General features: G+C 38.0%; 3 protein-coding genes across 3 annotated transcripts in view; 2 read left to right on the top strand and 1 right to left on the bottom strand.

The window, feature by feature from the left end:
• Nucleotides 1-29452: 29452 nt before the first annotated feature.
• LOC149822070 (cellulose synthase-like protein D3) lies at nucleotides 29453-36703 on the top strand. Its single transcript, XM_089980882.1, has 4 exons — nucleotides 29453-29743; nucleotides 31808-32771; nucleotides 33517-34339; nucleotides 34662-36703. The coding sequence occupies exons 2-4, from the start codon at nucleotides 31909-31911 to the stop codon at nucleotides 36423-36425; spliced, it is 3450 nt and encodes a 1149-aa protein (XP_089837008.1). The 5' UTR covers nucleotides 29453-29743; nucleotides 31808-31908; the 3' UTR covers nucleotides 36426-36703.
• A 15022-nt stretch (nucleotides 36704-51725) lies between these two features.
• On the top strand, nucleotides 51726-55578 carry LOC149822069 (putative xyloglucan endotransglucosylase/hydrolase protein 30). The gene is made up of 4 exons (XM_089980877.1): nucleotides 51726-51991; nucleotides 52601-52701; nucleotides 53799-54007; nucleotides 54806-55578. The coding sequence occupies exons 1-4, from the start codon at nucleotides 51778-51780 to the stop codon at nucleotides 55308-55310; spliced, it is 1029 nt and encodes a 342-aa protein (XP_089837003.1). The 5' UTR covers nucleotides 51726-51777; the 3' UTR covers nucleotides 55311-55578.
• Nucleotides 55579-69238: 13660 nt separating this feature from the next.
• Nucleotides 69239-72089, bottom strand: part of LOC149822068 (UV-B-induced protein At3g17800, chloroplastic-like) — a 5566-nt gene continuing 2715 nt past the window's right edge. Inside the window, exons 3-4 of the mRNA XM_089980720.1 lie at nucleotides 70347-71202; nucleotides 69239-69617 (exon numbers count right to left, since the gene is read on the bottom strand). Of these exons, the coding sequence (XP_089836846.1) occupies nucleotides 70380-71202 (823 nt within the window). The 3' untranslated portion in view covers nucleotides 69239-69617; nucleotides 70347-70379. The remainder of the gene's footprint in view (nucleotides 69618-70346; nucleotides 71203-72089) is intronic.

Here is a 72089-nt window from a genome sequence, read left to right as displayed (position 1 = left end):
TTCTATATTTTTTTGGTCTTACATTATTTTCCGATTGTTCTGGTTTGAGAATAAGTTCCATGTGGCTGCAATACCTGACAAACTTAGACGAAGTCGACAACTATGCTTGGGGTGCCGCTATGCTCGCTCACTTGTACAGTCAACTCCACCATGCGAGTAACTGTACGAAAACAGTTGGTGGATTTTGGCCATTTGTTCAGGTATTTGTTGATTACATACTTAGTAATTATAGAACAATCTCATTGCAGGTTGTGGTGTTACTAATAATATTGTTTTTGTTAGGCCTGAGCTTTGAAACATATTATCGCATTGCGTCCACGTTGTGGCCCTCCGATTTGTGGTTTTCCAAAGATCGATCGCTGGGCTAAAATAAACGTCGCAGTTTATAATGCTAAGTTCATTTTAGATGGGCTGCAACTAAACGAGGTAAACGTTCTAAAATTGTTTACAATCGCGTCAGCATTTACCATTGAGTATTATAAATCGTTGTAATGTTCAACATTCTTAAGTATCCATCGCTGCAGGATTGTCTTCCGTAGTACATATCGTTGTTGCCATATCATGCGTAAATAAATTTTAATATATTTGTCATTCGTTATTAAAAAGAATTACCAATGTACAGGTTTTGTGGAGACCTTATGGAGATGGGGAGGACGATGATGAAGACGTTGTTGCGGAGGCTGCTAGATTGTCTGACCGCGATTTGTGGCTATTCTGCAATTTTGAAGCCGAGTTGCAGCAAGGTAGTCGAGTTCTCCTATAATCTGGCTTGGGGCAGTCTATCCCAAATAAGCCTTTGTAAGTGAGAAGTGAGATGAATAGTGGTGGGGGCATGAACGTGAATTGGCCCGATCGCTACAGGGACGAATTATTAAATTGGAACTCAGGTGGTTTCCCTGCCGTATCGTATGATCATGAAGGACGACAATTTAATCCCTTCTATTTCGAAAGGTATTGGGAACCAATGCGGCGAAATCTGAAGATTAAAAAAATTGTGAACCCATGCCTCCCAACTGCCCCTTCTCATGTTGCAGCCCGACCTCTACAACCAAAATGTCGTCTCTCTCCGGTTACTACGACTAGTCCCTTAGTAACAAAGTGCGAGGAAGAGCGAACACTTGCTCTAAAAGAGAACATTGTCTCTGCCGCAAGGTTCGAAGTTATGGAGAGGGAGAATAAGAAATTAAGGGCAGAAGTAAGCACTATGGGGATTCAATTGAACTCAGTGGTAGAGATGATGACCAGTTTTCTTAATAAAGGTCTCGCAACGAAGATGCCACGCAGGATAGACAGCACAAATAAAAAGTGAGAGACAAGTCTATGATATTTCATCTGATTCGTCAAGTGCCTCGGAATAAATCCTAGATTTTCATTTTTATCACGCTAGGTTTTTTGTTGTAATTGTATAATGAGTTGTAGTAACATGACATTCTTTTATTGTTTAATTCTTTATTATTACATCTTTTCGTCTGTGGATCTCGGTAATAAATAAACTTTAATCGAAAATAGATGTTTGTTCAAAAATTGTGGCATTGCCTAACCTCTCTGGCATCACTAAGATATATCATTTCTGTTTAGTAATCGCTGTATTTGTCTCCACCTCGAAAGAATATCGCAAAAAAGATTGGCGATGTAAGCCGTGAACAATAATTTAACGAGTTCTGACGACGTAAATGATAACAATCAATAGCGAGAAGAAAATGGTTTATTGTTAAAAAATCGCTGAGGAAAGTATGTTGCATGAATATATCGATGTATACATATACGATAATCAATAGAATAATCGTGAAAGATTATTCATACCTGAAAGCTTGTTATAATGCGACCGACAAACGACGAGTTTTTAATTATTTAAAAGTGAATAATTTAATTTCCGGGGTGTTTCCGAAAAAGTCCGGCATGTGAGACGACATATTTTTAATTATTTCTATCGAAAAAGGGCGGTTTGTGGAAAGACGTATTTTTAAATACTTCGAACACAATCATTTAATTTGGCGGCGGCTATCGAGAAAAGGGCGGCATGCGAAAAGACATATTTTTATTTATTTAAAACACAATCATTTAATTAGCGGGATGTTTTCGGAAAAGGGCGGGACGTTAAAGCACTTTACCTTTGTATTAGACTAAGGACGGCGTTTCCGTATCTGCGTTGCAAAGGTGCCATCGATATCTCCGTCCAGGCATGGCGCCGAAGAAGGGGACAGTCAGAGCAGTACGACCAGCCATGACATCCAAGGAAAGGACTACGGGGGCAATACGACCCGGCACTACGCCAAAGACGATGGGAGCACTACGACCGGGCACGAGGGCAACAGAGAGGACGATTGGAGCAAAACGACCAGGCACGACGGCAACGGAGAGGACGATGGGAGCAAAATGACCAGGCACGGCTGCAACAGAGAGGACGATGGGAGCAAAACGACCAGGCACGGCGGCAACGAAGAGGACGATGGGAGCAAAAGGGCCAGGCACGACGCCGAAGAAGAAGACAACCACATCCACAGTACCAGCATTAGCGCTTAAGACGTATATTTTTTGAAATGCCTGAGCGGTTTAGTCAACATTTGCCTTTTCATGTCGTATTTGGACTATTGTTGTTTACTGTAGACAATAATTTCAATGTTGAATCCTGAATACCACGCTCATGGTGCACTCAGTTCAACATCCACAGGCAAGGTTGGGCGGCAACGCCCTGACGAGTGCGTAGATGACATCGAGCAGATGCAAAATGAATTTGCAGTTGGGAACACTATCAATAATTTTGTAAGTATTTAACCACTATCAATTTCTACGTCGTTCCGGTTTATATGTTTTGAAGTTCGTAAATTTGTGCAAGCAGATAATGTGTGATTTTGTCAATTATATCCAGAGCAAGCCAACGAGCAATACAGTACGCATCATCGGCCCTTATTTCATGGTATGACTGTTCCGCTGTTGTTTTGTTTGTTTTTATTACGTACTCACGTTTCTTGGTGGTTAAATCTTACTATTTCGTGCAACAAATGTACGTCCGGCGAAAGCCATACAACATTGGATTCAAAGATGCACTACCTTATTGGAACAACGATGATGAGTGCCTAGACATTTCGAAATTTGGAAAGGTAAGTGAACAAACCTCTTCTCTAAGGTTTAGTCGTAACATCCCCATCACGATATGTCTCTAGAATGAGAAATTATTTTTTCGATTCGCAGATTTTACTTCCTACACTCTGGCAAAATCCCGACCATTGGGTCCTATACGAGATGAATTTTCTAGAAAAACAACTATGGTGCTACAACTCATTGGACTGCCACAGTGGCGTAGAACGCGACACTATGCATTTGGTAAGATTGTGGCCATAGGTGAATCATAGCTATTCGAGGTGGACCAGAGTGTAATATATTATCCCTTTATCACAGGCGGGATTCCTTAATGAGGCTATGGGTATCGACATTGCCGAGTGGATGTTGCTCTGTGCTGACGATGCTCCTTTACAAAGTAATGGGGTCGATTGTGGCATATTCGTAATGAAGCATATTGAAGCAATATACAATGGAATAGAAGTTACTTTCCACGCTGTATAAGCTTTGTATCCGATGTTATTGTTTATTCCTGTTATATATTCGTTTCATATTACATGTTTTGTTGCAGGATATTATGCCGGAAATACGCGACGAAATATGCGAACAATTGACTAAGTTTAAAAAGAACGGCAGACAAAATATGTGAAGTGAAACATATCGATTGTTCTGTCTGTACAACCTAACGAGCTCCGCCATCACCGTTCTCGCCCTCCTCCTCGACAGCAACCCAGTCGGTGCAGTCGCGCTGAGGATGGCCAACAGAAGCTCCACCACGTCGTCTTCCTCTCCCTAGCGAGGAGGTCTCAACGGAGCTGCCGTTCCGGTGATGGGTGTTCATCTCGTTCCGGTGACGGGTGTTCTACGAAATGTAAATCGTAATCAGAAATAGTTTTGTGTCGTATACACATAACCAATGCTGGTAGAAGTTGTTCTTCAGTAATGAAAAATACTGTATGGAGAAAGATATTTCTAAAAATCGCATTCAGTGAACTTATCAATAAGAAAGGTTTGTTCTCAGAAATCGTTGTATTGCTGAACCTACGGTAAGGTACGCCTAAGGCGATTTCTTGGGACGCGTGTGGACGTACTTGTGAATTTATTTGAGATCGAAAAATTCGGTCCAATCGCATTGATTAATATTTGGAATAGCCCCCACATTATTCAATTTCATTAATGTGGAGTGCATTTTTACTGAAGATTTGCTTTTGGTTTAATGAAACTGACGTATATACTTGAAAACTGACGGAGGGTGATAGGACGTTTCATTAATATTTGAATGACACAACACACACTTTCACTTTGCTTCGCGAATAAGGAACCGACAAATCGATAATTCCTGTATATAGCGGCTTTGACGCAGTTGTCGTATCCATTTATACTTTTTTCATATGTCTGCAAGATCATAATTGAAGGAAACGTCATTTAAAATTCAAGAAAGTTTCAAATTCTTTCATAAGTTTTCATGGTGGTAGCAGTGTAGTTGACGGTAGACCACTAAGCGTATCGCTTTGTACTATTCGTAAAATACGAAAGCTACATTAATGGCCCTTATTCACCACTTTTTTTATATGCCAGCAATAAAGCGATGTTTAAGCATACAATATTTCATAGCGATGTTGAATATTATCATTTCAAACATTAGAAGTCTTTGTTCATTAAAATACATCGCAGTCTCACTCAGCGACTGTCAACCACGCCGGTTGAGCGCACATCTTTTATCAATTACAAGCCTTTTAGATGCTCGCGAGGCCTCCTTCACTTTCTCCTCCACAATTAGAAAGGACGTCAATTTTTTGCAGAGTTCTTCGCGGAATCCGGGTATATCAACCTGCAAAAACAGATTGTAAAGTAGAAGCAATAGACATGCACTTAATCCCCAATAACAGAGGCGAAGAAATGGCATACAGCGTCGAAACAGGGTTCTGCACCATTGTATATTGCTTCAATATACTTCATTACAAATACCCCCGCAATCAACGCCATTATCTTGTAAAGGAGCATTATATGTCGTGCGATAGATCAACTCGCTAGCATCGACTCCCAAAATGGCTTTGAGGAAACCGATCTGAGAATAATGCGACCGACATTAAATTCATGACCCCAGTACACGACTTGTTCCTCACATACATATTGAAACTTATGAGATGGGAAATGTCTAGCCGTAGACCACTTTCAACTTCCAACGAATTGTAACACTATAGTTGTTTTTCGTGTAAATCCATCACGTATAAGACCCAATGCTTTTCAGATTGCCATAGTGTAGGAATCAATATCTGCAAATAGATCAAAAAAATGATGTTAGCACTTGTTATGCTGTAATATTGCACTCTAGGTTTGTTAGCTTACCTTTTCACTTGACAAAAGGTCTCTGCAGTGATTACCGTTAACCCAATAAGGTATGCCATCTTGAAATCCACTAGAGTATGGCAAACGGCGTAAGATAGTCTGCAAACCCAAACATTGCTAACACTAACGATAACATACGAATCAATTGGACTAAATCAATAACGGAAAACAACATAAAATAAAACCGATATACCATGAAATACGGGCTTACAACGCTTACAGTCTGGCTTGGTGCGCTGCTTTTAATATAACTGACGAAATCGGATATAGTCTATTTGCAGCAAATATGTTGTTGTTAACGGACGTACACATGGCTTACGTATATAGACAACTGCTACTAGTTTCATACTAACAAAATTACTGATCATGTTGTATTGTGCGAATTCACTCTGCATTCGGTTGATGTCCTCTAGGAGTGATTGACTAAGTTTTCGCCCAACTTCGTCGGTGGATGTTCGACTGAAATGAATACGGACATTGCAACGAACGATATTGAAATTACATTATACAGTACACAAAACACAAATCGCAAAAAATGGCATGAAACAGACGAATTTTGATGAAAATGTAGACGATGTGTAAACAATATACCCATGATTCGCCATTGTTGGTCGTGTAGCTGTCTTCGTCTGCGTCACCGACCACAACTTTGTATGTTGGAGGACGGATCTCCAGGTTTATGAAGGAACCATCGGTTTGATTGTTGCTGGTTCACGAAGTAGAAGACAAACACAACTTTTAGTACTTGTGCGACTATTTATGACCTAAAGATGTACTGCTCAACCAACATGATCAATGAATACTGTACGACAAATCAAACATTTATTGTTATCTGTTGTAACTGAGTAATTCGACTTCATATTCGCTGCATGGCGATTTGTGGTTATCGTTGAATAGCGATTTGTGCAACAATACTCGGCCTTTGTAAAGGGTGTTAGTCAACGCCGATTTGCGGTGTTAAATGATACTAATATAAATTGATAATGAACGTTTGTTGATAATAACCCCACGGATCTAAAAAAAAACCCACGGGTTGAACTACATAGCGATTGTGAGAAATTGTGAAGTACCACTCACACTTGCACTTCCACTGTTAAAGCGAACAAAGTTCCCCCTGTACCAGATGAAGATGTTGACTTACCTCTTAAGAAATGAAGTGAGGAAGAGAAAAGACACATTGAGTAGCCTTTTATTTATAATATATGGATACAACTTTTCACAGGATAACAATAATGATTTCAAAAGGCAATTGGAGGTGTCACAGGAATCTCGTGTGGGCTATTAATTTAGTTGTCATGCCTCTTTGCATGCCCCGATCTCCACAATGTTGGATTTGTTTTTGAGTTTATAGTCATTTGTCACTGACGACTTGCGGTCCGTGGTTGGATTTGCTTAAATCAATAGATAGCGATTTTTTGCTTCTGCAGGAAGTCGATTGATGACATCACTGTATGGCGATTTGTGGTTATCGTTGATTAGCGATATGTGGCATCGCAGCATAGCGATTTGAGGGTATTGTTCGACTGTCGATCTAAGCGCGATGACAAAGGTTGTTCAAGTAAGCTTTTTGGGGGCATTGACCAAGGTTGCGCTTCATTTTATGATCCAAGTAGGCTTTCAACCGCGCAGGTGATAGCATACTTAGATCATAAATTGAAGCGCAACCTTGCTCATTGGCTGAAAAAAGCTTACTTGAACAACCTTTGTCATCCCGCTTTGATTGACATTCGAACAATACACTCAAATCACTACGCTGCGATGACACATATCGCTAATCAACGATAATCACAAATCGCCATACAGTGATGTCATCAATCGACTTCCTGCAGAAGCAAAAAATCGCTATCTATCGATTTAAGCAAATCCAACCACGGATCGCAAGTCGTCAGTGACAAATGACTATAAACTCAAAAACAAATCCGACATTGTGGAGATCGGGGCATGCAAAGAGGCATGACAACTAAATTAATAGCCCACACGAGATTCCTGTGTCCCATACCTATCTGTCGAATGCATCAGAGCCTGTCATGAAAGAGAAAATATTAGACACTGAATTAAGTTTCATAAGAAATGCATACCTCCTCGCAACATTGATTACATACCAAAAGACTTGTAAAACTGTAGCGATCGTTGCCGGAAATATGGTCGGGAGGAATGTAGGTTTGAACGTTTGGTGGTACTTCTGCATGGTATTGCTGCATGATGGACATTACGCGAGTTAGCTATTTGACAAGCTTCACGCAATGGGAAGCAATATAATGTTTTACATACCTGTTCATTGCAAGGGCCTTGTTTTTTATTACAGGTAGGTTGTTTCTTAATCCTCTTCTTGCCAACAAATTCTACTGCACCCTTTGCCCTCCGACGACTGCGATCAGAGGCAAGTTTTCTTTTGATACCCTTCGCTTCATGAATATGTCCATCATAATCAACAACGTTCACTACTGACTTGTTGAAGATAATGTTTACGCTTCGGTGCAACTTCTCAGGAGTGTCAAGCGAAACATGATTTTGACCTACGCTTTTCGATCCCATTATCTTCGGCTGGTATTCATTCGCTGCAACAGACTTAATGTGAATTAACTCCACGTTTTCAAGTAACTCCGTTGCAGCTTTTCTCACACATGCATAGCCTTCTTCACTTCTCGATGCCAAATCAGCAACATGCATGAATGACCTACACAGTTGTTGGTAACGTGAGGCTATGTGACACTTCTCATCAACACCAGATTTACTCGCATTGTCCATAACGAGCATTTCAATCTTCGCGCGTCTGGTCCATCTTCGCATTACGTAAGACTCAGGTATTTCTTGTATCTTCTCTTGATTGAGTGCCTTTAATGCATGACAGCATAGAATGCCTTTGAATTCATATGTTTTGCACGAACATTCTACCCTTCCGTTGTCAACATTGTACGTGACATGTGCTTGTTGCCTTTCCTGATGCTTTTCGCCTTGACAAAAAATATGGTATTTGTGCATATTCTCGGTTTACATGAGTCCTTCTATTCTGCAATTCATGACATGCAACACCTCTTTCTTGATCCATTCAAATACAATTAATGTATACAGAGCTGCAGGTCACATCAATATTTTCATGCCAAAAGTTTGAGGTCGTGTATTGAAGCATTTTACGTCTTGTTCAAGCTCATTCTGTCTTAGACCGTCTACAAATAATTCATATTGTTCCATGAAACGAAACATTGTTAAACATGAATACAGAGTTTTCTTCAGGGTGGCATGCATAGATTCGGCTCTTTGTGTGCTTATCATACCTGCACAAAAGTATCATCTTCCATATGCCAATGCCCACTTCTCTTTTTCTGCATATAAATTTTGTAACCACAGACAGTCAGTAAGGTCGTATGTCTTAATCATTTTGTCCCAATCTGACTTAAAAGTGACCTCGTCTACGCTATGAAGTACACACCTTGTAAACGTTTTGTCAAACCCTGTATTCTGATTAAATATGTGTCCTATGTTCTTTGCTGCATTTTGAAAGATATGCCACAAACATAGGCGATGATGTGCATCCGGCCACACATGAAGCACTGCAGCCGCAATTGCGTGATCACCATCTGTAAGTACAGTTTCTGGATGCTTCCCGTTCATTGCCTGTGTAAATACTTTGAACAACCACTCAAAGCTTTCCTTGGTCTGGTCATACACAAAAGCACCGCCTAATATACAACTCTGTGCGTGATGGTTCACTCCCACAAACTGCGCAAATGGCCACTGTTCGGTATTAATCTTTACTGTAGTATCAAACACAAGCACATCATTGAAGCATTCATAATCTACTCTAGACTTTGAATATGCCCAAAACATATTCACAACATATCCATCTTTGTCCACTTGCATTGCACTAAAGAAACCATGATCATTGCTTGATTTATTCTGTAAGTAGCGAACCAAACAACATATTTCTCCGTTCTTCATGTTATTTGTCCTCTTCCTTCTCAAGTGGTTTCTTAGATCCAAAGGTGTGAATGGCACATTTTCGCGACCACCATCTATGCAGGTAAACAAATTGTATGTCTTCCTTGGTGCAATGCCGGCGCTATCGGCTATTTCAGCCATTGCAGCATGCGCTACAATTACTTTACGATGTGACCTTAGCATAGCAGTCATAAATGATGCAGATAAATCATGATTATGATCACTGATTAAAGTACGCATGACAAATTTCCCATTCAGATGTCTTCTCAAAACCAATCTCGCCTGACATCCACATCTTGATTCTGGCATGCTCCTTATTGGATTTCCCATTGATTTATTCCAACCTTGCTTGGAACAGACATATGTCTTTCTAACCAAGACACCCTGTGCATTTTTTGACCAAGAAAACCTTCTCACACTGAAGCCAACTTTTAAGGCATAATCATTGTAAAATTTATATGCATCTTCCTCGTTATTAAACTGCATTCCTTCTACAGGAACATAGTCACGTGTAATTTCATATACATTCCCAGTTCCTACGGTATTATTAAATGTACTGACATCAAAATCTACCTCATTATTGAATTGCATTTCTTCTCCTGGAACATTCAAGTCAAGTGTACTTCCGTGTACATTCCCGGGGCCTACACTTTTATTATGTGCACTGTCATCAAAATCTACCTCATTATTGAATTGCATTTCTTCTCCTGGAACATTCAAGTCAAGTGTACTTCCGTGTACATTCCCGGGGCCTACACTTTTATTATGTGTACTGTCATGGTAGTCTACCTCATCATTGAATTGCATTTCTTCCACTGGAACATTCAAGTCAAGAGTGGGTCTAATGCCTGCACCCTTCTTTTCATGTGCATTGTTAGTGCAGATGTTCAATTCTTCAGTTGCGTCATAAGTATAGATATTCAATTCTCTAGATCTTTCGATTGATTCAGCTACATCGTCTTTATTACAACCTGATGATAAGCTCAACAATGTTTTAAGCAATATATCAATTTGTGTTTGCAGCAAAATAGCAAACAAATCGATATTAACTAACAAAATGTCAGTCTGTTACTAATACAGCGGTTTGAGATACAATGCATACGATGAATGAATATAGGATACCTGATGGGGTAGAGGCCCTTCCTAGCATTTGCAAACAAGCATTCTTGTCAATAGGTCCCAGCGTCTTACAAATATCGATAAGTTTCCAACCTTCGTAAGAACAAGATCTACCTGCAATAACCAAACAATGCCTTAATGGCACACAAGACGACATGCCTTCTTCATCGATCGCATGATGAGATGAAAAGCTACTCACGCTGCCTTAATGGCACTGGTTGGAATGTTTGTGCATCATTGCTTTCTTTGATAATGCCTAACAACAACGACAAATACAATAAGACAGTGGAATGCTTTGTAAGCAATATATCAATTTGCGTTAGCAAGCGGCATAGGTTTACTACGATTTAATCAGGATGCATATAACAACGAATACCACTAGGGTTAAGCAAAGTCAAAGCAACAATTTAATGCATGACAGTATCAAAGCAAGTGCAGTTTGATGTTTGCTTATACTGAGCATCGAATTATCGCTTACCATGTCAATAAAATACACATGTCGTACATGTGTGTTGACGATAACGCTCTCATAATATCCACGAGGCTCTAAAGCGAGTTCAGTAGAAGTCACTGAGAGAGCAGCGATATGCATGCGAAAATCGCCCTGCCATGCGTGTAACGATGTGTTTCTGCATCCACATGTTTTCAAAGTCTGTGTACAAATATCTTACAAATACATATTACATGAAATATAATATCTTACAAAACGATATGTATGTATAGCGATTTATAAGATATTGAAAATCGATACGGCAGTTCAGCATAATAACTTACAATATGACGATACAAAACCATACTATCTAAAAGGTCGATAAATATATCGCACAATAAATTACAAATCGATAAGGAAGAACTTGAGCATAATAGCAAACAAATCGATATTAACTAACAAAAATGTATCTCACAAAAACGGGAGTCTGTTACTAATTACAAATCAATAAGGATGAATGAATGCATGATACCTGATGGGGTAGAGGCCCTTCCTAGCATCTGCAAACAAGCATTCTTGTCAATAGGTCCCAGCGTCTTATAAATATCGATAAGTTTCCAACCTTCGTAAGAACAATTTCTACCTGCAATAACCAAACAATGCCTTAATGGCACACAAGACGACATGCCTTCTTCATCGATCGCATGATGAGATGAAAAGCTACTCACGCTGCCTTAATGGCACTGGAAGGAATGTTTGTGAATCATTGCTTTCTACCATGATGCCTAACGACAGCAAAAATGAAGAGAAGACACTGGAAGGAATGTTTTGTAACGCAAGGCAGGCACGAGAAGGCGATAGTGTGTTGTACAACAGGATAAAAAACAAGGCGGAAAGCTCGACTGGAGACGAAGGAAAAGTTTTGGTTGATAATGGGAGCAACTGTTACAGCAAATGGCACAAGAGTTTAATGAATAGGGAACGTCTCCACTTTAAATGGTTAACATCGAACTTTCTGGATGGAGGACTTTTTTGTCTTTTTATCGACTCGTCGTTTCACAACTTTTGAATGGAGGATATTTTTGTCATTTCCTCGAACCGTCATTTCAGGGCAAGAAAAACAAGTAAGGGTGATTAAGTCTTTGCAACAGCACCAGAGTCCGATGCAAAGTTATGTCAACATACACGGGAATACGAGCCCCATGTGCATGAATACGTGGCGCTCATTCGACCCCCCAAACACAAACATGGGATTCAGTGAATCATCGGGGCCGAACATACACCACCCTCTCACATTTAACCTATAGATGTACGTGAGTCACATGATCTCGAATAAAGTGCACATCAATTTTAATCTGTTTTGTATGACTATGCATGACAAGATTTGTATCAAGATAGGTTGCACTAATATTATCACACCACAATGTTGGGATGAAACCCATTGAGACACGTCACACAATAAAGATTGCAGCTACAACACGTCAGCAGCTGCATTGAATAAAGAATGACATTCAACTTCAGTACTAGATCGAGCAACGATTCATTATTTATGAGCTAACCAAGAAATAAGGGATTAGCCTAAAAACACAACAAAACCATCAATAGATTTTCTATCATTAATACTATCAGCCCAATCAACATCGAAGAAAGCAGATATGTCAAAAACTTAACACATTTAGGAATAAGAAGGCCATATTGCAGTGTATTTAATGTAACAAAGGATACACTTAACGGTCGTCCAATGGGTAGTAGATGGCTTATGCATAAATTGAGATACTTTATTCATAATAAAAGCACGATCAGGGCAAGTTAGCATAAGATACTGTAAAGCACCAACCACTTGGCGATACTGGGTAAGATATAAAAACAGTTCTTCATCATCCAATAATAGGCAGAGGAGGCTATAGGGGTGGTAACTAGTTTAGCATCTGACATATTTGTGCAAGACAATAAATCTAGCATATATTTCTATTGAGATAAGCATAGCTCAGAAGAGGTAAAAGTAGCTTTAATGCCCAAAAAGTTATGCAACTGACCCAAATCTTTAATAGAAAATTTAACTCCCATTGGAGAAATGATGTCAAACACATAAGAAAGGGAGCTGTAACAATGTCATCCACATAAATAAATACACACTGTAAGTGAATCCCGATGATAAACAAGAAGTATCTAATGAGGAAACTATAAAACCAATGCTCAAGAAGAAGTGGCTTAGACACTGGTATCATGCTTGAGGGGTCCGTTTGAGCCCATATAATGCCTTCAATAATTTATAGATATAATCAGGAAAGCTAGAATATGTAAAACCTTGTGGTTGAAACATATAAACCTCTCTAGTTAAAACACCAAGAAGAAAAGCATTATGAATATCTAATTGACGAATGAGCCAATTCCATGTCATAGCTAAAGTAAGAATAATACGAACTGGAGGTGGTTTCACAACAGGATTAAAGGTTTTAAAATAGTCAATACCCACTTTCTGACTATATCTTTTGGCAACCAATCTAGCTTTATATCATTTGAGAGATTCATCCGCTTGTCTATTTATTTTATAAATCCATTTACTGCCAATGATATTGAGATTAGATTTAAGAGGTATAAGAGTCTAGATACCATTTTTAAAGATAACATTTAACTCATTCTCCATAGCTCTGTGCCAATGAGCATCTTTAACAACATGGGAGAAACACGCGGGTTCATGATCTCTAGAAAATTTAGCGAGAAGTACCAGAGGAAGAGGATACCGAGCGAATGTAAATGTTTTAGGCTTCAAGGAACCTGTCTGAGACTGAGTAACCATATGGTGCTGACGAGGAATTGAGACAATAGATATAGAAGGGTATGGATTAGGTGAGGTTGTAGGACCAGGGGTCAATATGGTAGGTAAGGTTAGAGGTGGAGAGTTTGGATGCATATAAAGGCAAGAGTAGGTGACAGAGAAAGGGGTGTAGTGATGACATTCATACAAGGATCAGGTGGGTTAGGGGGATAAGGAAGAGTATTAGGGAGGTGTAAAGGGAAATGAACAAGGGTTGACGAAGGAGAAATCTGCAATGAAGAGACATTTTTAAAAGAAAAAACACTTTAATCAAACTGTACATTCTGACTAATAATGATTTTCCTTGTCTCAGAATCAAGGCAAACATATCTCTTATGTTGGGTGCTATATCCTTAAAAAAAATACATTGCTTACTACAAAATTGAAGTTTATGATCATTAAAAGAGAACAAACAAGGATAACATACATATCCAAGCACTTTTAAAATTAGATAATCAGGGACAATCTTAAAAAATATTTGATATAGGAATTTATGATGGGTAAGAGGGGAAGGCATTTTGTTAATCAAATAGGTAGCAATAACAAAGACATAATCTCAGTATTTATATGGTAAATCAACCTGAGCCAGTAGAGCAAGATCGGTTTCTATAATATGTTTATGTTTCCTTTCAACACAACCATTCTGCTCATGAGTGTGTGGGCAAGTACTATGATGCACAATTTTTCAAGACTTTAAGTATACATAGACAAAACAATATTCACCTCCTCAATCAGACCATAAAGATATGATATTTGACTCAAATGTGTTTTCAACTAATTTTTGAAAAGATTTAAAAATAGACAGAACTTTAAATTTTTTATGAATAAGAAGTATCCATGTAAATCTAGAAAAAACATCAATAAAGCTCACATAATATGAATATCCTTTAGTACCGAAAATAGAAGCAAGACCCCACACATAAAAAAAAATAAACTCATGTGGTCTATCAACTCTATGTAGCTGATTCAAAAGATAAGGTATGACTTTTATCCATTTGACACACCTCATATATATTATTGTAATGTTTATGTAAAACTGCCAAACATTGTTTATTTATAATAAACCGAACTATCCAAAAAGATGGATGTTACATCCTCTTATGCCATTGATCAATGGTAGATCCTTCTCCAACATATGCAGCTGATTTAGAATGTAATTACACCTTATCAACTTTTTGCATGTCCATTCGGTATATGCCCTATTGCTTTCTCCATTTTAAAATCCTTAACACAACAACAATCATATTGAAATTAAAAAAAACATCATTATCTTTAGTAAACTTTTGAGCTTATAGTAAATTATGTGTAATGTCCAAAACATGAAGGATATCTTTCATAGAAAACTAGAGTTAGGTTGATGAAAAACTGAATCACCAACATGTTTAATTTTTAAAGAAGAGTCATTACCTATTTGGATATGATCACTGCCCTAATATTTAGATTAAAGAGAAAGATTGTTCGAATCGACTGTAACATGATGTGTTGCTCCATTATTTGAGAACCAAGTACTTTCCTCCATCGTTCCATGATGAACCTCAGGGCTAGAAGAGTCTTAAAATTTGAAAGTCTTAAACTGCAAAGCATTGTGCCCTTGTTTTCTGCATGTATGATAGTGCAACATTATGCAGTAATATACCCTTGATTGCCACACACATGACACGTGATAGGAGTAGAGGACTGGCCTCCTCTATTTGGTCCAGATCTACCAAATTGCCATCCACCCCCTCTACCTCTAGTAGAGTTGAATATATTATGATTGATTCTATTTCCTGGGTTAGATCCAAGATTATTTGGTTTATGAACCAGATTGGCCATATGAATATCAGAGTCATCACTTTCATACAATTGTGCTTCATGTACAAAAAGCATATCCAACAGGTCTTTGGGAAGAATAATATTCTCTCTTATATTTAATACAGTTCTTAAAGAACCGTATTCGAAGACCAACAAAAATATGCATAGAGAGGTCTTCATTGGAAATAAGTTTTCCTTTCATAGAAAGTTGATATGCTATGGTTTTAGCTTTATTGAAGTACGTAGATATATTATCTATGCCCTTTTTCAGATTTTGTAACTAAGACTTCAGTTGTTAAACTCGAGCTTTAAAATGAGTTGCATATGTTTTCAGGTGCGTATTAGATACACTATATGATGTATTGAGACCAACAACTTGACAATGAACATTGTCTCTCAAAGAGGAAAGAATCCATCTTAACAAAAGCTAGTCCATCCTTTCTCATTGCATATATTCAAGATTTTTCTTTGCATATATCCATCTTAACTTTGAAACATATTTGGTATTGGTTTTGTTCCATCTACAAAACTCATAAAGTTCTAACAAGGGAATAAATTGAGATTCTCATAACAGAAAATTGTCTATTGATACTTTAACAGACAAAAAATGTTGCAAGGTATACGCTGCAAGGTATGTGAAGCAGGTTCCAGGAGATCGTTACATCAGAGGTGACTCTAATACTATGCTAAAGTAAAATAAACAATCTACGCAAGCACAAAGACACAATATTTAATGTGGTTTGACCTATATGGCCTACGATTAATGAAGTATTCTCTTTATATGTATTTCAACTCTCATTTTAGAGAGAGGTTCTCTTTATATAAAGAGGTTACACGATTTTTCCTAGAAGGGTTTCTCCCTTCGATTATCAAAATACAATTCATATATGTGTGGGAGTCTACATTATCTTGATCTTGTAGAGTTCCATATTGAACAACTTGATCTGCATCAGATGGACAGTCAAGGAGTGTTGTACATGAAACATGATTTCCTAGAGAATCCCAACCTAAGTTAACTCTTTGATTAATTAAGGCTTCTTTATTAGAGTCTATTTGATTTGGATTAGGACTCTTTTGAGTTGGTTGACCCTTATGGTTAGAGTCCTTGATTTCCTCCTCTTGGACAATCTTTTGTTTATCTGCTTAATTAAACTTCCATAATTTTGGACTAGATTTGGGTCACGATCTGGATCTAACGGAGGTGTTTCTCTAATATGCAGCAACACCAAAGGTTTGTAACAACCTATTCTTCTACCCTCAGCTGTACCATGGCTACCATACATCTTGAGATGAACGACATCTAGGGCACCTGTGACTTACAAAAGTCTGCTGAGACACCTTAAAATACATTCTTTTATGAAAAGAAAGAATGACAAGTTCTAGTGGAGTGAGTGGTTCAAGGGACATGGTGCATCGACACCACATGTTTGTGACCTATTCTTCTATCCTCAGCTGCACCATGAGCAAATCTGACTTCAGAGGCGACAGTCACAGGTGCCCTAGATGCCATTCATCTGGAGATGAATGGCAGCCAAACCATCATGGGTGGGATGCCCATCTTTTAGATAGGCCCCACCCATTTTCCTGACGCCCTCCATGCCCTAGACGGAGGGCATCAGATGGGTTTAAAATGGCTGGTACAAAAGGAGTCATCCGTACCTGTTTTGTTCATGAGGATAGATATCAAGTTATCCTATGCGTCCAACATCCATGGTGCAGAACATTCTGCAATATTCCCAAACACTAATAAAACGAAGTGAATTTGCATCATGAAAATGATTGATGATATAGCTACATGAATTGTACACAATTAAAAGAGCAAAAATAACACAAAAGCTAATTAAAAGAGTGGTCAATCTTATCATGCATTAAAACTTGACAAGTCATTGTAGGGCCCTTTGATTTGCTATAAGATAAGATGGGGGTTGGAGGATGCGTATACATCTTACCCAATTAAATAAATGAACGAGTTTTTTTTTTGGACAGGAATGAAAGAACGAGTTTATAGTTTATAAAAGTATATAGTTAAGTAGGGGTAGAGGAGAAGGGTACCACAATCTTATACGAGGTGGAACGAACAACTTTCCGGATAATTGTTGGAAGGGTTAGAGTTCTAGAGGGAGGAAGAGGACGATTGAGGTTACTGCTCTTTTTAGATACAAATGAGAAAAAGAAAAAGAAAAAGAAAAAGAAAAAGAAAAAGAAAACCTAAACACATTTATATGGGACGAATAAAATTTTTTGCAATATCAAACTTTCGCAATACTTCATACGATACTCATCATCAATTTTGCAATTATCAAACTTTCGCAAATTTTAAGATTTTCGATGGTGATCCCACAAAACTTATCACAAGTTTCACAAATTATTTAAAATTTTGTAATATTTTTTAGAATTTTGCAACCTCAATTGCGCTTTTGTTGACGAGTTTCATGCATGTATTATTTTAGCATCATGACGTGCAAAAATTAAAAAATTTGACCTGTGAGGGGTGAAAGCATCAAGAAAAAATTAGGAACCTGCAATATCGTTCATTTGACCGATTTGGTAAAATTGTGGAACATTTTTTAAAATACATCATTTTTGCCATACAATACGATCGCTTTTTGTGCTTTTTAACACTCATTTTTTCGCTTACGCTTCATGCATCGCTTCCCTCAACCATTTCAGTTACTATAATAACTAAAGACCCACCTATCGTTTTGCTATTGGAAAGATTTGCTTATAGTTGTTAAGTATGAATTTAGATGAACCAACACCACCCTTGCTGTCAAAGCATGATGGTGGTGATGTTTTTCTTTTGGATTGAAAAGCTGACCCAGAGATCAAATTACAAGGAATTAATAAATCGAAACCAGTCCGATGGTTTATCCTTCCAACAACAATCATCACCTAAGACCCTAAGATTCACCATGTGCAACGAAGTAAAGATACAAGCAACATTTGAATCGATCGAACCTCAAAAAGAATTCTACAATACACCGAATGACTATTCACTTTTTTTCAATCGCATTCTTCACTATGCTGATCACATCTCTTCTTGAACTATCGACAATAACCTGTTGCTCTTGCACTCCTTCAAGTGCTTCTTTCCACCGTATTAGAGAACATTTGATGCCTACTTTGTAAGGCTCCAATCACCTCAGTGGTGGAGCTACATTGGGGCCAGGGTGGACCCACCCTGACCCGAAAAAACCTCTTTAAGGGGTATTGGGTTAAGGTGGCAAGTGCCCACCCAGACTTGGAATTCTAGAGAGAGGCTCGGGACAAGGTGGGCACCAACTGAGCCCGATCCACTAGGTGTCATGAAGTGCCCCCTTCCCCCAACTCTCTCTCTCTCTCTCTCTCTCTCTCTCTCTCTCTCCTAGTCACAGACTCTGCTCGATCCCGAGACAACCTGTTCTTGACACCCACACCAAGATCAAATTCGAGCATTGTCTATGAGTCTGACCCCTCACGGTTCTCCTCAAACCAGGTGTGCCCTATTCGATTCAACTCCTACCATGTAGTGGTTTAGATAGGGATCTTCTCATAAAAATTGGGTTAGGGTTTTATTCTTCATTCCAACTTCCAACTGATTTAAGATTCTCTTATTTCTAGTTGGTGTTAGAGAATTTGATTTTTTTTATCTTTGTTTCCTCTCAAATTGTTTATGGCTGGATTTTGGTGGGTGTTATCTTGAATTTGATGTTTGGAGTATCATTATCTCAAGTTTGTGTTGCAAAAGTAGGCTATGCTTAGTGGAATAATAAACTTGTGTTTGGTACTCTAGTTTTTTTAACTTTAGAAATCTTGGTTTGTTGGTGCATTAAAGTTTGTTGGTGTTTGACATTTTTTTTAATTAACATTTAGGTATTTATATGTTTTTTCCTTTCAATCAACATTAAAGTTGATTCTATATCCTTGATTTTAGTTATGAACTTAGAATTTTAAGGGTTTTATTTTTTAATTATTATATATATGAATAATGTTTGATAGGATCTAGTATTTAGATTTTTTAATAGCATGAATATTTAATTAGATTTTAGGTTTTTATGTTTTTTTAAATGAGATGAATACTTATTTAAGTATTTTTGTGTTTTTATTTTTAATCAACATTAAACATGATTCTACATGATTGATTTCAGTTTGAAACTTAGAATTTTAGGTGTTTGTTTTTTTAATTAGCATATATATATATATATGTGAATGATGTTTGTTAGAACATATGATATATGTTTTTTATTTATTTTTTAAATAACATAAATATTTACTTAGGTTTTAGTGTTTTTTGTGCTTTTTTTTTTCAATCAGCATTTAGGTGTAAGAATTAAGGTTTTGATTTGGTGTTTTTAAAAATGACATAAATGCTGGATTATGCTTTAGAATAGTGATTTGATTTTTTTGAAAAACATGCTGTTAGTATGTTTTTTCACTGTACATTTGTGCCCACCCAGGTCATGTCCTGGCGAGTGGGATATAGGTTGCGCAACGCACAAGGTGTCTTATTCAAACTGGGGTGGTTAAATCGTCAAGCAGAGGTGTCTCTGAAGGGGGTGGACCCGGTGGAATGACGGTGGTGATGTTGATGAGTGTGTGCAAAATTTTCAAAATAGGAGAAGGTTATGATGATGAAACCAGTGGGAAGAGAACCCTAATGAACCTAAAAAGTCAGGTCACCCTACCTACTTTGAGAATATGTAGGGTCCCCCCTTTCACACTTAAGATTTTATCACTAGTAGAAAGAAATAGAACCCACCTGCAATGGAGATGAAGAAAAAAAAAGTGCTTACTCAAATCAAAATTCAATTGTATTAATCAGCATGGACAAGATAAAAGCCAACATAACAAAAGGTTTCTAAATGGTTGGTATTATGTTGGAATTCAGAACCTACCCATATTATTGGGATTTGGTTCCCATACCTGAGGGCAATTTATGGTTTGCGATACTTTTAAAATTTTCATTTGCCTCATTTTTTTTTTTTTTTAAAATTCTTGCAAACATTTCAAATGTTCAAAAAATTAAATAAACAAATTCAGGTGTATAAATTTTTGAATAGACCATTTTGACATTTTAATGTAAAAAACATTAAAAAATCAAAAAGATAATTAAAATATTTAAAAAACATTATAATTTAAAAATATTGAAAATCGGCCTTCATCAAATCAATTTTGGTGTGATACGATACTGACAACACTGCTCACATGCTTAGAATAACACTATTAGCAATAAGCCTCTTTCATGTTCTCCATCAAATATGAATGACTTTTTTTTATCTCCCTTTCACCCAATTTAACTTTTTGGTCCAACCCCAATCAAACGAACATCATGATAAATTCATAGTGACCGGATGAGGTGAAACATGAAATGTTTTATGTAAAACGTCTATCCCAAAAGCTACACGTCCTGTGTTGTGAGGCCCGTAGTTACTTTAAGGGTTGTTTGATCTTCAGTCCCCACGCGATTTAGAACTAAAATCACGTTGGGAACGTGAAGATGTAACAAACCTTGGACCGCATCTTTATTCTACTGTAATTTTTGCTCTACCCTTGTTATGGTAATTATAATGGAGAAGCGAGCGAAGTTATTAAAAAAAGAAATGGGGGCGAGGGGTCCCTCGACTTTCTCTCTCACTTGCAGCCACACAGTGAGGGGTTGAGGCAGCACCGGGGGGTAATCGATGCTGGTGGTAAGGGCCGGTGGGGGTGAGGCAGCACCGGGGGGTCATTGGTGTCGGTGGTGAGGCCGGCAGGGGTGAGGCAACACCAGGGGTTATCGGCGTAGGTGGTGAGGTCGGTGTTGAGTCCCCCTTTCCTTCTTTCTTCCCATTTTCTTTGTTAGACTCTCAATCTCCCCATTTTCTTCTTTCTTCCCCTTCTTCTTTGTTCCTCTCTTTCTCGCTTTGTCTCTCTCCTTTATTTGTTCTCCGTCTTTTGTTCTTCTTTTTCTTTTTCGTTGTTCTTCTTCATTCTTTGTTTTTTATTATTCTTCTTGGGGCTTTGATTAGTTTTTTTCATTAATTAGGGTTTTTTATTTTAATTGATTATGAGTTTTTTCTTTGATTTTCATTGATTAGGGTTTTGAATCAAATTTATTAAATTATGGCTTTTTGTAGTTAATTTGATTAGGATTTTTTATTTGAGTTTCTATGAATAGGGATTTGAATCAATTTTTTAAATTAAGGATTTTTATAGTTAATTTGATTAAGATTTTCTTCTATTTGATTATAGTTTTTTTATTTTTTATGATTAGGGCTTTGAATCAATTTTTTTAATTAAGGCTTTTTATATTTGATTAGGGCTTTTCTTGTATTTGATTAGAGTTATTTTTTTATTAGGGTTTGAATTAGGTTTTTTTTTTTTTAATTTAATTTTATGGTTTTTGTTTCTTATAGTTTTGTGTTTTTCAGTTTATTTATGATTTATTTTCTTGTATTTTAAGGTTTTATGATTTAATGGGGTTTGATAATTTGATTTTTATGGTTAATTTAATTTTAAGATTTGATATTTTTATGATAAACTTTCATAATTAGATGTAATATGACATTGATTAAAGCACTATTCGCTTTCAGTAAAGTCTCACTTGCTTGCACAAGCCTTATATATGCGACGACCCCTTCTGATTCACTTTCTAACTCGTCTTTTAATGATCGACGCCTGGCCTTCGACTTCAAGCAGTAACCAGCTCGCTGCTCTTGGGTTTGAGCCAGGGGTTACGCAAGCCCTTCTTATAATTTGAATAAATAATAGAAAGAAATAAGAGCATGCGGGATTCATATATAAAAAAAATCAATTTATAGTTTTTTCAAATTACTCAAATTTTAAATATTTTTTAGTTTTTAGATCCAATTCGATGCTAAAATATGTAATAAACATGTTAAAAGACTCATTTGGTTAGGCAGATCGAGCCGTATGATGCAAAACAAAGTTATCTAACCCATTATCCATGTGTATTCATGTTGTCGGTACACAATGTAAAACAAACATTGGACACAAGAAGCACAATTTTTTGTTTAGTCCAAACAAATGTTGGCCTTAGTGCAATTGTTACGTAACAGAAAGAGCATGCATTCTGTCTATTATGTTTCTTTACAATCTTGGATGAGGCATCAACCAAACCTTCAATTACCAAATGGGACAAGTGTCAAGGCTTGCATTGTTGTTTTACAATAATGTTATCATCCATCATTTTACCTAATTCTCACTCTTTAGGGGATGTTTGGATAGACCCATATTGGATAAGTAGGGATGTTGGAATATAGAGAACACCAACGTAACATCAAAAGGGCTTGCTCAAAACTGTGTGGTCATCACCCCTGAAGCGATACACAACATCAAAAGGTTTAGGAGTCCGACTTTCATGATCAAGCTAGACATCAGCATTTGACTTAGCTAGTCTCTTGACCTTTTTTTATGGTAAACCTTCGGGGGTTCGACTCTCGTTGGTGCAAGTGGATTCACGCCCTACTATCATCAGCCTTTGTGTAGGGATGGCAGTGGACCGGGGGAAAGTGGGGCCCCGCCCCACCTCGCCTTCGGGGTTCGAATGCTCACAGCTGAAAGCCGTCGCTAGACGCATTTTATAGGATGTTCTATGCATGGCCAGAAGCTGACTTACAATGGCTCTCACCAAGCTTATGAAGCATCCCTGAACTGCATGTTAATCTCTCGGCCTATGTCTCGTCGGCCATTGATTGTTCTTTGTGATGGTTGTGATCTACATATTTTCTGTTCATAAAATTAATTTTGTAATTTCTATAAAGAAAACACAAACATGATGACATTACAGGCATGTTTGCAATGCATGTGATTTTGTAATTTTCACAGGTTTCTTGTGATTCCAAATCACATTTTAGAACTTTTACATGGGCTTTGCAAACATTGAAAAATGCAACCAGTGAACGTGATTTCATCTGTGAATGTTGGGAGTCTCAAAACCTGTGAAAGTTTTACACAAGTATAACCTTATAAATAACTTTCATAAACATTAGTTTCTTAGATGTGAATGTGATAAAATAGTGACATGACATGACATGACACATTATCACGTGATAGATTTTCACACAATTAAAATTCACAACCTAAAAACAAACATAAGAAAGTTAATACATAAGAATAAGAATGTGAATCACATAAATCACAATTTCCACAGCTGAATAACTTGTGATCAAAACATATTTCCCATAAAAAAAGATCCCTTGAAAGACTACACGCCATAAGGCTACCAAGAGGTTGGAACCAGGCTCACGAATCATGTCTTGGACATGACCCAGATTATCTGCTATTAATTGTAGTTCCATAGAGATACTTGGACACAATTGGATTTGGATAATAATCCATGAAGCTAGTTGGTCCAAATCCACCTAGGGGTTCAAATTCAACCCAGTGATGCGTTCGATGGTAGGTGGACCAACTGGGGAAAACTTATAAGTTTTTTGAATTAAATTTTACAAACAATCTATTTAAAGCTTATCTATTGAATTGCTAACCTTACACAATTGGTTTAGGTTATTTTCTCATGAAATGGAGAAAACCTCAAAAAATGAATGTGAGCTCCACACAAAGTCAAGTCTTTGCATAAATCTTTTATTTGTGGTGCGCGGAAACAATTTTCCAAACTCAATGATCATTGAGGCACATGGTTTGTAGTAGAGACTTTGTTACTTTAATATAGCTTTTGTTGTGCTTCTTGTTTCTGTTCTTGTTCTTGCACTAGTTTTAAATTATGCGTGTTTGTGTTCCCATGACAAAATTGAAAAAGGTGTAACCAACAACGCTTACATCACAATGTGAACATGTGGCATTTTGTCCTTCCAAAAGTCAGGGCAACATGCAGTTTTGTTAGTGAAAGATAGAACTACCTCTGCTTTGTTTGTGATGTATTGGACAGAAGGATCAATGATGATCCCTGCAAGATTCGGAACCCCAGCACAGTTACAAAACTATGAACTATGAGAAATAAGAAAAATAACAGAAAATACAGAAAAAATAACTAAAAATCACTCATAATTCATTCATCTATATATGCTCTCTGTCTCTCTAGAATAAATATTTATAATGAAGAGAGGAAACCCTAAAAACCTTAATCATACTACAGATATGAGATAGATCCAAAACTCAATTAAGATCTAAAGAAGATTCAAAATATGATCTTAAAATAAGATTCAAATTAAATAAATTAAAATAAAACAAATAATAAAAATAAAAGGCTTTAGTTTCGTAATATGAAATCCAACCTTTTATGTTGTAAATGCACTTTTCATGTTAAAAGAGTTGCAATTTCTTCTAAAAATTATGTTTTATTCACAAACTGCATTTTTAATTAACAAACTTAAAAGATAAAAAATTTACATAAAAGTATTAGTTTTATCGACTTTGTCTTTGTCTGTGAGATGGTTGCTCATTTCCATTGTCAAGTTTTAGTCGCTCCCTCCTACAATGCATCCTAATTAAACGGTTCATCCATTAAGGCAATTCCTAAATACTTTTTTTTTTTGGATAATTGGAATTTTAGCTCATGATATATAGTGTTTAAGAGGCAGATAAACTCATTATTTAAATTTTTTTTTATAGGCAAGCTGAGGTTAGGCAGACCTCTACCAGTTATACAAGGATACCATTGGGATTTGAACTTGCAACGTCCCAACACAAGGTGACGTGCACTAGCTGCTCCTACCAGACAAGCAGAGCCCCCACATTGGTGATAAAGTCATTGTTTGGGTGAACAAGAACGTTAGAGGTACTCATGATCATAAACCCATATTATGCATAAGGACATTATTCAGAGGTAGGGATGAAAATGGGTCGGATCCAGGATAGAGTTTTTTCCAATGTTTTTTACTATCGAATTCTCGTTTACTTAGCAGTTTCAGATCCGAACCGTTTGCATCCCCATCAAGAGGTAAATGGTAAAACCATGTTTGGGTAATAAAAAAAGAACGTTTGTGGGCTTTTGTTTTCTTGCCCAATTGCGAAGGGACAAGCGAGTCGAATAACAATTAAAGAAACACTTGGGCAATAATCAAAATCACCAAAAAAAAAAAAAAGTAAATAAAGGCACGAGAGAGAGAGACATGTCACACGGATTCTTCAGCTTGCCCTCCTGTCGTGTCCCCTTGCCTACTAATTTTAATTGAAATTTGCATAAAAAATGGCGTATCCGTGTCCTTTTGTCCGTGTCCTTGTGACATTGAATAGATATCGATCGCCTCGCATTCCTCCTGCATTCGCGCCGAGAACACATGAGCAAAACGGTCCTGTCTGCCTCACAAAACAAAATCCCTTCGAAATTGGACGCACCGTCATTACCGCGTGCTGACCGCCAACCATCACGTGCCAAGTGGAACGCGTTAAGATGGTGGGCCCCGCCCTGCCCAGCAGCCAAACCGGTGCTTGATAGCTGGCCCAGCACGCTATGATAGCTGGCCCAGCACGCTACAAAACCCCTGTGATTAAGGAGGGTGAAATTTTTTAAAATAAAAAAGGTTAAAAACTTGAGTTTCAACACAGCCACAAATATCGGCGATAAAAACATGATCTGGTCTTTATAAAAACGACCAATATTCTAAAAAATCGCCTGTTTTTTTAAGGGAAAACATTTGCTACCTTTGTGGGTTCCAAAACCCTTTAGTTCAAACTCGAGATCGGCATGGTCAAAGTAAGTTAGAATTGACCTTGAAATTCAATTTTTTGAGGGTTGAAATTTTGGATTATTGTAGGTTGTTGATATTACAACTCTCATAAAATCGTGAAAAAAAAAATGATCCACCAAAACCAAAAATGTAGATGACACCTTAGAGGTTAAGACGTGGGGAAAACATAAAAAGTAAAAAAAAAAAACAGAGTTTTTCACTATGGGGGTTTGGAGCCCGCTACTGAAATCGTTTAAAGAAGCAAAATATTTTCAGTTTCTACTAATTTTATTTCTAAGTTTAATAATTTGCTAAGCCTTTTTAAAAAATAAAAATATTTGAATTTATACTGAAATTTTTTCTTGCCCACAAAAAAAAGAAAAAGAAAAACTCCTGATGCAGTATGATGTTATGGAGGAGGGCCAAGCGTAGCCATCTAATAATAGAGGGTCGACTAACAAGCATATATAGTTTGATTGAGAAATTAATGAATAAGGAAAAATATAACTGATTGAAACGGTTTTAGTATGGGATATAACAGCAAATAATATAGTTTTTTTTTTAAGAGAGAAGAAAAAGGGCAGGATTAAATAATACAGAGCAGATGATAAAAAAAAGAGAGAGAAGTTCAGTGACATTTGAAGGAATGCAATAAATATTAGAAAACACAAATTGGGACCTCTTTAATGGATTATCAGCTATGTCACATGCATCACTTCTATTTTCAATTTATCGCGATAATATTATAAAATTGATAGCATCCTAATGAAATCGAAACATCACCTTTGGTTTTATCAATATATAAAAAAAAAATTAAGACAATTACGTATGTTTTGGATATCACAAAACGTCTTAGGTGTACCCGTGTGATCCAAAATCCAAATGCATGCACTATTTGACATTCAACGCTTTTAAATCATGCTTTAGGGCTATAAGAAAAATTGTTAGAACTATCTGGTGCTATAAGATCCATGCATCATCCCATGGTATACAAACAGTAAAAAAGATGTCATTATCTTGTGAGTTTGATGCTTAGTTATTGCAAATTTATCCTAAATAATAACCAACAAAGGTATTTTTTTATTTTTTTTTCATAACAAAGGTGGATGTCAAAGTGGGTTTTGGTTTAAGGGGTCATTGGAGGGAGACAAATATTAAGGTAATTGTTTTTTTTTTTAATATAGGTGTGAAAATGATAGAAAATCTTTTGACGTTATGCACAGTCATTGTAAATTTATGGGAAATAAAAAACCAATAAAAATATTTTTTTTCCATCAATTTCAAAATTTCACGACAAGTAATTAAAAAGAAAAGCTAGTACATTGTCCCTCAACACAAGGGAAAAATGGTTCGCTTGGTTTTATGATGGTGTGATGTCATTAACTCAAGTGAAGTTGTAAGGTAAATATTTTGTGGATAAATGCCTTTAAAAAAAAAATATTTTGTCAATAAAATTGATAAAAAAAACCATGTGATGATGGTATTCTGATTTTCCAAAAAAAAAATGATTTAGTAAATTTACTTTTAACAAGGTAAAAAAAAAATCAAATTAAACCTTATTACATAACGTTTATAATAGGGTGGGCCAGGATGTGGGCTTCCTTCCGGGATTTAGCAGTCGTTAACCAGGGTTGGTTTAGATCCTCCTTAGCTGGATCAGGTTCATATGGATCCGAAACCATGCTTTTCTAAAACAGCATCCGAACTAGGAAGCATGCACAATCTTCCGAACCCACACGGATGTGGTATGACTTAGGGATCCCTAGATCCAACATGTCGCTGAAAAGGGATTCCTGGATATTGTATGCAGTGCCGGTATGCTTCGTATCTGGTCCATACCCGACCCGGCCCAAATAGTAGCAATTTTATTTACGACCAACGCGAAGATGCCGCCGAAAATTAAGTTCGTTGTATGAGTGGGACCCACCATGATGATTGATATGACGCCACGTGTCAGGCTCCTTCAGTCCCGTCGATGAAGACGTTTCCGCTCTATCCCCGCTCTCTCTTTCTCGCCGCTGCGGGGTCCACGAGGGGACAGGGGATGAGGAATGTCCGAAATGCCCTCATCGAGAGCGGTGCGGAAAGAAACTAAACGACGAAATTGCCCTCAAAACCCTGTGAGGAATTCACGAGTCTGACTCGGTTCTTGATCGTGTTCAAATTGTGAGGAATTCCAAGTATTACTTATTCTATATTTTCGTGATATTTATCATGATATTATTTGTTTTGATGTTATCCATTTTTTTTTATATATTTGATAAGCTTTTATACCTTACGGGTTATTATTATTTTATTTTAATTGATTAATTATGTATAGAGATTTTTTTTTTAAATTCCCTTAAAAAGAAAACAATTTTCAATTTATATGAGGTTTTCTCTTTCTGAAAAAATCAGGAGAACACGATTTATAACCATGACATTTGTGAGTGGCTAAGAGGGTGTTTTGTCTTTGAGTTTGTTCATTATGCTGTTTGGACAAAAAGAATTGGTGGAGTTGGGAGAATAGGAGAGGGAATATTGTGCGGTTTCTTTCCAAAACCTTGCTTTGGAATCTTCTAGGCAGAGGACACAAATTTAGGGGTGGCAATCGGGTCGGGTTGGCGGGTCAGCATACCTCAACCCGAACCCGACCCGTTTATTAAACGGGTCGGCTGTGGCAATCACGAACCCAACCCGACCCGCCAACCCATTTAATAAATGGGTTGGGTCGGGTAAACGGGTTTTCAGGTTTGCGGGTCGGGTTGGCGGGTTGACGGATTGGGTTGGCAGGTAGGCAGGTTGACGGGTTGATGGGTCGGGTTGACGGGTCGGGCAGACGGGTTGGCGGGTTGACGGGTCGAGCAGACGGGTTGGCGGGTTGACCCACCCGCCTAACCCGTTTATTAAACGGGTCAGCCAGGTTGGCATACCCCCAACCCGAACCCGACCTGTTTAATAAATGGGTTACGCGGGTCGACCCGTGTATTAAACGGATTGGCTTAAGCCCAACCCGACGGGTCGGGTTGGCGGGTCGTGTCAGAAATTGCCACCCCTAGACACAATAGACAAATCCTTCTTCTGGAAAGATTCCGATTTTTTTTTTTTAAATTTCAATGCGTTTCCATCAATTTCTCTCAAATACTACGTCCCAAACACGTCCCGACCGTTCTTCACCGGAGACTCTCTCCGAGCCGAGGTTCCGACTCGACTCGGATAGTTTTGACTGAAGCAGTAGGGAGATTTTTGTAAATTCCGCCTCACCCACTGATGACACTGGTTCCACACTGTCCGCGTTTCGGTAAAGACCCGTCTGAGCTTCTAAAGAAAGCTTCAATCTTTCTCTCTCTCCTCTGCTTCTTTCTTAATAAGGAGAGAGAGGGAGGGAAGGAAGAAAAAGGCAACGCGATGGCGTATAGGGTAAGGGCCAGGTCGACGACAGAGTGACGACCCCCCTTTGATCCCGTCCAAATCCCTCTCCCCCTTTGATCCCGTCCAAGTCCCCCTTTTCTTTTTCTTCTTATCCTTCTTCTTCTTCTTCTTCTTCTTGTGCTGGTGCTTTTATGCTCCTTATCGCTCTCGCTCTCGCTCTCTGAAATGCGGGAGCGGGTAGTGAAGTAGACGATCGGATTTTTTTAGAGCAAGGTACGTAGAATCGCTATCTCTCAGCGCTTTCTTTAGTCTTTTTCTCGGTTTTCGGAGGGAGGACGGAATTAGCAGTCGGGTTTTTGGATGAAACTGTGTAGTTCTGTCGTGTGGTTGAGTAAATCTGAGTTTTTTTTTTGAAGTAATGCATGGATTCTGGTGGATGATATCTCTCTCTCTCACTCACTGTGGGTCTGCGAAGATCGTGAGATTTTGTATTTCTTACAGTGTTTTTTGAAGAAGAGATCGGTGTGAGATTTCTTTCGGAGCTATTAAATTCGATTTATTTTTTATTTTTTATTTTTTAAGTTAGTGCTTGATTTTTGCTGGACGATTTGTTCTACTTTAGTTTTCGTTTTTTATTTATCCCTTTTTGTGTTGGTTCTGGTAGATTACCGGCGATCATTGTTTTTTCGTATCACTTGTGTTTTCAAATGAACGAGAAAGAGGTCTGGTTATTGAACTGTTAAATCTGAATGTTGTTTGGAGTTGTGCTTGTTTTTTAGTGGACTGTCGGTTTTCTTTGCGGTCATTTTGTTTATTTTGGTGGATTTATGAAGATGAAGGGTTCACTGCTTCGTTTACGTCTTACCGGACTTGAATAATGAAGAATCCGGTGCCTTTTTTTTATGTAAGTATGGCCCGGTTTTGCTTAGTAGACGCTAAAGCCTGTTTTTCCTTTTTTTTTTCTCCGAACCATTTACTTTTGAATTTCTTTATGATTTTTTTAAATATGTTTTCAGAAAAAAGAAAAGAAAAAAGGGTCGCCTTTTGTTCGCTCGGAAAGATGAAATTAGCTTTCGGAATTTTTAGGGTGCAATTATTATTATTATTATTATTATTATTATTATTATTATTATTATTATTATTATTATTATTTTGTTCTTTTACGAATTTGTTGTCTCATACTGTTTAGATGATGTGGTGGATGCATTGAGAATAGGGTTTGTTCTGTTCTGTTTTAATCGATTTCAAAAGAAAGAAGAAAACTATGCGTCTTTCTTTTTCTCTTTCTGAATGTTTGACAAAAGAATTTTAGTATCTGTTCTGATGCATCTCTTCTGTTCAAGTTTGTGCATATTTTAGTGGTGATGTAATCGGGGTCTTTTGGATGTTCAGGTTCTGCCGTAGTGTTGAAGATTTCTTCGTGTATCCGTAGTTGACAGAATGATAGTGCTTGTGGTTTGAAAATTTCTGTGTTTGTTTGATTCTTCCCAGGACTTTGAAAATATGGGGTTTACTTAATCTTGGTTCGGGAAAAAAGTTGGGATCTTTTGCTTTTATTTTGTTATTTTGCGATGAAAGCTCCCATAACCCGTCAAGCCATCTTTTAGGAGAAATTTATCAAGGTTTTTGGCATATTGAATCTCTACGCACACAGGGTTCATGATTCCTAAACGTTTTGAGGAAATGCACTCTCATGATTTTAAATGATTTCAGGCAGCTTCTGAATGTCCAACTTAAAACTTCTAGCTTTCCAATTTTCTAGCACCCTCTGGCATGCCAAAAGAACTTGCTGACATATATTCAGCCTTCCTGTACATGTGGGGGTTTGAACTTGGGATTTTATTGTTCAGTGCTTGTATCAATCTGAAGTTGTACTGAAAGCCTTTGGGCACTGTTGTCTTATTCTTTCTTTGTGAACCTCATTAAGAATATTTTCTGGTGCTATTTCGGCGCTTGGAAGGTAATCAGAGATTCTTCTGAAGGCTATCATAGGGCTTCCAAAAGAGATATTCTTTGATATGCGAAGAAAATACTGGGTGGTGTTACAGAATGGTGCCTTTGAATTCTCTTCTTGATGGTTTGTTTGCTCGTTAAGTGATAACCCATGACTTTTTAAACCTTATCTGGAAGTGTTTCGTAGAAAGTTTTACCTCATCTTGGGGGAAATTGGTTTCAGGATATATGCCTTTTAGGAGACTATGCTTTGTATTTCTTGTCCTTAGCCAAAACTACAAATTGATTTGGCAACTGTCTGTGTTTCACATCATTTATGCTTGGGGAGATTTGCCACTAGAAGTCGTTCAAACCAGCTTGACATGATTTCCGTGTTATTTACAGCTCTACCTTGAATCTACACCAATCTTTTGATCGCTTCAGCCTTTTCACATAACACTGCAAATTCAGAACTTTCCATCGGTCTTCATTCGAGGGAGTTTATAATGGCTTCTAATTCTTTTAAAGGCACTCAGGTTCATCGAATGTCTGATGATTTAGATTCCCAAATGAGACCTCCACTACCTCCTACTGTAACTTTTGGCCGCCGAACTGCCAGTGGCCGATATGTCAGCTACTCCCGTGAAGATATTGATATTTCTGGTGATGTCAGCAGTGGGGATTATGCAAGCTACACTGTCCACATTCCACCGACCCCTGACAATCAACCTATGGATCCCACCATCTCTGCGAAGGTTGAAGAACAGTATGTTTCCAATTCCATCTTTACGGGCGGTTTCAATAGTGTAACCCGAGCTCACCTCATGGACAAGGTCATCGAGTCAGAAGCGATCCACCCACAGATGGCAGGAGCAAAGGGCTCTTCCTGTGCAGTTCCTGGTTGTGACGGAAAGGTCATGAGTGATGAGCGTGGGGTTGATATACTACCATGTGAATGTGATTTCAAAATATGTAGAGACTGTTATCTTGATGCTGTCAAGGGTGGTGGCAATTGCCCTGGTTGTAAGGAGCCATATAGGACTGAAATGGATGAGATCAACATGGAATCTAATCTGCCTCTTCCGCTTCCTCCACCTCCAGGGATGTCAAAAATGGAGAGGAGGTTGTCCTTGTTGAAGTCTACGAAATCAACACTGATGAGGAGCCAAACAGGAGACTTTGATCACAATAGGTGGTTATTTGAGACAAAAGGTACATATGGTTATGGTAATGCATTCTGGCCCAAGGATGGAGGAGCTGAGAATGAAAATGACATGACAGAGGAGTCGCCTCCGGAGTTGTTGAGCAAACCCTGGAGGCCACTTACTAGGAAGCTGAAGATCCCTGCTGCAGTTCTCAGCCCTTACAGGTACATGACGTCTGTGTTACGTTTTATTTGTTTGACCTCTGTCATTATGCATATATGGTGAATTCAATCTTCCATGGTTATTCCCCTCTTTTTTCTTCGATGATTTTGAGGGACCTCTCATTTGAGGAGAGACAAATCAGCCTTGAGTGTCAAAATTTGACATTGGAATCTCTTTCAAAAGATGCTTCTGCATTTTCTGTTTATTGAAATTCCATTTGATTTTGTTTATTCATATCTCTGATTAGCAGTTGTTAGTAAACTGAAACCCTACATCAGAAAAGAGGGCCAGGTTTGCCGTTCTTTCTTGTCATTCTTGGCTATTATATTTGAGGTTTGGGCTGTTCCATATGGGCTATCAGTGGCACCCTATTCTCACGGTCTGATTTGTACTATAGTGAAATACTTATTAATAACTTCTAAAATTTGATCCCCGTGCTGTTTTTTTCTTGGAAAGTGAGAGGTTAGTGTTGTAATTTTTACGTTAAAATTTGAAAACTTTCTGTGGCTGTTCATGACTAAGAAAACAAGTACATTTTGGCATTTTCCCTATATTATTGCATAAGATGTGTTTGACATTACTAAAATTTAAGGTTCTAATTTATCTGAAGGGAGGCCATAGTGTTGCATACATCCTCATTTAGTTAAACTATTCATAAAGAAGAACCAATAATTTCCCTTGCATACTTTATCTTCAAAGGTAAAAGTAGCTCTGTGTACTGATGTTGCTTCTTGGATAAACTTACAGGCTTCTCATAGTCATTCGTTTGGTCGCTCTAAGCCTCTTCCTGACCTGGAGGATTAGACACCCAAATCAAGATGCAATCTGGCTATGGGGAATGTCTGTTGTTTGTGAAGTATGGTTTGGTTTCTCTTGGCTCCTCGATCAACTGCCGAAGCTATGCCCTGTGAACCGATCTACTGATCTTGCTATCCTCAAAGAAAAATTTGAACAACCAGGGCCTCATAATCCAACTGGTAAGTCAGACCTCCCAGGAATTGATGTCTTTGTTTCCACTGCTGACCCTGAGAAAGAACCACCACTTGTTACCGCCAACACCATCCTTTCGATTCTGGCTGCTGACTACCCTGTTGAGAAGCTTGCTTGCTATGTCTCTGATGACGGTGGTGCCCTACTCACATTTGAGGCAATGGCTGAGGCAGCTAGCTTTGCTAATCTTTGGGTTCCGTTCTGCCGGAAACATGATATTGAGCCAAGGAACCCAGAGAGCTATTTCAACTTGAAGCGTGACCCATACAAGAACAAGGTCAGGCCAGACTTTGTGAAGGATCGCCGTAGGGTGAAGCGTGAGTATGATGAGTTCAAGGTCCGGACAAATGGACTGCCAGATTCTATCAGGCGGCGCTCAGATGCTTATCATGCAAGAGAAGAGATAAAGGCTATGAAAATCCATAGGCAAAAGGCTGCTGCTGCTTTTGATGACGAAGATGTGAGTGAACCTGTGAAAGTCCCAAAAGCAACCTGGATGGCAGATGGCACTCACTGGCCTGGAACCTGGACTGTTCCTGCTCCTGAGCATTCACGTGGTGATCATGCTGGAATCATTCAGGTAAATTCCTCCTGATTTTTATGAGCCCTTTCTCTTTTCTTATTTCTAGATTTGGATTCCATCTTTTGAATTGGAAAATCACACAACCAGCTTATCTGCATTTGGTTATTGAAGTATCATCTGTTGTAAACTGGATCCTTTTTCTTTCTTGTATAGCTTTAAGGCTCCTCCAAAGGTTTTTGATGGCTTTGTTACATAACACATTTTCAATCTTTTTATTTGAAGTTTGGCATGCTTAATTATGTGATATTGGCAGTTTATTGTCATTCCTATCTTCCAGTTGATAGAAAACTCAGCACGTCTGAACCTTGTGGTTCTGCAGGTGATGTTGAAGCCACCTTCGGATGAACCTCTGAAGGGTACTTCAGAAGAAGACAATCTCTTGGATTTTTCTGATGTTGATATACGTCTTCCGCTTCTTGTTTATGTCTCTCGTGAGAAACGCCCAGGCTATGACCACAACAAGAAGGCTGGTGCTATGAATGCCTTGGTCCGTGCATCAGCAATCATGTCCAATGGCCCTTTCATCCTCAATCTTGACTGTGATCACTATGTTTATAACTCTCAAGCCATGAGGGAAGGAATGTGCTTCATGATGGACAGAGGTGGTGACAGAATCTGCTATGTCCAGTTCCCGCAACGATTTGAGGGCATTGATCCTTCAGATCGCTATGCAAACCACAATACAGTCTTTTTTGATGTCAACATGCGTGCACTTGATGGCCTTCAAGGGCCGGTATATGTGGGTACAGGTTGCTTATTCCGTAGGTTGGCTCTCTATGGGTTTGACCCACCCCGCTCTAAGGAACGGGGTAGTTGCTGCAGCTGCTGTTTTGGTCGTGGCCGTGTTAAGAAATCATCTGCAGTGAGTGAGGAGAACCGTGCATTAAGGATGGGTGACTCAGGTGACTCTGATGATGAAGATATGAGGGCCTGCCTCCACCCTAAGAAATTTGGAAACTCAACCTTCCTCATAGACTCAATTCCAGTGGCTGAGTTCCAAGGGCGCCCTCTTGCTGATCATCCATCTATAAAGAATGGAAGGCCACCTGGTGCGCTTGCAATCCCCCGAGAGTTGCTTGATGCTTCCACCGTAGCAGAGGCCGTCAGTGTTATATCATGCTGGTACGAAGACAAAACAGAGTGGGGCCAGCGGATCGGGTGGATTTATGGTTCTGTTACTGAAGATGTTGTTACTGGGTACCGGATGCACAATCGGGGTTGGAAGTCCATCTATTGTGTGACCAAGCGAGATGCATTTCGCGGCACGGCACCGATCAACCTGACTGATCGGCTCCATCAGGTTCTTCGGTGGGCCACTGGCTCTGTTGAGATTTTCTTCTCAAGAAACAATGCTCTTCTTGCTAGCACACGGATGAAGTTCCTCCAGCGCATTGCTTACCTCAATGTCGGCATCTATCCGTTCACTTCCATCTTCCTTATTGTGTACTGCTTCTTGCCTGCATTGTCTCTTTTCTCTGGCCAGTTCATCGTTCAGACCCTCAGCGTGACCTTTCTCACCTACCTGTTGGTCATCACTCTCACATTATCCATGCTTGCCGTGCTAGAGATCAAGTGGTCGGGGATTAATCTTGAGGAGTGGTGGAGGAATGAGCAGTTTTGGCTAATCGGAGGGACCAGTGCGCATTTAGCAGCTGTGCTTCAGGGTCTTCTGAAAGTGATTGCAGGGATTGAGATTTCGTTTACATTGACTTCCAAATCTGCTGGTGATGATGTTGATGATGAGTTTGCGGACCTCTACATTGTTAAATGGTCATCATTGATGATCCCACCAATTACCATCATGATGACAAATCTAATCGCAATTTGTGTAGGGTTCAGTCGGACGATATACAGTGTGATCCCACAATGGAGCAGGCTGCTAGGAGGAGTCTTCTTCAGTTTCTGGGTTCTGGCACATCTCTATCCTTTTGCCAAGGGGCTAATGGGCCGGAGAGGGCGGACACCGACTGTTGTGTTCATTTGGTCAGGGCTCATTGCCATCACCATATCCCTGCTTTGGGTTGCCATCAAACCACCTTCTTCATCGAATTCGCAACTGGGTAGCTCGTTTCAGTTCCCCTGATCTTCGCTCATAAATTACTGGCAGCATTGTTCAATTAACTCTCTCTAATTCTTTTTCCACCAAAATTTCACAGTAGATGAGCTGTTCCAATTGTTATTCATTGCGAACTTTGTTAATATTTTGTTCGGAAATTGTTTTCTGTATGTTAAGTTGTTCAACAGTGCTTTATGAAAGGCGTTTGTAGGGAAAAGGTCATCTGTATATTGGGGGAGTTTGTTTTCCCTTTTTGATAATTTTGACAGACGTGGGCTTGATAATCATATCCATCTTCGTTTTTATCTATCTCTTTATTCCTTTCATGAATCCATAATGAGTATGCCCATTTGCTAATGGTGTACACATGAGAAATAAAAAAGCAAGAAAATAAAGATCCGGGATACACTTCCGGAAACCAGATTTCAAAATAATTAAGGGGGTGTTTGTTACAACCCCTCTTAAGGGCTCATTTGTTTCAATATCATGGAAGGGAAAGGCTTTTCATGGGAATGAGTACGGGTTTCTAAAAAATGCTGGAGATGGTATGGAAGGATTCACTCATCAAAAGTGGTTGGTGGTGGGAACAAACAAACAAACTGACTAGGGCTTCGTTTGTTTCGTTCCTGCCAAGAAGATTGCTTCGTTCCTACCAACAAGAAAAGTCTACTATGGAAAAGACATTCCATCATGAGAAGGCCATCCCATGCATGAAAAAATTACATATGTAAATCCATTTTCAGGGTTGACTGTAGGCCCCACAGGAGTTGGTATGTTTGTTTCACTTGAATACGAAAGTGGGGGTTGCACACTGATCGAATCTCGGATCCCAAAAATATATTGGAAAGTCAGCTCGGCTTGAATCCGGGGAAGCCAAATTTGGCTTTCTGAATTCCACCCGTTTGCAATCCTACATTCCTCCTATATGTATCCTTAACTTAAGCTGATGCGCGTACAGTGTAGACCCTTTCTATAGTTAATGGCTTTGTAATATTTTCCCCTCTGAAGTTGAAACCCTTTCAAGGAATTGGCTAAAAGATTTGAAGGTCTTGCATTCTAACATTTGGGATTGCTCCAATAAGTTCCTAATTCATTACGTATGTCTCATAAGTTAGAACGCTAAGGTCCAGTGTTGTGAGAGGCGAGGCGTATGCCTCAGTACCTGAAGCGTACGCCTCAGAGGCGAGGCACACGCTCAAGGTACTGAGGCGTTGCTGTGATGCGCCCCTCATCAACCTCCGACCAGTTGTGACCGCCGACCACCGGAGTTGTTGTGCTGCAGCTGCTGCTCAGTCTTCTCCGACCACAGGACGACCGGCATATCCCTCGCTTCCGTACCAGCTGGGTGCGTGGTCCTTCTCTTACTGCCTCCCCTCCCACCGATTCACTTCCATACCAGTTGTGAGAGGCGTACGCCTCAGTACCTGAGGCGTACGCCTCAGAGGCGAAGCGCAGGCTCAATGCCTCGCTTCGCCTCATCGCATTTAACAACCTTGCTAAGGTCCTCATTGTTTAAGTGAGTCGATAGCTAGGGTTTCCAAACAGGTCTTAGAGCTTATTTTTGCTGACATTAGCGATGTTAACGGATGGGGTATCTTGTGTATCCACTCCCAACCCAAAATAACTAATTGTTGGATTTGGGTTTTATTGAATCAATAAAATGAATTTCAAACCCGAATCTATATCATTTAAAGAATTCCGTTTTCACTAAAAATACATATAATATATTAAGGATATCTAACAAAAATCATAACCACATGAAATTCAGGATGGAATTTTTCATGCCCATGCCTGGGTATTCATGTTTGGGTAGGGTTGATATCAAATATTGATGCAGGAGCAGAGCAGAAGAATTGGGTCCACAAGGATCCATTTTTACGTTTTAAATTTTATTTAGTTTGTATTTGGATTTTGTTTGGTTATGTCCTAAAACAAAATAAAACCCAACACATAAAAATGAATCCAAATGGACCCTTATGAATCAGGTTCTTTTACTCCACTCTTGCATCAAGTATATAAATCCAACCAATTGACATCCCTACTAATGTATCTTTTCTTGCATTTTCAAGCTATGAGCAAATTGCTCGATATCTGTTTAGGAGACAGTAGATAAGCTAGTATCACAGTAAGGCATTTACTATTCACGTAAATGCATTGGATTCATGATGATACCACATTTGGTAGTTTTTTTCTTCACTAGGAGAAACCTTCCCCGCCCCCAACGACCTAAACGCGCTGGCTCAGCCTGCCGTACTTATGGTTGCTGTCTGTCAGCATAAAACTCCGAGGACTTACCCCTCGACCACTGGGAGTCGCCAAGCATCCGCTTACGCGGAAGTGACACCCATGAGATTTGAACCTACACTGCCCCTCCAACGACCTAGGCCCCATACCACTACACCAAACTCCTTCGGTCTACCACAATGGGTAGTTTACATATAAAGAGATTTAGAAGATGGCCAAATCAGCTGATCTATATTTTTTCAAACCCAAGCCAAAATTGGACTTTTTTTATAGGCTTGTTATTATTATTATCATCATTATTTTGATAGGACAAAATGAGACTTTGTCATGACACAATCATAGTTTTGGTCAGGCCAGCTGATAACCTGCAGAGTCTTTATATGAACCTAACTAGGATGTGTATGTGCCAATTTCCCACTAGATGCATTTCACAATCGTTATTAATTGAAAATTATAAAAGAAAAGACCAAAGGGGCTATACATATGTATGCCTTTAGACCTCCCCAAGTGTGGAACCAGAAGCAGTAGCCCTCTTCTTGTTTTTGTACTCTTGCTTTCTTTTCTTTGTAAAGCATCGCCTTTTTTCACTTATTTCCTTGTAAGTACTTTTTCAACTTGTTTGAATGTTCATGCTTACCCAATGGACCATTTTCTTCGAACTTTCTTCATATATATTTCTTCTTTTATAAGTCAATCTGCCTTTACTATAGGTTTTATCTGTGGTCTTAAAATCTCCATGCATGTCTTGGGGCCAAGGAAAACTTGACAACTAAGACCAACAGCAATATCGATTCGAGTTTTGGTCTGTCATTTTCAGACACATCTAAATGACTTGAGCTTTGTCCCAGTTCACAGAGGTCATTCTTTTTAAAAAAAAGATCGTCCTTGCAAAATGACACATTTTTTAAAATACCTAACAATTTGGCAAAATTCTTTACATATCTAAACTCTTCGATTCCTGACTCTTTTAGGATATTTTTGCCATTCAAACATTCGAACCTACTACTGCTATATATAACTACACAAGTTTACAATCCTTCAATAAAAAGAAATTCTCTCAACATCTGGAAATGTAGTACGGGCATTCGCAGATACTTCACAAACTTTGCGAATATAACCTACTAACCTCACTTAAGTAAATACTTCTCGAGGAGCTTTAAAAATGCGTCCCACATTCATAAATACCTGTTGCGAATGCCTCTAATTTTTGCACTCTCCTTTATAAATACAATATATAACCTTCGAACCTCCTTTAACTAAATACTTATCGAAAAGGTCCGCAAATATCTGATGACATTTGCAAATACTTGTTGTAAATGTCCTCGATTTTTACAAAGTTTGCAAATACCGGACCTTTGCAATTATAGATGAACTTTACGAATATAACCTGAGAACTTCATTTAAATATATATTCTTCAAAGCGGTCTGCAAATATCTTCTTACATTCACAAATACATGTATATGGGGATCATAAGTTGGGAATATGTGATCATATAACAAACAATTAGTTCAAGAAGCTCATCATAAGTTGGGAGTATGTGGTTAGTCCAAACATTTATGCTCTGTTTGTTACACTGTTTGGCAACAATTGGCTGGAGTTGGTACATAGAATTATAAATAATATGATTTATTTTCTTAGAGGTCAGTTTGGATGACAACCATTTAACCAGACTTTCAAGTAAAAAAGATATTTTAGGCATTGTTGGTGGTCTCGAAAAATGACTGGATCGTCTCTCTGTAAAACCCGTAAAATTTTGATAATTATCAAAATAAATAAATATTACCATTCTTGGAAATAAATACGATAAAGTGATATAGAGTCGATCCAAATGGATCTTGTATCCAAACTGGATCAAATGGATCCAGGATTTGGATTCAGATACGATGTATGAATTCAAATCTTGGATGCATTTTAAACCCGATTAAAATCCAATTTTTAGTTTTCAATTTCAGCTAAATTCTCAAAGCATATCTTTAAATCTTCATCTCTTGCGAAAATCGCCCTCGTTATGACCCATATCCTATCGATATACGCTTTCTAGTAATTCACATGAAATAACAAGGTTTTTTCCTCGTTGGGTCCCAAATTCGGGGATTGACTAGTCTTAGATATTATGAATTTGACTTATGAATCTTGGGAATTGATTCCTCATAAATAGTACTCATGCCACTTCGTATATCTTACTTATGCGAGTTCGAACCTCGCTCATCAATAAGGTATATATATATATATATATATATATATATATATATATATATATATATATATATATATTGAAAAAAAATCCTTGTAACCATACAAGAAATTCCATCTACGGAGACACAACCCATGCCCAAAGGATAATAAGTCAAAAGGCAAGACAAGAAGAGACATCTCAGGTTCGAAACCCCCGTTTGCGGGAAAAAATGTGAAAACGTATATTTCAGGGATTTAGACGGATTGTCATAATAGGATAAAAGAATTTTAGTTGCAAGAAGGGGCAACTAAAGAGGAGTTGGTGCAATGGTCTGGTTAGTTGACTCACAGGGAGAAGAACTCAGGTTCGAATCCCTTGAGTGCCAGAACGTTTTTGCTAAAGAAAACATTTTATTAATAAAAGTCATTCCACCATAACGAGGTTAAATACAATTTGGCTGCAGGAATTTACAATGAAACAATCAATAGCGCACTGGTGGGGCTCGTTACCCCTTAGGGAAGAGAACCTATGTTTAAATCCCCCTGTGCGCCATTATCTTTTATTAAAGACAATTTTTGTAAAAAATTCAAATTGTGTAATAACTCCTCCATTAAGAAGACCTTAATGGGGGGGGGGGGGGTCTCAAATCAAAGAAAATAATGTGCCACCTAAATTTCGAAATTTGGGTGGGGAGTTTTAAGACCTCAATTAAGGAGGTCGGTTACTAAGACAAAAAAAAAAAACAAATACCTAAGACGTCATTTTTGGAAAAATACACCAGACGTCTATAAGTGGTTAAATAAAATTTTGTTGCAATATGCAACAAAATTGTGTATGGCGCACTGGTGGGGCTCGTTACTCCTTAGGGAAGAGAACCCATGTTCAAATCCCCTTGTGCGCCGTTATCTTTTATTAAAGACAATTTTTGTAAAAAATTCAAATTGTGTAATAACTCCTTCATTAAAAAGAACTTAATGGGGGAGGTCTCAAAACAAAGAAAATAATGCGCCACCCAAATTTCAAAATTTGGGTGGGGAGTTTCAAGACCTCAATTAAGGAGGTCGGTTACTAAGACAAAAAGAAATAAATAACTAAGACGTCGTTTTTGGAAAAATTCGCCAAATGTCTATAAGTGGTTAAATAAAATTTCGTTGCAAAGATATGCAACGAAATTGTGTATGGCACACTGGTGGAGCTCGTTACCCCTTACGGAAGAGGTCCCTAGTTTGAATCCCTTGTGCGCTAGGGAGCCTTTTTGCTAAAAACGACTTTGAAATAAAATTTGTGCCTTTTGAAATTCAAAATGATTTGGAAACCTCCTCATTTAAGAAGGGTTTAAATGAGAAAACGCTGGCCCATCAAAGGGGATGGCTGGGCGGTTTCGAAAAGAGGAAACCTAAGTATTTTCTCGTTTGAAAAGATCCACTTTCCCATGTTTTCAAAATCGGGAAAAGTGGAGGTGGGGGTTACAAGAAAAAAAAAATCGAAAACAGAGAGAGGTTTACAAAAAAAAATGAGTTTCATGGAGACTCTTTCCCTTTCTCTCTCACTTTTCCCCTCTCAACCGTGTGATCTTCTTCCTTCCTCCCTCTTTCACGTCTTCCCCATTCTAGTCATTGCCATCACCATCTTTCTATCTCTGCTTCTTATTGATGATGAACCAAATGACGAAAGGAGACGTGTGGAGCAAGAGAACGCCCTCTCGCAAAACTCTAGATTCGATCTTCAACGAGGTAAGGACATAACTTCTCTATGCGTGTGTGCAGTGCCGTGGGGCATGTATATGCATTTCGCCATGTGAATACACCTACCGTGATATATTTATTTCAACAAGTAACCATGAAATTAGATGAAGCTGCATATTTATTTGTAGATGTAAGTCTAAAACCATGTATTCACGTGAACCTAAGTAGATGCAAGTGAATGTAGGTTCTATGAAATATCGATTATTCATCTTGTGAATTTCTGAAAATATTCATTTCAACAATAGGGTGGTTTGACATAAACAAAACTGAGTGTGTTTGACGATTTTCTGTTTATGATGAAAATTTCTGAAAATCTCGTTTTGATCAGCCCTATTAATGGATGTCAAATATTATTGCTATCTACCCATTTTATTTTCTGTCAAATATGACTTCCTTTTCCTTTGATAACACATATCATGTTGAGAATCATGCTCACAACGTGCTAGTGTTGCTGCTATGTAGTAGTGTTGGGTTTCCTTCAACATTTGTACTTTGATCTAGCATGAGAATTGTTCAAAATATAGGCCTGATCTTTCATTTTTAAGTTTTGTTCAAAAAGAAAATAATAATACTACTACTAATAATAATATGCAGGATTGAACCATATGTTGATTTATTCTTGGATCTGTACAACCAGAAAAAAAATATACATGGCATGTATTGATTCAACGGTTCAAAAAAAAAATACATACATGACTAGGTAATAGTTTGATTTACTATTGGATATGTCAAAGAATATGCATGATAATGTTACCCCATCGGTTTTGCCATGCAGCCTATCAACAAAAACAAAATAAAATAATAAAAATATTAATAATAGTAGGTACACTCGTTATATACATTAAATTCTTGGTTTGGCTCTCTTGAAAAAGGGATATCTATATACGTTAGTGTATGATAGGATAATATAGCTATTTAGTGCATACATTATGGGAGTTATTTTTGCATATTATGAACCTGTTCAAATGGAAGGCCAATAGTCGTTATTGAATCCTATCACGGTTTCCATTTTTTAAATGGGTCCAAAATATGTATCATGATATGTTTGATATCTAATTATTATTAGATGTGTTAGTATATACATAGCTATCACAGATTTGAATGAAATGTTATACACCATGTTTACAATATATAGTTTTTACACAATAATGTGTGCACACTCGCACTTTACTCAAATCCGATTGTGGATCATTATATATATATATATATATATATATATATATATATATATATATATATATATATGTATATAAGAGACTTTTTCTTTGGTTCATACATGAGCATGGGAAATTAGGGACAGGTTTTGGAGGACTAGATCTCAGTCGATGTCATTTGTTATCGTGGCAGCTTGGGCTCAATTGGAGACATGGTTTGGTTGACCTTGTATACCGAACTCAGTGGACATAGCAGGGCACACAACACCCTATTAGGGTTGTGGTCGTGTTGTCAGCATACAAGGGCACGCTGGACTGGGGTCTATATCAACCTCAACCTATTGTTTGGACAGCACCATAGCCATAGTAGCCGATTGGGTCTGTTGACCCCAACTCCTTGTTCCTTGGGTAGTAGGCTACATGCCACACAACATAGTAACATGTGTTGGATAGACCAGCCATGCCTGATCGGCCCGAATAGCATGATCTGAGGCTCTATCGGCCCTACTTGGGTTGTGTGCTCCTATGCTTTTGGTTCACAGCCAGTGTAGGGTGTTATGTTGGCTTGGGCGATGCAAATCGGAACAACACCACATGTTGTCTCTATGGGGTTTGCTGCAGTACCAACTTGACTTTCAAAATATCTATATATATGTATATATATTAAATACATATTACTTTGGTTTAGTAGGAAACATTATAACCAATTGATAATCGAATTCGGGTTGTTTATTCAAACCCGAACCCAAATCTGATGAAACACTGCTTGACCAAATTAAGTGTAAATTTCAGGTTTTAAGCTAGAAAATTCCTAGATTGGTTTAATTTAGTTTCATTCGAACATAATTATGAAACCAAACCAAATTACCTTATACCTGCTTAAGTCGGACTTGGTAATGCTTAAATCTGACCAGAGTTTGGTTCAACTATATATATATATATGTTCATATTTGGGTTTTTAAGAAACCTTCCTATGCCTAGTATTAGCTATAGCGGTACTGCTACATGTTGATGACTCGCTGCATCCCGACTATGGTCTCAAGAGTATAAAAATACATATAATTACTCTCATTGAGCGATGGAGGTTTTTGTGCAATCGTTAGATCATAAATGCTTGAATTTGAAAGACCTCAATTTTATACATATCCTCATTTTATTCGACTACCTAAATTAATATGGGAATTCAAATGGTTGTTGCTATCACCGTGGATACACATTGGGACATGGTTGTACGTATTGAGAATGTACGTATTGAAGATTGAACAAGATAACAATGATGTAGTCATATTGCCTATGGTTTTGTATGTGGCTTGTTGGTAAATACATATTTTTGTTATAATTTCATAATTGAGAAATACTATGAAGACACTATAATACAAATTGAAACTGAGCATGACAAGTCTTTGTGGTGCCAAATGGGCACATATGATGCTAAGTGAATTGCATATAATTGAATCGTGATTTCATGTAAATGTTATGACATGTTCTGTGCCGATTGATATAATTTGACTAAGGATTTAATAAAGCCTTTCTGCTGTTGTTTAAAAAAAAAAAAATATTTCAAAATTTTAAAGTTAATTTTTTGGAGCATTACACACTCTCTCTCTCTCTATCTCAACCATAGCCTGTTCAGCCATTCGCCGGAAATGGCCAGGCTCATACAGTTCATGGTGAACCCATTTCCAAATTGTAGGTTCAAAAAATATAATGAGATTTTGTTTTTGTGTTTTGAAGAACCTATTTTTTTTCAGTCATTCAAGCAACTTATAAGCGGGGAACCACTGGAATTGTTGATCCAAGTAACCAGATTTAGTGCTAGGGTCTCACAAATGAAAACCCAAGAGCCACTAAAATGGTGGGCCCATTATCAAGAATGAAGGTTTCAACTCTCATATTAAATTTATTTTAATGGTTGCGTGTATAACCTATTTAGTGGTTACCAAGAAGGTTATTGAGTTTAATGAAGCATTATCTCAAAGATTAATAGTGAATTAATCCAGTCGTCCATGACTTCTTATATGATGAGACCATGACAAAGGCAAGGGTAAGTAGTACAACAATTGAGCAATGGAGAAGGGTGAAATAACTCTCCCAATGCATGTGTTTTCAACTCTTTCTTTTAGCGCAAATGCCTCATTCGATTTGGTGACCTCATCCAAGTTTAGGACGGGTTCCAATATAGAAATGACACATTGAAAAATTGGCATTTGTTGTTTTACATTTTTTTAAAAAACTTTGTTGAGCTTTTTGGCAGCCCAAAACGTGGTTTTTTAAGTTTTTGAATTTTGGTCATCCAAACAAGTTTAAAAGCAGTTTTTTTTTCGGCAAACCTAGCTTGTAAAAAGCCTAGTTTTAGAAAGAAAACCTAAGTTTTTAAAACCTAGGTTTTGCCGTCGTCACCCAAAGAAGGCCTACGTGTTTTACTTTCAAAGATTTTACAAAAAAGTGCCTAACTTGTGAGCTATTTACAAGCAGAGCCTAACATTTCAATTATCATATTTAATCGCCTGCTATTAAAACTTATATTTCAAAGACACATTTGCTTCTGAATTCAGTCAATTAACCTTGACTGAGTAAAGGAAATGAATAAAATATCTGGTTCTTAAGAGAGAGAGAGAGAGAGAGAGAGAACATTTATCATTCAACATTACCAAAATACATCCAACCCAATATTGGATGAGAGAGGAACATAAGAGTAAGACAGCCACCATCTAGATGGTGACTGTGCACAGTTCAGAGTTCAGAGTACAAGTAGATCCTGAGTAAAGGAAATGATTAAAATATCCTGGTTCTTAAGAGAGAGAGAGAGAGAGAGAGAGAGAGAGAGAGAGAGAGAGAGTTGGGGTTGCCTCATGGCCACCACCATTGAAGAGCATGGGTTGCTGGATCACCCTATCACCACATCTTTCTTTCTGGCAGGTGGTTTTAAAAAATGAGGGCATTTTGGTTTATTTATTTATTAAATCAAGGACAACTAATTGAATTCAAGACCATGCATGTCTTTGAAATATAAGTTTTAAATCAGGTGGTTAAATGTAATAATAAAAATGTTAGAATTTGTTTGTAAATAACTGATAAGTTAAGTGTCTTTTTGCAAATTATTCATTACTTTCAAGAAAATAAAATCTTTTTTTCTCAATGTGTGCTTCTGAAACAAGTACATGGTTTCATCCCAAAAGGGGTTTGGGATGGAGATTCAAATCTCATGGGCGTCACTTCTTCCCTGGGGGTAAGGTGTAAGCCCACAGAATTTTATGCTGTCAAGAAAGTGACTCTAAATACGAGAACCAGAGCCAACACGGTTAAAGTATCTCTTTCCTCGAGGCAGTTTCTCTGTGTAAATATAAAAAAAGTACATGGTTTCATGTTATGGCACGCTTTTTGTGTGCCTTTGCACTTGATCTGCCATTCACCTTTTGTCGGGCCCCACAACCCCAAAGATGGAGGGCAGTCAGGTGCAGCGGCACACTCAAAATATACAAATGTGATTGCACCTGATCCGCCTTTGGAGGTTAAATGTGAACTAATGATGTAGCTGGGTGGTTATACTGCACAATCATAACTGAGGGGTCTTGGGTTCGAATCTCATAATTGTTAATTACCTAGCTCGCCTATCAACAAATGCCAAACAATTTCATGAGTTAGGTGTGGTGCTGGACGCGTTTCGAACCCCGAACCTCCAACCACCCATGATAAGAGGAAGCTTTTATCCAACCTAATTTATTTGGAGAGGGTTGATTGGACCACGTCGATCAATTGATTTGGGCATTACACCTGAAGAAACTCACACACTATGCTGATGTGGCATCAAATGATTGGTTAGGTAGCAACTGCAGCCTACCCCAGGCTTAGGAGTGTCAATGGGTTGGGTTTACCTTGACCCGACCCAGACCAAACCGTATAGGGTCCCGGTATGGTGATAAATAAGAAGACCCGATTAAGATCTGGGTTTGGATCTGAAAGTCTGATCAATACATAGACCCGGTATAGTTTGTAAAATTTTATATCATGCATGACCTGAATTTTGATTAAGACCTATAAATTTTCAATGTAAAAATGATAAAAAATATTATTTTACTGGGGTATGGTTTGAGTTTGGTTCATGTAGTTATTATCAGGTCCGAATATGGTTTTTCTTATAGTAGACTCGATTAGACTCGGGTCTAAACTCGATACTATACCCAAAAATCTGATTCAAGTCTGGTTCTACTTGGGTCCGAATCAAACCTGACCCATTGACACCCTTAGTCAAGCTCCCCACCACCCCACCTCCACGCCACCGGGACAGAGCATGTGGGGGCCATGCTCATTCTTCTTAAGAGGCCACGTCAGCAGGGTACGATGTGCATGACGGGGCTGCCAGCACAGTGTCACGGTGGCCACGTGGAAGCAGTTGAGCGATTGACTCGGTGAGAGATGGGACCCGCCTAAATTCTTTTTCGACGGAATCAAAAGTTTCAAGATCACACACGCAACCGATATACCAAATCAAACGGATTCCTTTAAAGCTCCAATAACAAAAGTACCCTCTCACTTTTCCTTAAAAGACTAACATATCCACCCTTGACTTCTTTTAAGTTTGGGAGAGTCAAAGTCCAGGATCCGATCTCCTTAGACCCACCAACCCAAAGATATGGTACAGTCAGAATCCGCCCGAGTCAGCTGGTTTGGACTTGAATCTAGGGGCTCACAGCAACACAACCCAGGCCCTCATCTGCTGGATAAAGAGACAAGACATAGTAACCAAGTCCATACCTAATTGAATCCAAGACCTTTTAGTCGGATACCATATCCAAATGATGACCGGACATGGATTAACTTGTCGTTAATCCAAGTCTGGTTTAAAGTCCAACAAGATCTGATCTGATCATATGCTAATGTACATCCAATTAGGATGCATACCCTAAATCGGATCAGGTATGGTATAAGTTCCATCTGTCCCGGTTCTAAATATCACTAACCTAGCTCAGGCTGACTCAGTCCAACCCGTTAAATCAATCACCAGATACTGCTAGGAGAGTCAACGGGTTGGGGTTGACCCGGAACTGACCCCTACCAAACCTAGGGTCAGGGTTTGGTGATAAAGGTCTGATTATAATTTGGGTCAGACTAAAAAGGGTTCGATTAGCATACAGAGCTGGGTGTGATTTTTCAATGCAAAAAAGTATAATTTTTTTTTATGTTACTGGGTATGGATTGGGTCTTGTTCATGTAATCCTTATAGAAACTCGGTATTGATTTTTTATTGGACCTAGGTTTGGACCCGGTACCATCACCTCAAACATCAGATCCGGGTTCGAGACCACCCGAGTCTTAACCAGATCTGACCGGTTGACACCCCTATACACACAGCCATGAAAAAGCTGGTCCGAGTCAATCTCCGCTAATGGACCGAGTGCATTTTGGTCAGAAAAAAATAAGGGAAACTTTGGTAAAAAAAAATTGCATGGATGTTCCACTAGATTGACGTGGAGGGGGGTTTTGGTATCAATATTCGCGGGCGGTTGGTGGGCTCCCTAACCACCGTCCTACCCTAATTTTCACTATTAATATATTTCCTCTAAATTAAATAAATAAAAAGAGATGCTCATCAACAATTAAAAACTTGAAAAATAATAATAATGAAAGTTTGGGTTTTCCTTTTATTAATATTAATATTAAAAAGCTGGTCCGAAACCCATTTTCCCACAGGAACCAGGTCCCGGTCAATCTCTGCTAATGAACCGAGTGCATTTTGGTCAGAAAAAAATAGGGGCACTTTGGTAAACAAAATTCTTCTTCGAAAAAATATTAATATTAATTTATTGTTATTGTTATTATTATGTTGATTTTTTCCTGCCTCTTGATCCTCGCGTAAACGAGCGTCTCCATCATGTGCCGAAAGCCAACGTTATAGTTTGACGCCGTAAAAATAGACGGAGTTAATGACGCTGTTAACGCGCGCCTTCCTGTTGGAGGAGGGCTAAGATATCCAAGGCATGAGCAGAAACAAACGGGTGGAGGATCTCGACTGGTTAAAAACCGGATCCGAACCTTACTGCCGGATCTGGATAATATGTATCTGAATCTCGGTTGAAATAGGATAAGCATAGATAGAATGCGTTGGATCAAAATATACGGGTTTTAATTTTTTCCTTTTTCACTTGAAAATCAATAGATTTCACCCGTTTTCAGCTGTTCGAATACGGATGGGCCTCATATCTTAATCGGATACAAAAGAATTACATCCAAATCTAAAAATTGGACCCACTTTTCCAAAACTCGGATCGAATGATGAATCGAGCCTGACACAATCCACATCTGACCGGTTTGCATCCTTATTTACCAACGGACTGTGTATTTTTATCACACTGACCAGATGCTAATTGGGCATGGATCTTATGCAAGCAGTTGCAGGCCATGTGAGCTTACCCTTCGGGTCAAGAGAAGCAGGATGTTAGTTGGACTAAGTTAAGAACCTATAAAAAATTACATGTAAATTTATATCGTTTTTAGTTTATATATGCTATTTAGATCAGGATTTGATATAATTCAGACCCAATTAACTTAGATGGGTTTCCATCCTGCCCAATTCAAACTGGAGCCCAACCCGTCCACATCCATATCCAATCACAATTGATTAGGAAGACCCCTCCAAATCTTGTGAGGTAATTAATCGGTTGGACCCGGTTTGGGTTTTCGGGAATGGGATCCAAAAATTTCATTCCAAATAAAATTATGCAAATTCATATGGTGCTAACTTCGCCCACGAAGGCTCTGTACATCTTGGTAGGGGTAACTTGGGAACACCACCAAGCTGAAAGGACGTCAGAAGTTCAAAACCCACGGACCCTTGCCACGGTTTCAAAGCTAGGTGTACTCCATGGTAGGCAAGGGGGATCTGGGGTTTTCACACCAATGAGCTCTCCTGTTAATGAGGTGGTTTCCCACCTTATCCAAAAAAATTAATAAAAGGTACTGTTAATGAGCTCTCCTGTTTGAGCTATATCGGGTCTAGAAGATGGACTCCCAAACTGGACTCCCTATAATCCAAAAGATGTTTGAAATATATGAAGTATTCGTGCAGGTTTAGATCAGGTATGATACCCAACAAAAAGATTCACTGTTCAAACCCTGCTCAAGTATTTATTGAGGTCTACTTGGAGTGGATCCCAAACAATATCCGGTTTGGTGATTTCATGCCCAGATCATGAGATTTGGGTTACTTAGGATCGGATACCCAACCCAGCAGCGTCCGTGCTTCCTGTGGGCCCATTTTTTTGGATTTATAACCCGAAGAAACCGCACCCGACTCAAAGACCTGGTCCACTGGCTCAGCTTGCCATATTACAGTCGTCGTGCCGGCAGCTTAAAACTCTAAGGCTGCCCCCGGACCTATGCTAAGTGTTGGCTTGTGCAGAGGGGCGAAGCCGATGGGAATCGAACCCTTGCCCGATCCCACTAAGCCAACCCCCCTTAGGCTTCCTGTGGGCACGTTGAATCCAACGACCGCTGACGTGGGGTCCAGACCATCAGGGTAGCCTTTGAGGGATGGGAGGACGAACTGTCAATTTCCACGTACGCAAACATCGGGACGAAGCTTTTGGGGTTGGGATGCCAGCGCGGCAGTTAACGACAACGCGGTTTACTATCAAACGGCCGTTCCTCCGTTACTTGAGGAGATGGAGATAAGACCATCTCAAATACTAATTACCTAAAGTACCCTCGCTTCTGAGCCCCGCTTGAATAGCTACATTCATCGCCTTTCCAACGCTTAGCCGACAGAAGTCATTTCGTAATACCTATGAAGGCATTTTAGTCTTTAAGGCAGAAGACCGAACAGCGTTAACGCCACAGAAAGGACACGTCAGCCATTGGAAACGTTCGGGGGATGACGGTTTACGTCGACTGGGAATCTTAAGAAATAACAAAAAAAGAGAGTAAGAAATGGTGGCTGCCAGGTCATCCGTCTCTCTGACTCATCAAGCCTCGGCCATATAAACAAGTAGCGAGAAGGGAGGGGGGGAGAGCGCGGAACGGCGAGGAGACGCAGTAAGAAAGAAGAGAAAGAGAGCCACCAATGGGGCGACTTTCTCTCTGCTTCCCTCCCACGACGACGTCAGCCATCGCCATCGTCTCCTTCTTCTTCTTCTTCCTCTCTTCTTTCTCTCTTGCAGCATTCAACGTCTCCACGCTCTCCTTCAGCGAGGGCTACACCCCTCTGTTCGGCGACCACAACATCCAGCGCTCCACCGACGACAAGTCCCTTCGCCTCCTCCTCGACCGATACTCCGGTACCGTAGCTAAACCCCTAACCTCGATTAACGGAAGAAAAGAAGGAAAATCACTGTTTGGATCGTCATCATCGTCGTCGTTTCCTCTTAATCTGATTCTGTTATATATGTTTTGTCAATTGTTAATCTGTTGAGCGGATTCTCCTCCTTCATTCGAAGGAATGAGAAAAAAAGAAGGAATTTTGATCGTAAATGGATTCTCCTTCTTTCGGGAAAGAAAAAAATGAATTTGAGGTAAAAGTGAAAATTTTGATTCTCCTACTTCCTAGAAAGAAAAAAAATGAACAAGGAAAAAGAGAGAATTTTGATCGCAAATGGATTCTCCCTCTTTCGGGTAAGAAAAAATGAATTTGAGGTGAGAGAGAATTTTGATCGTAAATGGATTTTTCCGTCTTTCTAGAAAGAAAACAAAATGAACGAGGGAAAAAGATAGAATTTTGATCGCAAATGGATTCACCAGCTTACTTTTACAAAAAGAAAAGTGTACGAGGGAAAAGAGAAGATTTTGTTCTCGCGTAAATGGATTTTGCCATCTTAATAGAAACAGCAAATGAACGAGGGAAAAGAGAAAATTTTGATCGTCTGACTGATTGGGTTCATACTCTGCAGGGTCGGGTTTCATCTCTAAGGATCTTTACCACCACGGCTTCTTCAGCGCCTCCATCAAGTTGCCCTCGGAATACACCGCCGGTGTCGTCGTTGCTTTCTACGTAAGCGTAGTCGCCGGAAACGCCTTCTTTTATTTCTCACTTTTTCCTTCTTTTGATCGTGTCCTTGTCTGAGTACATCGATGTGAATTGATGGAAGGTTTTAGGTTTACGGAGTTCTGGACGGTCGAATTTATCGAGTTGTGTAGGGGGAGTCGGTTTTCAGACGGTCTATTTGATCAACTTTTATGGTTATTCTACCCGTGTCCTACGGAATTGGGATTTCCAAAATCATATAGTTAGCTTCCGCGTCGTCCTTTTGTATTTCAATTCCGTGTATTTTGACGCTTATGAATTCCTTCCGCTGGAAGCTTCCTTTTCTTTTTTTCCTTTTATAAATTTTTTTTTTTGCATTTTTGGCGTCCTATTTCTCATGATTATAATTTTTCATCAGATTGTCCTTCCGTTTTATGTTTTCGTTTTCCCGGTTTACAATTTCCACGGCCGTGAGTTTCCCGGCCGATATTCTAGAAGGCGTCAATTCGGGAAATATGAACTCAGTTTTCCTTCTTTTCTTTTTCCAAAAGATTTCCTTGTTTACTGCCTCCAGCTCTCATACCCAATGCACAACTGCTTCCTTATATGAATAAGGGTGTTTTTGTCATTTAAGCTCCATCTCGTTCTATTTCCCGCCCGTAATTTTTGTTTCTTTGTTTAAAGAACACTTCTGGCCGGGATTTGGCCCGGTTTCTTCACCAATACGGCCGGCATTCATTCTTTTTCGCGGATTCGAACCGCCGGAAAAACGGTTGGCTGGCTACGCTCGAGTTTCACGTTAATCAAAACTTTCTCTATCTCAGGGGACATAATCTCCAATTCATTAGCACACTCGGCTGCAAATCTGCATTTTTGTGAAAGAAGAACCCCATTTCCCTATGAAGACTTGGTGCTCCTTGACGACCAAAATGCCCCTGAGTTCATTCAGGAGCACGTTTGGTATACGGTATACTTGGACATCTTTTAAATTGTTTTGAGGGTAATCCAAATCATTTGGAAGTTTGGTGGGTTGGCATAATTTATGCATGCATGCTTATCATCTCTGCGTTAAATGGATGGATTAAAGGGTCTAATGACACTTTTATTCGGTTAATGTGGGCCAGACGTCGAACGGTGACATCTTCGAGAAGACCCACGACGAGTTGGATTTCGAGTTCCTGGGGAACATTCGGGGCAAGAAATGGAGGGTCCAGACCAACGTCTACGGGAACGGGAGCACGAGCCACGGGAGGGAGGAGAGGTACCACATGTGGTTCGACCCGTCCAAAGAGTTCCACCGTTACAGCATCCTGTGGACCAGCAAGACCATCATGTAAGTTCCTCTCCCCCTTGTTTTTTGCTGTGTTCACGTTAAAGTTTGCGTTCTTCACCCGAAACATTACCAAGTTCATGAACTCGGATTTCCTTGACATGATGCTGGAACTTAAGTGGGCACTACTTGGATGTTTCCAACTCCAAAATTCGACCAATACGGAATTCTGTGGTACATATGTGATCAAGACTAGAGTTTTGAAATGCTAGTGACATGCCCGGGAACACGATCTCTTTTGCAGTGATGGTTTCTTTGTTTCAAATTCAAACGCAGACAAAAAGGACTTTTCTTTTGCGCATGCACGGTTCTTTCCCATACAGAGGCCCCACTCCCCCACAGAAAGTACACGCATAATATTCCATGCATTTTAATGGGCTGCTGCAAGTAGTGTCCTGTATATGTTTTTCTGTCCAATACCTACTCTTCCAATAATAAAAAAAAAAAGTGAGGGCCTTCATTCGATTTTATAAGTTGAATTTATCACCAAATTTTATTTGTTTATTTACAAGCTCACCTAGAGTTGTTATGGACTAGAAGAGCCAAATAGGGGTATCATTTTTTTAATCCTCTAGTGTGTTCTTCCTCTCTAAGGTGAAAGGAAGGTTTGCTTCATAAATTATTGTATTAGCTTCCGTGGCCCAACCACTCTTATCTCATTCAAGTACATACTGTAGATGACCACAACTCATAAGGGCTCTGTGTTGGTGTTCTGGTGTCAAAGTCGATCACCAACATGATACCATATTGTAGATGATCATGTATAGTAGCATGACACAAATTCTGTTAACCAATTTGCAGCTTCTACATCGACGACATACCAATTAGAGAGGTGGTGAGGACGCCGGCCATGGGAGGGGACTATCCTTCGAAGCCGATGTTGCTGTACGCCACCATTTGGGATGGCTCTACCTGGGCGACTTCCGGCGGCAAGTACAAGGCTGATTACAAGTATGCGCCGTTCGTCTCCGAATTCACCGATCTAGTCCTCAAGGGCTGTACTGCAGACCCGATCCAGCTGGTGTCGGATAAGTGCAATGAGGATGAGGAAAGGATCTCCGCCGAGGAATTGACGTTCATATCGCCGGAGAAGAGAGCGGCAATGCAGAGCTTCAGGCAAAGATACATGATATACTCCCATTGCTACGATCGATACCGATACCCAATCCCCATGCCTGAGTGTGTACTTATACAGGAGGAGCAGGAGAGGTTCGAGAATTCAGGACACTTGAAATTCATGAGTAGTGGCCATAAACGGCGCCCCAGGATTCCGTCGACAAAATCCGATCACCAAGCCTACCTGTAAAACGATGCAAGTTCCAAGCAGTAACCACCGTTCTCGTTCTTCTGTCTCTTACAATATCAAAAAACGGTTGAGGGTGTGAATAATTTCATTTTTTCCCCTTTTTTGTTTCCTCATTCGTTGAAAATCATTGAGATCTTATGTTCTTATGTGTAGGGAAAGTGTGATAATCATCTTGTGTAGTATTGAATTCAATTGTGGGGTGCCTCACAGGGGATTGTTCTTTGTGTATTTTATCATGTGTAATATAAAAAAAAAAGGTTTTATGTAACTTTCACTCCATTGAAGTCGGTTGTTTTGTATGTGGAGATTGAATTACAATAAGCTAAAGTCTTTTGTTCCTGAGAGAGCAACAAGCAAAGGTCTTTGGTGGAGGAAATTTAATGGCGCAAATTTAGGAAGCAGATCAGGTCATGCTAAACATGAGCTTTTTTTGCTCTTGCCAACATCGTGGCCGTCCGTTTTGTATTTTGAAAAGTAAAAAATGTTAACAGAACAGTTACATGCTACGTGGCATTCATCCAAAATGCAAACAGACAGCCACGATGTTGGCATGAGCAAAAACGCTCATGTTGAGCATGACCTGATCTGCTTCCGCAAATTCATTAATGGCTCTTGTTTTTGCATAAAGAGATTTGGGAAGTGGTCCAATGGGATAACTGGATGGGTAGACTTTCTCTCTCCTCTCAAAATCAAAATGAAAAAGAAAACAGATTTCATCGAGAGGTTCCACTCATCCCTTATCTTCATCCACTTAAATTTTGTGATGCAAGTTGTTTTGATCAAATCTGACTTTCGACCCTTGAATCATATTTTTTTGATAAAAAATATGATTTTTTAAATATAAGTTAGATTTTTATGATTTTCACTAAATAAATGATGTAGATCACATTTATGGTGTTCAGTTTGATCAAAACAATTTGCATCAATGAAAACTCAAGGAAGGGTAGGAAGGTAGGGATGACATAGGCGATTATGGGACCTAATTGGTAGGAAGCTGTCTTCGTAACTTTGTAATTGTAAAAGGGAATAAAGAGGGTACTTTGATTTGTGACGATAGATTTCTTTAGTTATTTGCTTGGGACCAGTGACAGAAAGACCCGCATCAGGGTTTTTGCTGATGCCAACATCGTGGCCGTCAGTTTGCATTTTGGATGAATGCCACGTGGTTTTGTTAACTTTTTAAAGCGCAAATCGGATGGCCACGATGTCGGCATGAGCAAAAACGCTCATGTTCAACATGACCAGATCTGCTTCCGGCATATGCTGCTTACAAAACTTGTAGGTTTTTGCTGTTTTATCACCGGGAAACTTGAAACCCCTCATTATTTCAAGGGCTTTTGCATATTTGCAGCTTATAAAACAGAAACACACATAGATCCACATTTTGAATGGTCTTGGCATGAGAGAGAGACTTAAGGTGGTTGAATAACCACACCCCACCTACCAAGCTTTCATATGTAGTGTTCCTGTCACAATTAGGGGTGTCAACAGGTCGGGTTTATGGGCACCTGGACCAAATCATATAGGGTTCAGGTATGATGATAAACAAGAAGATCTGATTAAGACTCGGGTTCAGACGTGAAGGTCCGATTAATACATAGACCCGAGTATAGTTTTTGAAATTTTATACCAGACCAAGGCCCTACCCGAGTTTCGATTAAGACCCACAAATTTTCAATATAAAAATCATATAAAATATTATTTTATAAGGTATGATCCAGTTCTAGTTCATGTAGTTCTTATCAGGTTCGGGTATGGTTTCTCTTATAGTAGACCCGATTAGACCCTGGTTCGGACCCGATACCATACTAAAAAATCTAATCCAAGTTTGGTTTCACTTGAGTCCGAACCAAACCCGGCCTGTTGACACCCTTAGTCACAATGCTATGATCGGCAATCAAAGAGGGATGATAGGTTTAGGTGGCATGAAGAATCGAACCTTGTTTCAACCCAACAAAATGCCAGAATCGAGTAAAAGATGAAACTAAGCGATAGACAAAAATTTTATTATCATAACTACAGTTTGACATTGGTGACCCCTCCGTCTATTCAGATATCTCTCTCTCTTACCTCCGTCTATTCTCGTTGAGGAAAACTTTGTTGACCCCTCTTGTAACGCTCTAAAATTTTAACCTTAAAATTTTAGAGAAAACTTTCTTTTTAAAACAACGACAACATTATTTTTCTTTAGGTTAAATATTTTAAGTGGGTTCCAATACAATCAATCATCATAACTGAAATAAAATGCAAACATTAAGATTTAATTTAGTTTTAATAATTTAAAATATATATCAGAGTATTTTGATAACAATAATTATTATTATTTTTAAACTATCCACAGAAAAGAAAAAGATTACCTCTCGACGTCGCCTATGCATTCAGCATCCTCGCCACAGTTGCATATCATAATCTACCTGAAACCTTATAAAATGGGCCAGACTCGTGAAAGCTTGGTAGAAAATAACATACTTGCATAAATACATGATATCAGAATACATTCAAATACAGCCTCAGATATATCAATCATGTAATACCTGTCTTAGCATACTATAACATAAAAATCATACTAATAATTAAAATAGCATGTCAATTTAATGCACATCAACTCATTTTAAGAGTTATATCAATACAATAAATTATTCATATGCATAAACATTTACAAAATGCATGAACATATACAATATACATGAACTTACCATTTCAATGTTGTGAGTCCTTCTTGCATGAATAACTTCTTATCTTCACTTATTATTTTCTTGCTTAAATGATGCATATCATATTCTATCTATATGCAATTTACAATCTTGTTTTACTTTTCAATATCTATTTGTGGGTATAACACAAATTATCTAAGATGAAGAGGAAACATATTTTTATATTTTCAAACAATTATGTCTTATTAACCTGCGTGATACCCCAACTGCGCAAATTTCAGAGAAATATAATTTTATAGATAAAGTTCTCAACTCTTGTAACCTGATACATCAAATTTTTACCATGAGTCTTACCTACCACACCGTAGATAAATCATGGTAGTTCTCCCAGTTACGGGTCCTGTGGATCGAGGATAAAATCAACCTTCTGTACTAAACCAATATTTTACAGAATCGTCAGTACCAAGCTTACTCTTAAAATAAGTCATAAGAAAATTAATTTTATTTTTGATTTTTTAATTAACTCCCTTATTAATAGTGCCAATGAAAATATGCAACCACATTCAGGGTTCATATGCAACAATATTCATGGCACTCAATGCATGCATTCGATTAATCTCTACCATACAATCAATATAATGATGCAATCAATATGCATGTACACAATCAAGATAGGATAATCATTGATATTTAGGCATGCCCAATATAATCAATAATAAAATTTATTCAGTTAACATGCATATCAGTCCAATATCCTATTTAAATATCAATAAATATGCTGCACAAAATAAAATACAACTTGGTATCAACATATGCCATACGATGCAGCTCAGATCTCTGTTAACCTGATTTTTGGAAACTCATAAAAATTCACAAGAACCAAATTTAACTTTCAAAATTTTACTAAGATTGCTCTATCATCTTAGAAATCCAGTTCAAGAAACATAATTGCAAAATTTATGTAATAAAATTAGAAAAATTCTAGGACTGAACACGGCTAAAAAAAATATCAGACAAATCTTGTAAATTAAAAAAATTTATTTTGGTTTGAATTTTTTTTCAAGATTTACAGAAAACTTTTTTGACAAAATTCTTTTTACAAAATCTTGTTATACATATTACCTTTCACCCAATTTTTTTATAATTTATTTTGATAAGTTTTATTAGGGATTTAGAGCTTTCAGAATATTTGGTTGAAATAGTCCTGCTGACAGGGCAAAAAATTTGTGCTCTGTTGTAATGAACGTTTAGGCATCAAAACTAAACCAAATTGAACAAAACAAGATTCTAAATGTTGGATGTGTAGACCATTCAAATATTTTTAGTTTTATTTATTGACCTCATTTTTATAGAGATATCGATTTATTTCTGAAACTGATCGAAATAAAAAATGAGGACAGAATTACCAAGATTTAAACTCATGTAAGATCTATTAAGCAAGAATAAGAATCATGCTGAAACTCATATAATCACAATTTTTAGATACTCTAAAAACATTTAAAATATCATATAACACATCTTTGATCATATTTATATTAATCTTGCTAAAACATTAGCATCCATAATCCAAGAATCACAAACGCTTCACGGAATATCTCAAATACAATTTCATTTAAGCAAGAATCACATGAAACATACAAACAACATGAAATAATATATTATTTATGCAATAACATGTTTAATCATGTTATACATGTCTTAATCTACCATATATGATCACATGAACTTTCTTTATCATAAAACATCAAAATCCAAAAATATTTTTGGTGAAAGCCTTCTTTAAAATGATTTTCATGTATTTTTAACCAAGATATGTACAAAATACATATTTACAATATCAAGATCTATAGAAAAGAAACTCAAAAACATACTTCTACATTAATTACATATGCTGAACAATCTAATAAAATACAGGTCTATCTATTCACACATTTTTTTTGCTTTTTAGGGTTTTGAATTTAGTATTTTCTAAATCGTTTTCTCAAAACAGATCTTCCAAAATACCATTTTAGATTTTTGAAAATCTTTTTCATGTAGAGCTAATATCTATAGATGTTTTAGGCCTAGATTACACGTAGATCCAAGCCCTTGATAAAAAAAAAGGTATGTTAATGCATCCCGAAATCAAATATCATAAAAGTAGAGATTCTCTACCAAAAGTGCCCTTTTTGTAATGACACCGTTGCTTTTTTCTCCACTCGTATCTCCTTTCGGGCTGGATTAGACCTTGACCACGGTAGGTGCAGGTCTCTAATAGAGGTCTGAACTATCTTAATGGTTGAGAGGAAGAAGAAGACGTGAGGAAGAAGAAGGAAGAGATACACTTCAGTAGGAAGAGAAAACTAACATTGTTATCCATTTTCAAGATGACCTTTATTTATAGATGAGCTTAAGCAAGAGTCTCATCTCTATTATAAGATGTTAATCTATATTATTATTTTTATTAATAAAATAAGTCAATAAATTATGGGTCTTAACTTATTAAATTTCAAAATTGATTAAGCTAGATATGAAATGTGGGGTCTTTTTACCCTGACTTGGGCTCTAGTGATATGATAATCTTTCGAGAGGTCTACAGACCCAATGACTCAACATAATTTGACGTTTAAATAGTCGATTTGATAGATCTCAAAATATAGATCATCGTGGTAGTCTTAGATTTAATCATACGTACACAAACTGGTAAAAAAGTTTAGTTAAAGCTGAAAAATGTTTATTTTCGGCCTACAATTAGGCATGAACTTTGCAAGATGATAAAACACTCAAACCAACATCAAATTGAGCATGTAGATAGTCAATTTTGACGTTCTCAAAATGAGAAACGTTGAGGTCAACTTTGATTTAATAGGCGAGCCACAAATCAACTAAATTTTTTGTTAAAATAATAATGACATTTTTCGGAGCATTCCACCTTATGGGACCAATCCAATGAGATTAAATCCAAATATCTTGAGTTATATCCAACCCAATTCATTCCTAATTAGATCTAAATTTTATAAATTATATCTAACCTAATTGGGTTGGATTCAAATACCATTAGTTAAATCCAATACCTAATTTAAGGTCCAAATTCATATCGAACCTGAATAATGTTAAGATTTAAATCCAAATCCAATATTCACAATCTAAATATATATAGATAATTTATTTTCTTGTTTAGTCCACATATTTTAAATTTTATAATTATTCTTACAATGATCTTTATAACTTGAGACTTAATTTCATAATAATTCAAAATCAAGAAAATAAAAAAATTTAAGAAATTTAAGAAATTCAAGAAAACTAAGAAATTGTACTCATGTCATAGATGCACATGAAGTTCATCATTTATTCATTTTAATTATAAAAAAAATCTAAGGTTTTACATCCTATCCTCTATAAAAAGAATTTTTCCTCGAAATTCGATATAAGCATTAAACAAAAGAACTACAAAAATATAGTTCATTATGCTTTGACTGCGTACTTTGATAAAATATTTACTCTGAAAGATTAATATTTATCCTTTAAAAAAAAACAAATGTTTATGTAAGTTTCAAAACCCGACAGTTAAGTCAGTCATGTGAGATCTTTGACATGTGTTCAGGTTCTCACATTATACTATAATTTTTCAAGCAATAATAACATTAAAATAAATCACAATTAAGCTGGATCACACTTTCAATGATGACCGGATGCTCGACGGGTTAAGAATCATAAATCCTTTAACTTAGGCTTTGATATCATTTGGTAACACTCCAAAATTTTTAACTCTAAAATTTTAAAGAAAACTTTTTTTTTCTTTTTAAAACAGTAGAAACAACTTTTTTTTTTAGGTTGAACATTCTGAGCAAATTACAATAGAGTCAATCATCATAACTAAATTAAAAAGTGAACATTAAGATTTAATTCAGTTTTAATAATTAAAAATACATATTAAAGTATTTTGATAACACTAATTATTTTTTTTTCAAAACTATCCTCGAGAAAGGAGAAGACTGACTCTCAGCGTCGCCTAAGTATTCCACATCCGCTCCGTAGTTGCACATCATAATGTACTTGAAACCTCATAAAATATGGCAGATTCATCAAAGTTTGTTTGTTAGAAAATAACATACTTGCATAAATGCACTATACATTCACACACAAACCTCAGATATCTTAATTTGCTTTCCCCTTTATTGTTTGGTTGGCTACTTTGAGCTGTTTGTTTTGGTCCCCTTTAATAACTTAGCGGGAACGAACGTGTGGGTCATTGGTAGAAGTTTTTTCATAACTTATGGCTATTGATAATAATATTTGTTGTCAAGGTTATCTATTAGGACGTGGATCATAACCAAGTGACTGGTAAAGGTAATGGACGAAGCCTACCTAAGTTCTAGAATTCATGGCAAGCCTGTGCTAAACAAACTGAGTTTGTGCTTGCTCGATTTTCAAGATTGCATTCCTTCCCTCTGTTTTCCGCCTTTCAGGTTGATTGTTTTGGAATTCTTCGCATTGACTCATGACCAATGCATGAGTTTCACTGCCAAGTCCATCTCAAAAGATTCAAGCTAGTCCGTTTGGAAGGACATAAAGGCCAAATGTGGTTTGTAAATTCCCTTCTTCAGAATGCAAGTGCGCTTGAATGCATTAGTGTCAAGGTTTAAAGCCGATCTGCGGTAGAGATACCTGAAATTACTAAGACTTCTGCCAATGTCTAGAAGATATAAGAATGCCAAGATTATGGCTTCTTGATGAGGCAGAAATGTGATTAATCATGGATCTTCAGTGCTTAGCGAGTGATGCTTTTGGTTGTTTTGTGTTTAAACTTTTTTCCCAGCCGTGGCTATCAGCTTCTGCCATTGATTTCAAGCCTTGGTGTTTTGTTTTTATCCCTTATGTTCATTGTGCAGTGCTTAATATTGTAGATGTGCTCTTCAGAAATTTAGGTAACCGTATTCAATTCAAACTGGTGTTAAGACTCTGGTGATTTGATTACTCTCGGAGGTGTCAAAGTTGGTACTGGACTCTTTGTTCACAAGTTGGACATCATGGATCAGTACTGATGTAAAACATTCTTGGTCTTGTTTGTTCTCAAGTTGGACATCTGACATAATATATGGATATCCTCAAAGTCGTTACTAAACTTAAAAATAGAAGATACAATACTCAAGTCTCAATATCAACCGCGTGAATGTTTTGATAAGTTGCGCTCTGCAAATGGTTCACCTGCTGGTTAACAGTCTCATGGCGGGGAATGCTTGAAGGAAGCAGAAGTATTAGAAGGATAGTTTACCGAATTAGGAATCCAATTCTTATCATATCAGCAGAAAATCGAAAACTTGAATCGGTTATTTTTTTAATAAATATAAAAATATTCAAAATATTTTTTAAAATACTATTTTAATGGTTTTAACACGTGTCATGTTCTGATTGACACAGAATATTTTTTTAATTAATTTTTAGCCGATTCAGAACGATTCACTTGAGAATCGGTATCGGCCCGATTCACCTGAATAGTTGGCCAAACGATTCGATAGCCGATACGATTTTGACAACATTGGGTGGGATTTGTTTGACAATTTAAGATCGAATTAATCATCAACTCCGGATTCATTATTAAATCTTGCATCGAGTCCAACTCTGAATCCGATTAAGGTCGAGAATGGCAATTCCTGGTGATCGATTCGATGCCCTCCCTGATGCAGTGATCGAGCGCATCATCTCCTTCCTACCCACAAAAGATGCAGTGAAAAACGAGCATATTGTCGAAGAGATGGAGACACCTCTGGACCTCCATCCCCTGTCTCAACTTCGACGAGGACGCCTTCTCCAAAAGCCTCTTTGAGATACCCACCAGGGATAGGGCGCGCCGAGACCAAAAATGAGGAAGAAAAATGTCGAAAAGAAAACTCGTCGCCATGGTCGATCTCTGCCTCAAACACCATAAGTCGAAGCTAAAGAGTTTTCGCCTCCAGTTCAATACGGACGGAGAGCACGAGGGGTTCATCAGGTCATCTGCAACAAGGAAGTGCAGGTGCTCCATCTCAGTCTGGACGATGAAATGGTGTTCCCGTTCCTGCGGAGCTCGGAAGGCTTCTCTTCTCTGAGAAGACTGACGCTCCAAGGGCTGCTTGTAGAGTGATCACACCATTCCGCCGTTGCTCAACAGTTTTGTATTCCTTGAGGAGTTGAGATTGGATTCCTGCCAACTGGATGAGTACAAGGTTGTGATTCAAGGCCTTCACCTTGTTAGTAAATGTAAGATAAACTGTACAATGATCTCAATAACAACTTTGTGCATATATGATAAGTTGTAATCTGCGGGTTATGGTTAACAGTCTTTATAGTGGTGAAATGCTTGAAGTGGATATATTGGAAGAATGGTTTAAGAAAGTTTTGGGAGACATGGTGAAACGAGGGATACAAATCAAAGGATCTGCCTTGATTTGACTAGGCTTGTTTTGCATAAGCTAAAACTTGTGTTCATCCCTGTCTTGCCACATGGTTCAATCAACTTGACTTGAATCACGAACTCCACATTGAGAAAGAAAGCCAAGGTCTTCATACATGAGTTCATGTATTCTTTCTCTTAGATTGTGTCAGATGAAATGGATGCAAGTATTTGAATAGATTTGTTTGATGCAAGGCAAACCATATATTGCCTTCTCAGTTGGTCATTTTCTTCTTAATTCTGTGGTCTGCATCAACACTCAAATCCGTGAACTCCTGATTCAGATCAGATTTTGGCTGTGTGTGTGATTTATTTACATTTTTCTTCAATATTTTACAGGACTTGGTTTGAGTGTATAGGATGGTTAGGCAGTAGAATTGAGTATCCAAATCATATTTTATTTCCTACATATCTGAATCTTTGGATTGCTATAGGTTTCACAAGACTTGTCATCTCATGGATGCAATCTGCTTTCCTGTGGCAATGAGAGTGGGTTCTCTTATTGTGTACTAAGCAGAGTTACCAGAAGCTTCTTAGATAGGTGGGAAGCGCATTTCTCGAAAACTCGCTTTGGATGCATGACTTCTTGCTTCTGAATCTCGATTCTCTCACACTTCTCCTATACTTTCTACACGCTTAGTCGATGTTTTTTATATGTTTTGTCATACTTCTTTTCATGTTTTTTATGTGCTTTCTCTCACATTTTCCACTCACTTTTTGTGTGCTTTCTCTATATTGGTAGTCGTCATTTTTTTATTTTTGACAAAAAAATAGTTCTTACACTAAAATTTATGAAATTTAACTTTGACAAAAAATTAGTTTTTGTTTGTATTCTATTTGATTCTCATTCAATTCTCATATCACTTCCTTTTTATTCTATCGCTTATTTTATATTTTCTTTACAATGTTCATATGTTTAGATTTTAGGTTTCTAGATAACACAATATTTTCAGCAGCACCCATAAGGGCTTTGCTAATCTGGTAGGGGTGACTTGTGATTGTGGCCAAGTGGACAGGACGTCACATAGGTGGTTCCCCTTGTTGCAAGGTGGAAGCTGGGTGTATTCTTCGGTTGGCAGGGGACAACCAGGATATGCAATCCCTTTGTCAATTTGAAAACGGAAGAGAGTAATACTTCACCATTCTATTACAAGTTTGATAGAGTATTTATGCTAAAAACCCTTAAGTGCAGATAGTAGAGTTGGAGGGATGCTCTCTAATGGTGAAAAAAAAAATAAGCATCCAGCAAAATGAAAATTTAATATAAAATTAACACAGAAATACCAAGAACACAAAATGCAGAAAGATCAAAACTCAAATTTTCCATTAACATCACTGAAGAAATAGATAAAATCCATGAAAGCAAAACAGACAACCAGGTAAATAGTGCAGAAAGTGATTACAGAAAGAAATTTAAAGAAACAAACAAACAAACAAGGGGTCAAAAAAAGGGAAAAACTCAGAGAGAGAGAGAAAGAGAGTTTCTCGGACGCCAAGTAGCTACGGAAGGTGATGGGTCCGCACTTAGAACTTTTATGTAGCTCTCTTATCATGGTTATTGTCTAATAGTAGTTAATCTAACACCTTAACAGGACTGCTTTGCAATAACATTAGCCTCTGTTTGGGAGCATGTTCAGTTATCTGATGTGACACTTATCTCACGGGTTTGGATGCCGTTTGGGGAAAAGGAGTTGGAGGGAGTTGACATTTGAGGCTGGGAATCAGCTGATTCCAACTCCAAAGTACTCATTTGAAGATTTGCAACTCCTTGAATCGCAAGGATTATGGTGGGTTCCATCAAAAAATTTATCTTATTTACCTCATAAATCTTATATTCACCTATTTTACCTTAATAAACAATAAGATTTTATCTCGATAAATTCTAAATTTTTATGTTATATATATAAGCCGAGCTAAGGCCTAATTTATAGGCCCTAACCCAGCTCAAATACCATGCTACCGGTTCTCGTAGCGATGGATCAAGAGTAGTTACAAGCCTGAATCCTTGAAGAAGTTGTTTATGCTTCCAAACAAAAGAGTCACAACTTCTCCCAAATCCATTTTCCTTGAATTCCAGTAGTTACTCCTTACAGCTCCGTTCACTACTCGTGCCCAAACAGAGGGTTAGAAAAGGTGGGGATGGATTTGCAAAATCGAATAAGGCAGTGCTCATTTTTCAAATCAGTAATAAGGTAGAGACCAATTTGCAAAAACCATTATCAGTAATTTTCCCAAAATTAGTGGGCGGTGGATATTGAAAATCGTTTTCAATATCACCTGATTCCATATCACACCCTTCCCCACCTCTCTCTCTCTCTCTCTCTCTCTCTCTCTCTCTCTCTCTTGTGTGTGCAGGGATGAAGGAGGAGATGGACTTATGCTTTCCCCGCCCTGCCTCACCCTGTTCCCAATCCTGTTCTTCGTTTGCACCGGGGATGAAGGACATGAAACAGGGATAGAGGCGAGAATGAAGGTTAAAATCAAAACCCGTGCAGGAAGGAATTGGGACATGTCCTATAAGGTCTGGTGGGCTTCAACTTTAAAGTTGGAGCTGAGCCCATGTCTGATTATCCTAGATCAGGTATAGGGCTGGCCATTGAACTCCTTAAGGACGGATCCAAGCAAAACTGGGTCACTCCGGTCCAATCCGTTAACTGCCTTTGGCTTGTCTCTCTTGAGACCCGGACCCTATCCTGCTCTTGGTTTCTTGTGGACGGTTTCTCCTGAAATTGGATGGGTCCAACCAGTTCCATCTTTCACTGAGACAGAAATTGGACCATATATAACCGAGTGTTCAGGTCCACTTAGATACAAGTAGGACTCCATTGCCTGTGTAATGCAAGCATAGGGATGTAAATGGCACGGGTTTGGGTCGACTATATCCATCTGACTCAAATTTGTTTAGTTAGATTTGGTTATGATCTAGATTCGAATCTGAATGTGACTCTGGATCATATTAGATACGACACCAACTACCTCAGTGTTGTCAACATTGATGCAAATCATCTTGAATCATCGCTAAATCAGCCGATTCCTATCGTATTTGCTCGAAATTGATGTGATATGGGCCGATTTGATCCTTAGTAGTTTTTTAATATTTAATCTTTTTAAAAAATATTTTAATATTTTAATAAAATTTCAATCTTTAATGGTTGTCTATATTAAAAAGGTTAAGAAAAAGCCAATTCAACTCGTTTTAGTTTTAGTCCGTATCGACCCATTCTCTGAGTCGTCTTGAAAATCGATTCAGGTCCCAAAACCGATACTGACAACATTGAAATACGTGACCTCCGAAGCTGATTCAAGAACAGTTAAACATTGCTTAGATTCTCAACCTTGTTAAAGAAATTGCTCATCTCTACAGTAATAGTGACGAGCGGCGCAATGCTGCGCGTCCTGTTCTTTTGAATTTCATACCTTTTAGCGGCATTTTTGAACCACATAAAAATGGAGTTTTGAGAAAAAAAATTTGTGCTGCTGTTTGCACGTGCGATCAGTGATGCAAAACAATCCTATTTAGCATCAGATATTTTGCTGTTTGATGATACCAGTTACTCTCCTTCTCTCTCTCTCTATATATATATACCCATTCTACCCAACCCCCCCCCCCTTCAAAAATCATTTTTTTGGTATTTTTCTACATCTAACACAATAGATGTGATCTATAGGTTTTGTTTAGTGGGAACCGGCTTTTGGATCACCGGAATCTGACCTGTATACAGGTTTTTCCGGTGATCTAAAATCAATGGCTATGAAGGTACCAGTTTTTTCCAGCTCATAAAAACATGTTTTGTGTTGAAAAACATTAGCCAAGAGTCTATTCCCAGTAAATCTACCATGTTAAACACATATAACAGTTCAGATCTATCATAAAACACTTCAAAACTATGAGGCAGTACCAGAAATGAGACCTAATATGTTCACTTCTCATATTCATATATATAGATAAGTTAATGATATGTCTAAAACACTTGCATATCTGTGCATCTAAGGAGAAAATTCATTTTTTAGATAATCCAAAGGGACCCCCTCCCCGCAAATCACCGACCGCACATTAGCTGGCCTCCAGTTGATAAAACCCTTGATGTCCCTGCTGCCCATTAGGCTTGGGAGTACACAGCTTCGACCTTGCGGCATGGGATGCCTCTTGGTGACATCCACAAGTCGCCCATACCAGATGAGCAGAGCCCTTGTGGGCCAAGTACATTTATTTTCTCCTTTATTGAAGGACCTCTTTTAAAAGTCATAGATAGTGATTTTTTTTTATTAATCTGAGGCTGTGGATGTGTTTTATCATTGTTTATTGACTAGGAAAAATGCTTTGGATATAATTATTTAAATAAAATTTTAAATGGTGTTTTTTTATTAACCTGATGATGTAAATGTGTTTAACATTGTTTATTCAGTAGTAAAATGCTCTGGATAGATTGTTTCAATGATTTTTTTTTTGTCATTGCAACGTTTTGGTGGAATATGTACCGTTCGCTTTTAGATTTTTTTAAAAACCTCCCTTCTCTTAGGGCTGGTTGAATAAATGGAATCGGTTCTCTGTGGAAGTGGTCATTAAATTTCTGTTGTATGATTTTTTTTTTTTTTTGGATAATCCAAGAGAAAACCCTCCATCACCCACCGCATATTGGCTGATCTCCTTCCGGTTGGTAAAACCCTTGAGGTTGCCTATCCAGAAGCACACCCAGTTTGGACATTGCAGCAAGGGACGCTACTCCCATGGGTTTCAAACTTGTGACTTTCTATCAACTTGGTGACATTCATAAGTTGGCCCTACCAGATGAACGGAGCCCTTGTGGGCTAATTCCTGTTGTTGTATGATGCTAAACCTTCTATTGGCCAAGTTTTATAAATTTGACATGAATAACTGCATGTTTTTCATTTTTTCCATGCTCTGTTCCATAAAATTAGTGATAAGATGACCTTGAGAAAATGTCCAAAATTCAAGCCAAAAATCCTGCCTGTGCATGTCTAAAACACCAGTGTGCAAACCAGATACTTACGCAAAGCATGTGCAGACAGCGAGTCCCATATTGAGTTTTTTTATATTTAGCAAAGGGAACCGAGTTCAGGTGGTGAGACCTGGGAGAGACTGATGCTCGGTCATATGACCCATCACCAAGCAGTTAAACCCCTCGAGGAGCCTGCTGCTTCGGCCTTAAGGCAAGAGATGCACACCCCCGGTATCAAACTCATTGCATCCTTCAGCTTGGATGTCTTAAGCTGACCCACCTACATAGGTGTACAGAGCCCTCAGCAAGACCTATATAGATATCAGCAATATGTTTGCAAATTTATTTATACACTTAGACAAATTCCCCAAATAGACCAAATCAAATAATTATCTATCCACTCTAGAAAAAAATTAAACAAAAAAACAAACAGCATATCACAAGATTCATGACAGCCAGACACGTATAGACATCAGAAATTTGTTTGCATAGTTTCAAAATAAACATTGTTTATTTTCCCAAAATTTTGCCAACAAGAACCAAAGAAAAAAAGTTGAAAATCTCATTAGAAATCATTTCATGTGTTTGAACGTAGAATGTGATTTTGAATTCACATTTTTTGAATTTCCATTTTATTTATAAATTACTCAATTTTAATCATTTTTGGGTATTTGGATCCATTAGAGACCCATATTCGTGGCTAAAATGCATAATTTAACAAGCTCAATAATTCCTCAATAAGATTAAAAAAAAGCAGAGGAAATTTTTTATTTAAATAAAAATATAAAATATAATTAGTGAAAAGTGCTGGTATTAACAAAATTATGATAAACAAACTTAAAATCATTTTACAAAAAGTTCTATTGATTAATACAACGATATTTCAAAAATAGAGATATGTGTGTGTGTGTGTGCATATGCAAATACATGCATGGGCTTATCAGAGAAAGCTTGCATATGCCAAAATTTCATGCATGGATTTCAATCAACAAGGTAGCAATCTACTTACAAAGGCAAAGTGTACAATGTGTGTGATGCATTCTCAACTATTCACAAAGCTGTATTTGGAATCAACATAGCCTTCAACCTGCCACAAAAACGATCCGAATGCCACTGCTTCCAAAACTAGATTAGTTAACCCTGCAAATGTTATTCCAATCAGTTCATCATTAGATGCATCAAGTGTCCCATCTTCTGTAATCCTAATATCAGGCCTTCCAAAAAGAGCTTGTGTCTGCTTCTCAATTATGGACACTGCTGCTTTAGACCTTATGGTTGCATACTGCTGTAGGGTCTCTGAATCAAGATGCGTAACATAGGAATTTAATTTATATGAGTTTCCATCCTCACTTGGATCTGAGCTGCCATGGTATCCCTCAATGTCATCCCCAATTGAAGCCTGAAACCATGAAGTTACATCCCATATCTCATCATTGGGTGCCACATTTTCAGAAAGCACACTCTCTTCTTTGACAAGCTTAGGAAGGGCATCCATGGATTGTTCGAGTTGGAATCTCTCATCCACACGTTTAAGGAAATACCCATACATGATGGAAGCAGCATAGAGCTTACCAACCCTCAGTTTGCTTATCTGAACAACAGAATCTAAAGGATCAGGGAAGTGGCTACCACCCAAAACAAGGGAGAGGTGGCTCTCAATCATCTCATAAGCTTCAGGAGAATGGAGGGACATCAGTTTCTGCTCTTGGAATGACCATATGTCCACCTTACCAGTTGGATTTGATGACGGTAAAATTGTCGGAATCAGTGAGATCCCTGCTTCCATGAATTTATGTACAATTAGAGCGTATATAATGTCCTCCAAAGATACCTGCATTTCCTTATCCTTGACTTCTGCAATCCTCCTGTCAAATTGAAGTACATATAATAAACATTAGCTTATAATTCCATAACCAGTTAAATACACAACCAAATGAGAGATTGATATACTCGCGCTAATTAATTGATCCGTTCAAATAAAATCCAGCAGTTTCTTCATAAAAAAGAAAAAGAAAAAGTAACTTGTAGAAATGAAACAACATTGAATTACAAGTTGGATAATAAGATGTGCAGAAAGTGGACACATTGATTTACGTGACATGACAAGACCATGATAAATCTGTAGCATTCAGTTAGTTGAAGTGCACAACTACTCAAAACTTTATGGAGGATTATCCACATTCTGATCCTGGCTTGGCAAGTTATTTCAAGAAGGGTTTATACTTTATACAAAATCAGAGGGAGTATGAGTCCTGGATTATTCAAAATAAGCTTGATGATCAAACAAGATGAACTCGATGTTTGTTTTTCAAGCTTGAGCCAAGATGGACTCTTTTACGAGCTTTAGTACAGGAAGAAAAGAGCAGAAACAAGAACTGATCTTATGAACTTGCACAAATCAAAATAAGTACTCCCACAGTGATCCCTAGTCTTTTTGTTACAATTATAGGAAATTCTCTGCAACTTATTTTAATTGCTTAATTACATACAGATTATTAACTTAGCATCAATATTACTAGATTAAATTTTTATGAGAACTTATTGAGCTCAATGAGCTTTAATGAAAATGGTTCTAAACTTGAGCTTGACTAATTTATTAGATGAATGAGTTGAAGCTCTTTACAAATGAAGCTTGCATTCCTATAAAAAATTTGGCTTGGTTGCCCATCCTTAATTTCATGCATCATAGTTTTTTACTTGACCATTAAAAGGAGCCTGTTACAAAACCATCATGTTTCTGAATCATGCAATT

Source organism: Nuphar pumila, chromosome 11 (assembly GCF_984573655.1).
Source record: "Nuphar pumila chromosome 11, dmNupPumi1.hap1.1, whole genome shotgun sequence".
Classification (NCBI taxonomy): Eukaryota; Viridiplantae; Streptophyta; class Magnoliopsida; order Nymphaeales; family Nymphaeaceae; genus Nuphar; species Nuphar pumila.
Note: the sequence above shows the minus strand (reverse complement) of the source record. Positions and strands in the feature narration are given on the sequence as shown.

Coding starts and splice junctions, on each gene's coding strand:
- LOC149822070 (XM_089980882.1), top strand. CDS start 31,909: ATGGCTTCTAATTCTTTTAAAGGCACTCAGGTTCATCGAATGTCTGAT. Junction 32,772..33,516: donor GCAGTTCTCAGCCCTTACAG/GTACATGACGTC, acceptor ATAAACTTACAG/GCTTCTCATAGTCATTCGTT. Junction 34,340..34,661: donor ATCATGCTGGAATCATTCAG/GTAAATTCCTCC, acceptor GTGGTTCTGCAG/GTGATGTTGAAGCCACCTTC.
- LOC149822069 (XM_089980877.1), top strand. CDS start 51,778: ATGGGGCGACTTTCTCTCTGCTTCCCTCCCACGACGACGTCAGCCATC. Junction 51,992..52,600: donor CCTCCTCGACCGATACTCCG/GTACCGTAGCTA, acceptor CATACTCTGCAG/GGTCGGGTTTCATCTCTAAG. Junction 52,702..53,798: donor GTGTCGTCGTTGCTTTCTAC/GTAAGCGTAGTC, acceptor AATGTGGGCCAG/ACGTCGAACGGTGACATCTT.